Source organism: Macaca mulatta, chromosome 1 (assembly GCF_049350105.2).
Source record: "Macaca mulatta isolate MMU2019108-1 chromosome 1, T2T-MMU8v2.0, whole genome shotgun sequence".
Lineage (NCBI taxonomy): Eukaryota > Metazoa > Chordata > Mammalia > Primates > Cercopithecidae > Macaca > Macaca mulatta.
This window is the reverse complement of record NC_133406.1, coordinates 117,610,394-117,681,476: the sequence shown is the minus strand read 5'-3', so window position 1 is coordinate 117,681,476 and position 71,083 is coordinate 117,610,394. Positions and strand designations below refer to the sequence as shown.

The 71,083-nt window shown below is 44.1% G+C and overlaps 4 long non-coding RNA genes and 6 other non-coding genes across 10 annotated transcripts; 3 read left to right on the top strand and 7 right to left on the bottom strand.

The window, feature by feature from the left end:
* Positions 1-1,784: 1,784 nt before the first annotated feature.
* On the bottom strand, positions 1,785-1,856 carry TRNAH-GUG (transfer RNA histidin (anticodon GUG)). Its single transcript has one exon. It is a non-coding gene; the product is annotated as a tRNA-His (tRNA).
* A 6,175-nt stretch (positions 1,857-8,031) lies between these two features.
* TRNAE-UUC (transfer RNA glutamic acid (anticodon UUC)) lies at positions 8,032-8,103 on the bottom strand. The gene has a single exon. It is a non-coding gene; the product is annotated as a tRNA-Glu (tRNA).
* A 19,545-nt stretch (positions 8,104-27,648) lies between these two features.
* LOC144331497 (uncharacterized) lies at positions 27,649-30,036 on the top strand. Its single transcript, XR_013398754.1, has 2 exons — positions 27,649-28,200; positions 28,367-30,036. It is a non-coding gene; the product is annotated as an uncharacterized LOC144331497 (long non-coding RNA).
* Positions 27,677-27,748, top strand: TRNAQ-CUG (transfer RNA glutamine (anticodon CUG)). Its single transcript has one exon. It is a non-coding gene; the product is annotated as a tRNA-Gln (tRNA).
* A 5,772-nt stretch (positions 30,037-35,808) lies between the features above and the next one.
* On the bottom strand, positions 35,809-35,972 carry LOC114674671 (U1 spliceosomal RNA). Its single transcript, XR_003725796.2, has one exon. It is a non-coding gene; the product is annotated as a U1 spliceosomal RNA (small nuclear RNA).
* A 12,175-nt stretch (positions 35,973-48,147) lies between these two features.
* On the top strand, positions 48,148-50,788 carry LOC144331526 (uncharacterized). Its single transcript, XR_013398769.1, has 2 exons — positions 48,148-48,251; positions 48,636-50,788. It is a non-coding gene; the product is annotated as an uncharacterized LOC144331526 (long non-coding RNA).
* LOC114670865 (uncharacterized) lies at positions 48,174-49,145 on the bottom strand. Its single transcript, XR_003720654.2, has 2 exons — positions 49,016-49,145; positions 48,174-48,387 (listed from the first exon to the last, which is right to left on the bottom strand). It is a non-coding gene; the product is annotated as an uncharacterized LOC114670865 (long non-coding RNA).
* On the bottom strand, positions 49,168-49,331 carry LOC114674644 (U1 spliceosomal RNA). Its single transcript, XR_003725762.1, has one exon. It is a non-coding gene; the product is annotated as a U1 spliceosomal RNA (small nuclear RNA).
* LOC144331545 (uncharacterized) lies at positions 50,009-55,933 on the bottom strand. Its single transcript, XR_013398817.1, has 2 exons — positions 54,835-55,933; positions 50,009-53,482 (listed from the first exon to the last, which is right to left on the bottom strand). It is a non-coding gene; the product is annotated as an uncharacterized LOC144331545 (long non-coding RNA).
* On the bottom strand, positions 55,203-55,276 carry TRNAN-GUU (transfer RNA asparagine (anticodon GUU)). Its single transcript has one exon. It is a non-coding gene; the product is annotated as a tRNA-Asn (tRNA).
* Positions 55,934-71,083: the final 15,150 nt, after the last annotated feature.

Sequence of the window (71,083 nt, the reverse complement as noted above, 5' to 3'; positions counted from 1 at the left end):
ATACAAGCCATTCAATGGGGCAAAGGAAATAGTGTATTTACAATATTAAGAAGTTTTCTGGTGATCAGGACATTAGCAGATGCTAAGCTTGCTGTGGTCAGGAGATGAATTTGATATGCCATAGATTTAGAAATTAAAACAAAACCAGAAAGTTATTGGAAGAGAATGTAGCAGAATACATTTCTGCCTTAAGAGACAACAGGAAAAAATAAAGCAAAGTAGAATTTCACCAAAGTTATCAACCTCTGCTCATCAAGAATCACCATGAGAAAGTGAGAAGGTGAGCCAGAGACTGGGAGAAGATAATTGCACTATGTTTACCTGAAAAACAAAACAAAACAAAACAAAACAAAAAAACCTCAAATCTTGAATGTAGAGAGTACTTTTTAGAAATCAGTAATAAAAAGCCAACCCAATTGAATTAGGGAAATTGCTTCGATAGCCTCTCTTTGCAAAGAAGGATTGCTAAATGGTGAAAGGCATTAGTAAATTTGCTCAACAGCATTACTCATTAAAGGAAACACAAACTGAAGCCACGATGTGGTACCATTTTACATCCACCAGAACGGGTGTATTTAAAAGACAGTAAACACCACATGCTGTCAAGGGTGTGCAGCCAGTGGAACTCTCCTTGCTGGTGAGAAACCATTCTGGAAGAAACCATTTGGCCATTTCTAATAAAGTAAACATTACACCTACCCTATGACCCAACAATTCCAGTACTTGGTATTCCTCAAGGGAAATGAACGCATGTGTCCACAAAAAGACTCATGCAAGAAGAATCTTCGTTCATCTTGTCCAGCAAGTGGAATGTGTTTCTTATCAGCAGGAGTAGAAGTTGGAACACTTCTGGTCACAGTCTTTTGGTATCAGAGTCACCAAGGAAAATACAATGTAATCAAGCACTTGACGGAAGAACAACGCATTATTCACACAGAGAGGAGACAGAGCGGGGTATGGGCTCCGCTTCAGTCGTGGGCGTTGGTTCCCCATGGCCAGCAGGTCCCTCCATTTGGCCTGCACACACAGCCTCTTGAGAAGCAGAAGAAAGGGTCCTGCCCCCTCCCCTCAGCGGGGGGCGGAGGGGTGGGAGCAGATACAACAGCTGACCAGGTGCCAGTTGATGCACATGTTTAAGTGGAACAAAGGGGTACACACTAAGTCTGATCCAGGAAAGATACTCCCACACAAGGAGGTGAGTCCAGCACAGGCTGTGAAGACTCCTTGTCTCTTGGGAAGGAAGTGCTCCAGGCCCAAGGCCCATTTCCACCAGGCAGAGTGGAGGTGGAAAGACTCCTGGCACGAGATTGTCTTTCCCCACACTTTCCTGTTGGCATACAAACTTGGCCATGGGCTCGGAGACAAGCCACTGTAGGCCACAACAAACAGTTTCGAGTTTAAAGTCATTAAAAGCTTGTCATTTCGTGTGTAACAGCCCCAGTGACTGGAAAACAGGTTCTGATCACACCATTACCTTCATGTAAGCCACCACCACCAAGGCTGATTGGGTTATTTGCTCTGTGAGGCTCAGAGACAGGACGGTGCAAGTCCAGGGTTTCCCTTGGACTCCTCCCCAGGTTGATGAAGCTGTCAGGTGAGGTCTCTTTTCCTTCCCCTGACCTGCTCCCAGTAACCGGAAAAACGGTTCTGAGCACACCACTGCCTCCTTGTAAGCCACCAACAGGGCTGAGTGTGTTATTTGCTGTGTGAGTCTCAGAAACAGGACAGAGCACGTCCAGGGCTTCCAGCAAAAGGGTACAGCTGACTACCTGGCCAAACAACGCTGCCATGACTCGGATTCGAACCGAGGTTGCTGCGGCCACAACGCAGAGTACTAACCACTATACGATCATGGCGAGCCACAGGCCAAGTGGTGATGTCTGATTTTGCTCTAGTATCTTTGACCTCAATAGATTTTGATTATTAGGTAGATTTCTTCCCAGACAGCCACAGGTGGCTCGCGCTTTTCTTTCTTGCCGCTCTGCTTTTCCCTCCCTTCCTCCCAATCCTCATACGTGATGAGAACAATTCTCATCTCTTCCACTCCAACCTGGGCCTCCCTGCACCAGCCTCTCTCGAGGTGTCTCTCTGTCCTCGTCCGCACCTCCTCTGCTTCTCTCCCGCCTCTCCGTATTTCTACTTTTCACCCTTCCTTTCTCCCGCCCCACCGAGGGAAGCCGAGGTGAGAGAGGGGAGCGCAAGCAGTGTAGAGAGTCAGGTGAAGGCGGAGCCAAGAACGGGAAGAGCCATCACTAGAGCCCACGGGGCGTTCTGCTTGCTTCCCTTGGGACCGACGCGCTCAGGCCCAGGGAGTCGCCGAGCCGGGCGTTTGCTGGGATGCCGGGTCTGACGCCTGCGAGGGGCAGGACGGGGCGAAGGCCATTCCGCTGCCCTTCCAGTTTCAGAATCACCCAATGTACGGGTTTCAACCGTAGCCGGCAAGATGCGCCTCTCCGGCTTTCCGAGGCTTTGGAGCCTGCACAATTTTCTACAAAAGGCGATGGCTCCACCTGACATTGGATGGGCGCTTGCTCTGCGTGGTGATACCAGAGCGACAGCCAACTGTTCCTGTGTCGCAGTCGGGTGGTGCACTTGCTTCCAAGTCTGGAGGTGGGTGGTTCGAGCCTATTCTGTGGAACGTTTCCTGCATTTTAAAAATGCTTAAACCGCTAGCAACTTTCTTCTATCCAGCACATGATCTCATGGAAAGGCAGAGCGAGACCAACTTTACCCTCCTCTCCTCTGTGTCTCGAGTACGACATGAGGACGTAAATCAAGGTCCGCTAGGATTCTGGGATCTCTCTCTCTCTCTCTCTCTCTCTCTCTCCCTCTCTCTCTCTCTCGACGGAGTCTCGCTCTGTTTCCAGGCTGGAGTGCAGTTGCCAGATGTCGGCTCTGACTCTCTTGTTCAAGCAATTCTCCTGCCTCAGCCTCGGAAGTAGCTGGGCTTATAGGCACGCGCCACCACGCCCAGCTAATTTTTCTATTTTAAGTAGAGACGGGTTTCACCATGTTGGCCAGGGTGGTCTCCATCTCCTGACCTCGTGATTCGCCCGCCTCAGCCTCCCAAAGTGCTGGAATTACAGGCGTGAACCACTGCGCCTGGCGCTCGCGCTCTCTCTCTCTCTCTCTCTCTCTCTCTCTCTCTCTCTCTCTCCCCTCTCCCTCTCTCTTACTGTCATTTAGCCCTTTCCATACACTTTAGAAGTTAAATTGGTTCTGTGATTTTACTATTACATATAATGCTCTAGTCATTCTTGTACAGGCATTTTCAGTCACTGGTGTAAGTATTTCTATAGATAGAGGTGCAATTACTATAGGAAGAGCAATTGATCTATCATAGTGTTCACATGGTTTTTATATCATTCCATTCTCTCTCGTCTGTTGGCTTATTAGCTATAACTCTTTCTTTTGTATTTTAGTAATTGCCTTAGGGCTTAGAGCAAACCTTTTTAACTGATCACAGTCAACCTTCAAGTGATATTAAACCTCACCTGCTGGCCTTGAGGCTATTGCTGACATGCACTTTGCTTTTATGCATGTTATAAACCCCACAATCCATTGTTATTGCTTTTGTTTAAATGGTCAAATTTTTACAAAAGAAATTTACAAAATAAAAGAATACCTAGGACAGTTACCCATTTCTGGTGTTCTTCATTTCCTCGTGTAGATCTGGATTTTCATCTGGTATTGGATTCCTTCTGCCTGGAGGACTGCTTTGACGTTTCTTGTAGTGTGGGTCAGCTGGTAGTGAATTCGGTCAGCTTTTGTACATCTCTAAATGTCCTTATTTCACTTCCAGTTTTGGGAATTTATTTTTTCTGGCATAGTATTCTAGGCTAACTTCCCCTGCCCTCAGTACCTTAAAGATGTTGCTTCTCTGCTCGGGTGCATTGCTGCTTCTGGTAGAGGCCGGCAGGAGCAGAAAGGAAGCTGACGCAATCGTCATCTTTGTTCCTGTGTATATGCAATGTCTTTTTCTTCTGGCCGGATTTGAGCAATGTTATTTTGATGTATCTAGGAGTGGTTTTCTTCATGTTTCTTGTGCTTTGGTTTCCTCAGCTCCTTGGGTCACTGGATTTGTAATTTTTGTTATGATTGAGAAGTTTTCAGCTATTGTTTCTTCAGACATTGGCCGGGCACAGTGGCTCACACCTTTGGGAGACCAAGTCGGGAAGTGTTGAGTGAGGAATGAAATTCAAGACCAGCCTGGTCAACATATTGAGACTCCATCCCTAATAAAAATAACAAAGAAAGAAAATAAATGTTTCCTTTCCTCTCTGCTCCTTCTCAGGGACTTCCATTACTCATAATTTAGACCTCTAAAGTCTGCCCTACAGTTCACTGATAATCATTTCATTTAAAAAAAAAATCTCTTTTGTCTGTGAGTTTCATTTTGCATATTTTCAATTATTCATGGTTCCATGTGCCCTGATCACTTCTTCTGCAATGTCTAATCTGCTGTTAATCCTATCCAGCGAATTTATCATCTCTGATATCGTGGTTTTGGCATGATATCAGCTCACTGCAACCTCCGCCTCCCAGGTTTAAGTGATTCTCCTGCTTCAGCCTCCCAAGTACCTAGGACTACAGGCATGTGCCATGATACCCGGCTAATTTTTTGTATTTTGAGTAGAGATGGGGGTTTCACCGTGTTACCCAGGATCGTCTTCATCTCCTGACTTTGTGATCCACCTGACTCAGGGTCCCAAATTGCTGGGATTACAGTCGTGAGCCACCGCACCTGACTCCTTCCTTCCTTCCTTCCGTCCTTCCTTCCTTCCTTCCTTCCTTCCTTCCTTCCTTCCTTCCTTCCTTTCTTTCATGAGACAGGGTCTCATCCTGTAGCCCAAGCTGGACTTCAGTGGTGTAATCTTGGCTCACTGCAATCTCTGCCTCCCAGGTTCAAACGATCTTCCCACTGCAACCTCCTGAGTAGCTGGGACTACAGGCACACACCACCATGCCTGGATAATAATTTGAATTTTTTTGGTAAAGATGAGGTTTCGTCATGTTGCCCAGTCTTGTCTGAAACTCCTGAGCTCAAGAGATCAACCCATCTAGACCTCCCAAACTGCTGGGATTACAGGCACGTTTGTTTGCAGAGAGGAGTAGTGGGCAGACTTCATGCAGGAGAGTAATTCGGGCATCTGTTACTCGATTTTGCCGGGAGCCAAAAGCATCACTTTACACGTTCTTAGTTTGACTCCAACAGGTGTGCCAGTTTATCTTCCAATACATTTTTCCAACTCAGTGAGAGAGCCTTTTCCTTCGTGCTCTTGCCAGCACAGCAAAGTTTCCATACATCAGTCTGATGTACCAGTGAGGGGGTGGTGCCCGCCTGACTTACCTAAGCAGGAGACGCAGCAGAAAGACATGGTGGACACTGCCCAGAGATAATCTCTGGCACATGTTCCACAGCTAAACCTCCAAGATGTTTAGAAAGTCTTCCAATAATTGTAATTGTTTTCTCTGGTGATTTACCTAACTGAATCCAGAGAAAGCTGGCTGGAGGGACCCTGAACTGCTTCTTGTCAAGAGGCTAATCAAATAGGAGAGGAAAGAATGGCTCCTTCTAGACATTTGTTCCTCTTCTCTTTTCTTTATGAATTGCATTCTGCTTTTGTTAAATGCAAACGATCTACAGACTGTTCTCCCTCCTAGACAAGGGTGCATTAGCACATTAATAACTACGTCTGTGTTATTCCTTCCTTGATGGTGTTTGTTTTGTTTTGTTTTGTTTTTCTGTAAAACTCATCTCACTGGAGACAAATCTCTGGAGCCATAGGATCCTGCACCTGACCATGCTTCTTATGCAGACCTGGATCCTTGGAGTTATTGGCTCCCTTTGCCTTGGTTCTTTTGTTGACTCTCTTCAGCAAAACTGAACTCTGACTTCTACATCCTAAATCTGGCTCTTGGACATATAGGTGCTTTTGCTTCCTGACTCCTCCTTGACCCAGTCCAGCTGTTCCAACCTGTCCATCTGTGTCTGTGTGCCTGTGTCTGTCTGTCTGTCTGTCTCTCATACTCCAGGCTGCCCCTAGTATTACCCACTTTCTTCTCCTCCTCTTCAATGTTCAGGGTTTACATTCCTCTCTACCTACAGAGTCCCACAGGCTGAGGGGGTGTCCCCTTACAGAGAGGGGAGCCCATTCCAGAAGGTGCCTCTAGACTTGGAATAAACCTTACAAAGAACACCCAGGTTTGAAAAGCTTTTTCTATCTTCCCATTACCCGAATTATTCAAAGGACTAAAAGTGGGAAGTCCAGTAGAATTCTTGATGTCTCTCAGAAACCTGCATTGGAACGCCTTCATTCACCGAGCATTGGGTGCTCACGAGGTGTGAAGCCTTGCTCTAGGTGAGTAGCTGCATGGTGAGCAAGTCCTGCCCCACTGAGCCCACATCTGGAGGCATCAAGAAGGAACTGGGCAGTGGGAACACAACCGGCTCGTGTCCTCCTCACGAGCGTTTCCCCATTCGGACACAGGGAATGCAAGCGGTGAGCATGACAAATTAAGCCTAGCGAAGAATGGGGAAGTGGGTGACTTCAGACCAGGAGGCTATGGTGGTCACGTGCAGTGGGGCCGCTTCTGATAGGGGAAGTGCAAAAGGAGGTGTGGGCCCGGGAGAATGTCGAGAATCTGGCATTCCTGCATCTTGCCCCCACTCTCGCAGCCTGATGTCAACTCAGAAATGTGCCCAACCACACGACTTCTGGCCTCCGTGTCATCACGCCCTCAGGCATCTAGAACCTGTGCAATGGCACAAAGAAGTGAGGGTGCGGCCGGGCGCGGTGGCTCAAGCCTGTAATCCCAGCACTTTGGGAGGCCGAGACGGGTGGATCACGAGGTCAGGGGATCGAGACCATCCTGGCTAACAAGGTGCAACCCCGTCTCTACTAAAAAATACAAAAAACTAGCCGGGCGTGGTGGCGGGCGCCTGTAGTCCCAGCTACTTGTGAGGCTGAGGCAGGAGAATGGCGTGAACCCGGGAGGCGGAGCTTGCAGTGAGCTGAGATCCGACCACTGCACTCCAGCCTGGGCGACAGAGCGAGACTCCGTCTCAAAAAAAAAAAAAAAAAAGAAGTGAGGGTGCGCACCCTGGGGATGAGGGCATTTAATAATGGACAGGTGTCTGAGGCAAATGTCCTCAGATTTCCAGGTGCTACATACCTCTTTGTGGAGCAATCAGGGCAGTCATCGGCAAAAAACTAAAGACTCATCCTGTTCCATGCAGAGGCCTAGTTAACCTTGTAGCTATTCTTTTCGGACCTTCATTCTTCCACGTCCAGATATATGGGGTCTTTGTTGCCCATCTGCTTCAAGTGAGATGAGGAAAATCCTGCCTGAAGGCTTAAGGATTTGTTAGAAAAATAAATGCTGTTTACAAAAGGTGCATTTTAGGCAAAAGCTCAGTTCTGGAGCTCCAGAACCTGCCTATACCAAGCCCAATACACACCTCCTTCCTCTCCCTCCCTCCTCCTCACACCTGCCTCAGCTCATTCTTCAGGCTCCACATCTCTGAGAAGATGACAATCCCTAGCAGAAGAACAAGAGAACCTTGGACTCTTCTCTCCATGAAGCCGTAGACGCGAGCAGATAGCCTCATTCCGTGGCGGTGTGACTCTGAAGTCACTCAGGTTTTCTGTGCCTCCATTTCCGCATTGTAAAATGGGCCCAATAGGAATGGGTTTCTGAATGGGTTGTTCCAAGTTTAAATAAGACACGGCAGTAAAACATTGAACCCCTGCCCTGATGCATAGTAAACACTCCAAGAGCATTAGCCATTATTACTATCATCATCACCGGTGGCCTCATCGTGGCTATTATCATTATCTACATCCATCTTTGAAATAATTGCATATTCTTTTAGGGTATGGAGGGATTGCAACATACAACGTTTCCTAAGTGGTGAACATTTATTGTTACAAATATTGCTGCTGGGAACATATTTCTGCATTTTAATCATCACCTGTGTGATTCCTCTATCAAATCTTCCCACACAATTTGGGGATGTTGCAAAACGTGTTCCCTGACCGGGAATTGAACCCGGGCCGCGGCGGTGAAAGCGCCGAATCCTAGCCACTAGACCACCAGGGAAGAAGACAGGCACCCCGATCTCCGTGTCAGAGAAAAAAAGAGAAGGTAAAGATTAACTTTCTAAGAGGAGGAGAGCCCAACTGAAAGTGTCTGTGACCCAAGCGGGCTGCAGGACTGCAGGGCTCCAAGCAGCCACTGCACAGCTGCTCAACACCTTTCACCTCTGCCAGCCTGGCCGCTGCCTTGGGCTGTATTGAGGCCAGGCCACAAGGAAACTGAGCGGTGTTCTATTCTAGCCTAGCTGTAGCACGGTGTGAGGCAGAGCCAAGCACTTGCTCTCTTTCTGAGCCTCAGTTTCCTTGCCACCAGAGTGCAGACTTGGCTCTCAGTGAGTGATGAGCCGAGTCCTTCTGGTTCCTGATCTCTGAGCTGGCTCAAGGGGCTCTACCGATAAAGACATGTGTAGGGGTCCCCTTTTGCCCCCAACTAGCTCTATTAGTAGAGCATGAAACTGAATTGAGCGGTCTTTGGCTCGAGCTCCAGGTGCAGATTTAGGTTCGTTTTCTTTTGTTCCGCCACGCAATTCAACCGGTTCCGCATCAGGTCGGGGCGCGAGGAAGCCAAGTGGCTTCACAGGAAAGACCTCCTTGGTTTCAGAGACATTGTAGCTGTCACCTTGAAATCTTCAGAAAGAAGATTTCGGCGAAAGATGAGAAGACTGGAATTTTCTGGATCTAAAGCCAACATGACGTCCACCTGATTCGGCGCCCTCGTCTCCGATCCAGCTCACGGCGGGCAAACCGGGCCTGCTTCCTAGTACTCGGCAGGGTTCCAAGTAGTAATGGAACTCCTCCCGTGCTGCTTCTGGTCAAAGATGCAGCTAAGTTCCCCCATCCCACCCCTCCGTTCCCCTCCCCTCCGAAAGAAAAGAAAAGAAAAGAAAGAGAAAGAAAGAAAGAAAGAAAAGAAGGAAAGAAGGAAAAGAAAGAAAAGAAAGAAAAGAAAGAAAAGAAAGAAAGAAAGAAAGAAAGAAAGAAAGAAAGAAAGAAAGAAAGAAAGAAAGAAAGAAAAGAAAAGAAAAGAAAAGAAAAGAATCATTATGAAAGCCACCTTTCGTGTGTGAGGCGAACCTGCTGACCCTACTCTAGCTAAACGAGCCGAGCACCGCCCCTTGAGGATACATCCACGAAAATCTTGGGCGCCGCTTCGGGCAACTGCATATTGCTGCCTATAACAGATGAAATTCGACTGCATCTCCACATTTCCGCGCCTCCAGCAAATTACTGGCAAAAGGGAAGCACTTGCGATCCCTCAGGCAAGAAGACTGCAGATTGCGATAGCGCCGGACTGAGGGTTCCCCGCCTGCTCCGGAAATGAAGACCCTGGAGACCTATAACCAGGCTCAGGGATCCCGATTTTTTCCACGGGGTATCCAGTTTCAGAACTAAGCGCCAGTGTGCGGGATTCGCCAGGCTGACCCTCTCCAGGTCCCAGAAGCTGCAGCAGCCGGCAGGTTTTGATCTTCCGAGTCCCGGGCGCGCAGGAGTGTGGACCCCGCCTCGGGGCCTCATCCCTGGCGCCGGCCGTCAGGGCTCTCGGCTTTGACAGGGTACCGACCTTTCTGGTCCTCCCAGGAGCCGTAGGACCCTCCCTGCCAACCGTTCAACCGAGCCAAGGGGCCTCATCCCCGCGCTCAGTCCTCGCGGGCCCCCCACTCAGGGTGTCAACAGAGGTAGGTCAGGTGAGAAACCTGGATTTCTACACACACCTGGCTACAATGAGATGGCGCCACTCCCCTTCCCCTACAGAAGCAGACTCAGAAAAAGGTAGTTAAAACAGGTTTCAATAAAATCAAGAGTCTGGTAACATAATATCCAAAAGTCCAAGTTTCAATTGAAAATCATTCATTACACCAAAAACCAGGAAAATTTTATTCTGAATGAAAATAGACCAAGTCCAAGGCTAAAGGCAGAAGACTGATGTCCCAGCTCAAAGACAGTGGAGCCGAAAAACTTCTTTCTTAACCCTTAATACTGTTCAAGCTGTCCATGGGTTGGATGAGGCCCACTCACACTTGGGAGGGCTATCTGCTTCACTCAGTTTACTGATTCAAATGTCAATCTCCTCCAGAAACACCCTCAGAGACAGGGTGAGAAATCACATCTAACCAAATATCTGGGCACTCCCTGGCCCAGTCAAATTGACACAAAAATTAACCTTCACAAATACTCTCAATAGAAGTGATTAACAAATGTAGCATCATGTCCTGCCTGTTTATCCCATGACAATTAATATATTCCAGCATAACATTGGCTTCCGTTCCCTTACTGTAGCAACACGTCAAATGCGATGGAGCTCAGCCCCTTCTGCTTTGGTCAGTAGTTACAGAATAAAATCTGTTTTCACAGCTTTGACTAATGTCTGACTTTATCTTTGACAAAATAAATGCAAGCAATTGATTTTAGCGACATGGCACCTGCAAAGAGAGGCACAAACATGGCAGGAGAGCGAGGAATCATCTGACCCTTCTCATTTCATAGGCATCTATTCCTGCTTGGTGTTTATGAGCCTGAGACTGGGCTGGTCTGCCCTGGTGTATCACTCCATGGCTCTGCGGCAAGACTTGAATAGGCTGGTGGTGACATTTGGTGTGACCACAGCCACCTTCAAAGATGCCATTAAGGGTTCACAAGAAAATGAAAGGAAACAGAAAAACTGATTTTGAAAGATATGGCCTCTATCACTTCCTCATACAGAGTGTGTGTGATATTGCTGTGTGATGTTAGTTGGACTGAAATTTGGCACAACACGTTTTCTAATAATTGGCAGTTTCTCACTAAGTTAAGCCTACCTGAAAAGGAAGCACACTTACTTGTATTGATTACTCACATTAAATGAACAATGCATCCAACAAGGCTTCTACCAAAAATGTTCTTATTAATCTCATATTTATACTAAGGAAAAACTGGGAACAACACAAATCTTCACCAATAGAAGAATATAATACTGACTGCTATATAGTCATAAAACGATCCCAGAAGTTCACTCGATAACATGAAAACCAGGAACCCACACTGGTGCCACTGATGGCAAAAAATCATGATATAAAAATGAGAGAGATGAGAGAGAGAAAATGTACTATAGCCATAATAGAGGGTAAAAGCCAAAGAGTTCAGTTTCTACTAATGATATTTGATAGAAGAACCAAAGGAACATGAGCCAATAGCCCGAAGGGTCCAGGTCTGCACAAGGTGCCTGTTGGGTGCAGGGTTCTGTTGACTCCAATGATGTATCTCAAATGGGCTAATTTTTATGGACATAACCGCTGCAGAAATCTCTTGAAGAAAAATAAAGGGATAGCGATTTGCGTGTTCATTTACCATTGTATAGGAGGGAGAACAGGCATTAGATTGGTTTGGTCAAATAAAAGCAAAACCAAGATTTATGAAGAAAAGAGGAAAGGGGAGAAGAAAAAAAGCTTTGTGATTTTGCTCCCCTTGGATAAACGACTTGACAGAAAGCTGTCAAAGAGGTCACTGTGGCCCATCTTCTCCAGACCCACGTTAGTTGGTCACAGAAAACAATTACAGATGTTGGAGGACTTTAAAACATCCTAGAAGTTTAGCAGCTCATCCTATGCCACAGAATATCTGTGTGTAATGTCCACCATGTCCTTCAGTTGTTCACCCCCTCAGTTGAGCCAGGAGGACACCTCTCCCCTCAGTGGAATATCATACATCGATGTGTAGAAAGTTTGTTGTGCCGGCAAGTAATGACAGAAGGGACATTGATAGAATTGGGAAACACATTGGAATATGATTTGCTACTGCTCCCATGGAAGATAAATTTGCAGAATGTACTCAAATTAGAAGCATTACATAAATGCTGTAATGTAAAACTGGCACATCCTGTTCTCTACACTATAGAAATATCTGCAGGAGTGACCAAAAATATTTGTACAAGAATAGTGGAGACTGCAGCATGAAAGTCATGAAACCCGCCTCATTTCAAAAACATCTCGAAAAGGGTTAAATCATGCACAAACAGAAGAAACGCTGTTTTCACAAACAGTGGTGAGGATCACCATGAGGCAGATTCTACCGATTCTACTGGTCACATTATCGATAGAGCAATCAGTAAACCCAGGCACATCCTGGGGATAGGATAGTACTGTAATAGGTCTCCTATTATTAAACAAGAAAATCTCGAGGCATTTTACTCCCCCAAGTCTTCCATGGGAGCAAAGAACATTTTTATCACACTAGAAGTGAGTTCCTGTCTGAAGTCTCTGGGATTCCTGAGTTTGACAGGTACAAGGCACCATGGCCCTTGCCAAGCCTCAGACCTAAGAAGGTGGGGAAGAGGACATGTGTGTCTCCGGATTAGGCTGGAGTTGATTGTGCATCAACAGAAACAACAACAACAAAGCCAGGAGTCCCTGGTTGGGCTCAGACCACCAGCCTTTCTGTTAACAGCCAAACGCGCTAATTGATTGTGCCTCAGAGACCGCTACTACTGATTCTGCCTGGCACTATATGCAGGGCACACTCACCAAACTCTCCCCATCCCTTCTGTCCTGAGGGCCTGCCCGGCAGGACGGAAAACCGGAGAGATTAGAGCTGTGAGTCGCGCTGATCACGTTGCACACCCGCGGGTTTGGAGATTCTGGAGCGGGAAGGACAGCTGAATGGCCTTCGTCTGCCCTGCCCCTCCCCCGTTTCAGAAGCCCCCGGAAACTCCCAGGGCCCGAGCCGCCTGGGGGCCCAAGGGAAGCTGAACGCCAGGTGGGCTCCCAGGATGGCTCTTCCCGTTCTTTGCGCCGCCTTCACCCAGTGAGGGAGCCTGTGGCCACCCTGCCCAGTCACTTTCGGGGCCGCTGCGAGCTTCCGCTGCCGTCTTCGGATCCTGTGTCCCTAGCGGGGCTCCACCAGGGCAGGGATGGTGGTGAGAGTCTTTCGTGGTCCCCTCGCGGGGAGCAGGGTCTGCCACTCACCAAGACTCACGACTAGGACTTGTCTAGTGAATGCATGGTCGCCTTTAGCTTTTAGTCCTTTGAAGAGTCCTGAGAATGTAAATCATGAACTGTTTTTCTATGGGGAAGTTTCTGTTTGTTTGTTTGTTTGCGACAGGGTCTCACTTGGTCGCCCAGGCTGGAGTGCCGTGGTGCAAACAAGGCTCACTGCAGCCTCGACCTCCCGGGGCCAATTGATGATCTTGCCTGAGCCCCCAAGTAGCTGAGACGACAGGGGCTCACCAGCACGCCCGGCTGATTTTTGTATTTTTTGTAGAGACAAAATTTCGACATGTTACCGAGGCTCGTCACGAAGGGGAAGTAAGTTCTTTTTAAAAAGCATTTATTCCGATTGGTTTCTCGGCATTCTGTGGGGCGCGCAAGGGGCTAGGCCTCCAGTGGCCTCTCTTGCCACTCTGAGCCAGTGAGCTGCGCGGACTCAGTTGTGTTGTTTTGGGTGCGTGTCTGGGGCAGGAGGCCGGAGGCAAGCAAGGGGTGAATCCAACAGGGAATGGGGAGGAGGAGGGCAAGAAGTCAGTAGAGGCCTGGACCAGGGAGACGAAACTTCCCAGTAGCTTTGTGCAGCGGTAAGGACTGCACAGGGGAAAGATGAGAAGTGTTTTTGTTGTTGTTGTTTGTTTGTTTGTTTGTTTTATTGTAGCAGAATGGGGAAGAAAGGGAGGAAAAACGGAGAGACACCAAGAACGAACGAAATCTACGCGGACCCTTAGGTCTCCAAAACGGAAGCAGCTCCTGTGGCTTGCCGTGATCATATTGTGGTTAGTGCTCTATGCTGTGGCCGCAGCAGCCCGGGCTCCAATGTGAGTCATGGCAACGTCCATTCTAGGGTGTAGAGCTCTTCTTTCCCTTTCGCCTCCAACCTGAGCCTAGGCTGCGCCTTGACCTGCGGCTAGAGAGGTCACAACTTCCCTGTGACTTTGGAACTCTCCGTAGTGTCGCAAATACAAGGAACCCCTACCCTGCACGCCTAAGGGTCCGGTTATCTTGAAAGATTTTTGCCCCCTCTCTGAGCAAGTACAACACCCAAAAGGAGAGGTGCCGCCCCTCAGTCAGCCTTACTGGAATCTTCTACTGTTGACATGATGTGGCCTTACCCATTTTTCTGGCTCAGATATTTCAAAAATCCGTGGGGCCTTTTCAGGCCGAATCAGAAATGGACAAGAGAAGACAAGTTCACATTCCAACTGGGTATTTTAAGTAAAACCTAAAGAGTACAATAAAATCTAAAGTTAATGACATTCTCCAACCCTAATTTTTAATTTTGTTTTTATTTATTTATTTATTTTTGCTATCAGTAAATGACTGAAGTATAATCTACAGAGGCCAAAGTGCACCAATCTTAAGTGTGCAGCCCAGTGCATTTTGACATAAGAAACCATCACCTAGGTCAAGTTATGGGACATTTTCAACAAACCAAGAAGTCATTAGAGTCCCTTTCCAGTCAATCCTCACCCCATCTCCATTTAGGCAACCACCATTCTGACTTCTGTCTCCGTGACTTACTTGTGCTTCTTGTAGAAATCACATAAAGGACCATACTGATTTTAACTGGTTTTTTTTTTTTAATGCAACAATGGTATGAGATGCTTCCATTTTATGGCATGTATCTCAGTTCTTTGGTGTTATTGATGAGTGTTATTTCAACATGTGAATATACTACAGTTGATGGACAATTGGGATATTTCTAGTTTTGGCTATTGTGAATAAGGTGTTTACAAATATTCTAATATGGGCCTTTTTATGGACCTGTGCCTTCATTTCTGTTGAGTATAAACATAGTAATGTAATGGCTGGGTCATGAAGTAGGTGTATTTTTAATTGTATTAGAAACTATCAGACAGTATTTTAGAATGGTGGCACTATTGTATTCTCTCTCTCTGTCTCTCTCTCTCTCTTTTTTTTTTTTTTCAGACAGAGTCTCGCTTTGTCACCCAGGCTGGAGTGCAATTGCAGGATCTCCACTCACTACAACCTCCGCCTTCTGGGTTCAAGCAATTCTCCTGCCTCAGCCTCCTTAGTATTTGGGATTACAGGAATGCACCACCATGCCTGGCTAATTTTTGTATTTTTGGTACAGACAGGGTTTCCCCATGTTGGCTAGGCTGGTCTTGAACTCCTGACCTCATGATCTGCCCACCTCAGCCTACCAAAGTGCTGGGATTACAGGCATGAGCCATCGCACCTGGCCTATACACAAACTTTTGTATTAGAATAGAAAGGTTGAAAAGATAGTACACAGAATGGAGTAAAGAGGATGGAATGGGTTTTCAGTAACCAATTCACACTTTAAAGTTATTTTAACACCCCTAACCCCCAAAGAAAAATGTATATTCTCCAAAGATATCCCTTTATTAAAATATGCACAGAAAGTGTGGGATAAAAGAGCATATACTAAACTTCTCAGAACGTGTGTCTGGAAGTGGACAGGGGAATGGGAGTGGGATGAACAGAGAAAAGAAGGAAAGACAGTAAGGGCCTTGCTGAGAGCAGCTACCATAATGTGCCCTGAGCTAAGGCACATGATTACCTTCTTCCTGTGCACCTGAGATCTAGCAGAATATATTGACTACTCAAGGATATGGAATTTCAAAAACACTACAGGAAAACAAAAAACTTACCCAAACAGAACAGTCTAGTTAAGAAAGGCAGGAAGAGCTTTTATAAATAAAGCAAAAACACAGAAATCATACAATGAGGTGGTGGGAATGAGACTAACTATGCCCATCATCTCCAACATAACACTAATTACTGCTCATTACAATGCATTCAAGTCTCTCAGATTGGATAGAAAAGGAAATGCCGGTTCTCATGGTTTAATGGCAGAAAAGGGTTAAATATTCAAAGTAGTGCATATTATTATTATTATTATCTTGAGATGGAGTCTTGCTCTGTTGCCAGGCTGGAGTGCAGTGGCTCGATCTCGGCTCACTGCAACCTCTACCTCCCAGGTTCAAGGGATTCTTCTGCCTCAGCCTCCCAAGTAGCTGGGACTATAGGTTACGTGCCACCATGCCCAGTTAATTTTTGTATTTTTAGTAGAGACGGGGTTTCATATGAGCCAGGTTGGTCTTGAACTCCTGACCTCGTGATCCACCCACCTGGACCTCCCAAAGTGCTGAGATTACAGATGTGAACCACCACACCAGGTCAAAAGCAGTGCACATTATCTTTAGCAAGCTAACGCAGAAACAGAAAACCAAACACTGTGTGTTCTCACTTATAAGTGGGCTGAAAATGAGCACGCGTGGATACATGGGGTTGGGAGGCAAGGACAACACACACGGGAGCCTGTTGGAGGGTGGGGGTTGAAAGGAGGGAGAGCATCAGGAAGAGTAGCTAATGGATGCTGGGCTTAGTACCTGGGTGATGGAATGATCTGTGCAGCAAACCACCATGGCACAGGTTTACCTATGAGACAAACCTGCACATCTTGCATATGTACCCCTGAACTTAGTAAAAGTTGGAAATAAAAAATTTTTTAAAGACAAGAAAACAAACAACAACAACAACAAAAAGAGTGGTGCAAATCTGTACCATGCTCATTATAAACAAAAGAATGAGAGTGAAAACATGAATATCTGACAAAAGAAAACAGCAAAAAAACACTTTATGCTAGCTAGAGGAATAATATCCTAGCATCTACCTAGAGTCAAATGGAACTGTTTTTCCCTGAACTGGCCTCCTTGCGTGGCTGACCAGGGCGAGGTGAAGGGAAGAAATCTTGGCATGAAATGTCCATTTCTTCCCTCTTGTTTAGGTCTCTGTAAGGCATAAGAAGTTAAAAGGAAGATCTGATCCATGGCATTTTCCAGGAACTCAAAAAGAGGTGTAGGAGGAGGGAAGTTCAATTATCACCCTGGTCTTCTGGAGTATCCCAGGCAGAGTCCCAAGAGTTCAGCTTTTCAAACTCGAGTTCCTGGGTTCTGACTGTCTTTTTTGAGGAAAGTACTGATGTTTATGTCGAGGTTGGGAGGCTTGAGAGGCACCAAGCAATGGGGAGGCAAAGAGAACACATCAATAAGCAAGGCAAGAACTTTCCACAGGCTCACACTGGATACAGGACCAGAGACAAAAAGCTGGGTGAATTTCTGATGTTTTCCTACAGAGGTTTGTTACCCAGTTGCACAGAGTCTACTCAGAATAGGGCTTTTTCAAGTCAACTTTTTTAATGTGAAGCCATAACCTTGTGGTGTTGCCCAATGCAAATCTCCACTGTGAGGCTTTGCTCTGGGTGTCTTTTTTGTTAGTCACATCTTCCAAAGAGAACATGGTGAAAATCTTGACTCCTTTCCCCAAGTCTGTATCTTAACTGTTTCCAAGGCTGCAGAGTTTGGGGTCAGGAGGCATTGGCAGTTCAGTGGTAGGATTCTCGCCTCCCACATGGGAGTCCTAGATTCCATTTCCGGCAAATGCAGTGTCCTGTCTTTGTGCCCTGTGGTTTTTACATTTACTTACTGTGCCGCGCTAATAAAGGAAAAAAAAAAAGGAGGGGAGGGTTGATGGGGGAACCACTGTATAGTCCTCCGGTTCTTTCCGTAGCAGAATTTATTTTTCTTTTATTTATTTATTTTTGTTTGTTTGTTAGAGACAGTCTCAGTCTGTCACCCAGATTGTAGTGCACCATCCAGGCTCACTGCAACCTCCACCTTCCCAGCTCAAGTGATTCTCACGCCTCAGCCTCCCAAGTAGCTGGGATTAGAGGCACGTGCCATCATTTCCTACTAATTTTCGTATTTTCAGTAGAAACGGGGTTTCACCATGTTGGCTAGGCTGATGTTGAACTACTGACCTCACATGATCCACCAGTCTTGGCCTCCCAAAGTGCTGGGATTACAGGCGTGAACTGGCCCCAGAGCGGAATTTATCTAAGCAGAGACTTTGCAGAGACTCTCTTTGAAGCTGCAAGTGAGTCTGGTTGGTCTCTGCGTTTCTACATATTTGACTCTAAAACCGGCGCGACTTTTATCGTCTCTGCTGCTGGATCCCTGCAGTACAAAGAGTCAGCTGGTCACTGATTCTCTGCCTGTACCTTCGATAGACCATTGGAGCACATCTCGCGACGGAGTGCGGCTCAAGAAATGACATTCCCGAAAGGAGAGAAGCAGTGGGGTTGGGCGGACACACGCAGTGATGGGGAACTGGAACCCAGGGAAAGGGGAGGCGTGTGGGGAGGAACCCGAGTGCAGATGAGGGGACCTGCGGAGAGGGGTCTCGGACCTTCCTGTCGAGGAAGGCCCAGTCTTTGGTGGTCTCGGCAAAATGAAGGATGGGCCCCGAGTGGAGAACAGCATGTCCCCAAAACTCATTTCTATCACCCCTGTTTGTTTTACACTCCACCAGGCAAGTCTTCTGTCCAAGGGTTTCCTTTTAATGCTTCTCTTGAAGCAGCGTGGTGGGGAGGCCATGGCAGTCGTTAGCTCTGGAGGCCTGGGGAGGACACTCTGAAGAGGAAAGCCCCGCGATTATCCAGTTTCACCCTGTTTTCATCTACTCTTTTCCTCAGCGAAGCTTGTATGGGTCCCGATGTCACATCACAGCTGCTGCATTGGTGGATTAAGAGCCGCTGAAAATCTCTTTCGCGAAGGGGTAAAAGCGCAGTTGGCCCAGAACCATGGAAAGAGACGCAAGAGCAGAACCAAAAATACTTTCCTCCCTCTTGTTCTCTCTCTGCTATCGGTGAACATCAACCTTCCACACACACCAGTTCAATGCTGCCTCGGTCTCTACAGGAGGTTTACCAATTTTTACAGTTCCCATAAGCCATGTTTTCTTCTCGCTTCTACAGTTCTTCTAGGGTTGAGTTTCAGGAGCTGGTCAGCAGTCCAGACGAGTTCAACATCCTGGTTCAAAACCATTTGTCTGGTTTTGCTACTAGGGTGAAGCTTGCCTCCTAGACCGGAGTTAAGAGGTGTTCCCTCGGCTTCTGTTTTCTAAAGAGAATTCGTATAGTCTCTTCCTTAAATGTTTGGTAGTGAAACCATCTAGACCTGGTGCTTTGTTCTGGAAAGCTGTTAATTGTTGCTTCAATGTCATTAACAGATAGAGACCTATCTAGGTTATCTATTTCTCCTTGTATGAGTTTTGGTCAACTATCTTTCAAGGACTTGGTCCAATTCATCGAAGTTATCAAATTTGTGAGCAGAGAATTGTGCATAATGGTCCTCTACTATCCTTTTAATGTCCACGCAATCAGTAGTGAGGGTCCTTGTTTTCTTTTTCATATTAGTAATGTGTATCTTTTCTCATTGTTTCTTGGTTCACCAGCTAAAGGTTTTTCAATTTTATTGGTCCTTTCAAAGAACACTCTTTAGGTTTTGTTGACTTTTTTCTCTATTGATTTCTGGTTTTCAATTTCCTTGATTTCTGCCCTAGTGTTTATTGTTTCTTGTCTTCCACTCACTTTGGACTTGATTTGCTCTTGTTTTCTTTGAGTTTCCTAAAGTGTAAGTTTGGATTATTGATTTTAGATCTTTATTTATAATATTTAATTTTATTGAATCCATTATTATTTTACTTTCTGTGCAGTAATTTTTTTAGTGTAATATAATTTTGTTCTTGTTAAAATTTCAGTTTTATATTATGTACCAAGTGTACATGTATAGGATTGTTTCATGGGTATATTGGACCCAGGTACTTTGCATAGTACCCAATAGCCAGTTTTTCAACCCACTCTCCCTCCTTCCTTACCTCATGGTAGTCCACAGTGTCTAAGGTTCCCATGTTTATGTCCTTGTGAGCTCAATATTTAGGTCCTGCTCCTAAGTGAGAACATTCGGTATTTCGTTTTCTGATTCTGTATTAGTTTCCTCCAGATTATAGCCTCCTCCTCTATCCATGTTATTGCAAAAGACATAATTTCATTCTTTTTTATGGGTGTGTAGTATTCCATGTTGTGTATGTATCACATTTTCTTTATTTAATCCACCACTGATGGGCACCTAGTTTGATTCCATGTCTTCGCTATTGTGAATAGCCTGGTGATAATCATAGGAGTGCACGTGTCTTTTTCTTTTAAAGATTTACATTCCTTTGTGTATATAACCAGTAATCAGATTACTGGTTGAATAGCAGCTCTGTTGTAGGTTCTTTGAGAAATCTCTAAACTGCTTTCCACAGTGACTGAACTAATGTACACTCACTCCAAGGGTTTATAAGCTTTCTCTCCACAGCCTTATCAGCATCTGTTGGTTTTTGACTTTTTAATAATGACTATTCTGAGTGATGTGAGATGGTATCTCATTGTAGCTTTGATTTGCATTTCTCTGATTATTAGTGGTGACGAGCATTTATTCCTGTGTTTGCTGACTGCTTGTATGTCTTCTTTTAAGAAGTGTCTGTTCATGTCTTTTTGCCCACTCTTTAATGGGATTTTTTTTCTTGTTGATTTCTTTTAAGTTCCTTATAGATTTTGGACATTAGACCTTTGTCAGATTCACAGTTTGTGAATATTTTCTCCCATTCTGTAGCTGGTTTATTGACTCCGTTGATGGTTTCTTTTGCTGTGCAGAAGTTCTTTCATTGAATTAGGTCCTACTTGTGAATTTTTGTTTTTACTACAATTGTTTTTGTGGACTTGGCCATAAATTCTTTGCCACGGCTGATGTTGAGAATATTTCCTAGGTTTTCTTCTACGTTTTTTCTGCTTTGAGGTCCCGGTATATATTGTGTCATTGCAAATGACAGTCAACGAGAGACTAGTCATTACAAGTCAAGAAAGGAAACTTATGGTGACCAGGAAAAATGTCCAACAAATGAAAATTAGTAAAAGAGACTCCTGGGTGTCTTTTGCTGTAAAGCGTGGGGCATTGTTGTCTGTAGAGTTCAGCAAACGTTTTCTGTAAAGGGCCAGGGAGATAGGAAGTATTGTAGGCTTGTGAGCCAAGAGGCACAATTAAGGATATTATGTAGGTGCACATATAACCAGGAAGAAAACAAACTTCTATACCATTTTCATTGATGAGATTCTAAACTAACAATAGCAACTGAGTAGAACTTCTCGGATGGTGAATGTTCTCTGCATTGAGAGCCCAGGCTCAGCTTTCCTAGGATTCCTGGTACAGCCTTCCCTTTCCACTCCTCAGGCTGTTTATTACCTGTTTTCCTCATAAGAGTTCCATACAAAAGACCTACTACTCTGAGAAACTCCAGCAAATCTTAGTAACCACTCAGGAAGTGTATTTTAAGATAGTCCCAATTTCAAATTTGTTCTAAGGCTAGTATACTGATTGAGGAGAAAGAGCCTCATGACAAAAATTCAGCTAGAGCTGTGAATGAGAGTTGCGTATTTCAGTACTGGTCTGGGCCCAGGTTTCCCACGAGCACCTAAAGAAAGGCTCATTTGCAGGGATCGTCAAGGTGCTCACTATGTCTACCTCATAGCCTCAAAAGAAGTGATTGACTAAAAGAATTTGTGTGGTATCCTGAAGGAAAATTAGTCCAGAAATAGAGGAAAAGATAAGAATTTTATAAAACAGCCATGTGAATCAACAGTTGTTTAAGATGTAGAAAGCTGCAAGAGACAGTTGTTCCCACTCTAATGACAAGAAAAAGCTGTATGGTCTGCAAAGTCATATGTGTTTTGATGCCACCAGAGAGCTGAAGTTGCAAGGCCCCTGAGTCAGCTGAAGTCCAAAGCATGAGATACCCCCCTATAGAAGGACAAATACATGAAGCAGTTCATCTTTGACAGATAATAGAAGAAAAAGATAGCAGCCATAAATGTTGGTTGGAGAAAAATCACTGAAGTTTTCATCATTTCTTAAAGGCCAAGTGTGAACTATTGTGACAGCTTAGAATCTCTGAGAGTCCCAGACACATAGCATGTTTTTGCCCATTTGCTAGGTCTTTCCTCCCACATCCTTAGTGCTGATAAGACATACGTAGCAGGGAAAGAGAATTTCTTGAGCTTGCCACAGTGGCATAGGCATATAAGTCATGATCGTATGATCGACCACCACCAGAGTACAGGCACAAAACCTGGTTGCTTCTCTCACATAAACCAAAAGGCATCTACCACTGATGTTGGAGCTAGGAACCTGTCCAACCATTGGCCCCAGTGATAAGCCAACTGCTGAGGTAGAGTTAGACACAAAAGCTGTCTATATTAGACAAGGGGAGGAGACTTGCTCTTGCCCAAGACTCCCCATCATTGAAAGGTAGAGTTCCACTACCCCAAGGGGATGTCACAGGAACACTAGGACTCAGGCATCCATGGCCTGAGACTTGGTACACTTTCAGTGCAATCAGTAATATGAGTTTGTCTCAATCAGTCATTTGAGTTGATTGCAGACCCTTTCCTTTAATGAGGAAAAACTGTGACGTGGGTACAAATTTCCCATGTTCAGGAAAAATTGGCCTTGACCTTAAGGATATTATATTGATTGGATTTCTCTCAACCTCCTTTAGTTATGTTTACCATTATTAAAATTAAGTGACTTTCACTTGGATGACATGGTAATAAAAACAGGTTGTGAGAATTTCTAGTGATTTTTGATCCCAAACCTTGTATCACTGTTGGAACTTCATGTATGTATACTTGAAAACAAAACACGTACAATTGTTGCACTGGTTTGAAGATTTTAATGGTGAAAGCAACCTAATCAGTAATCAGTACTCTACCTAGAAACCAGTCTTGGAAATATGTGATTATGCTCTTTTAAAATAGCTGAAAAGAAGGCTGGGTGTTCTGGCTCATTCCTATAATACCAACACTTTGAGAGGCCGAGGTGGGCAGATCAGTGAAGGCCAGGAGTTCAAGGCCAGAAGCCTGGCCAACATGATGAAACCCTGTCTTTATTGAAAACACAAAAATCAGCTGGGCGTGGTGGTGCACACCTGTAATTCCAGAACTGATTCCAAAACTGTAATTCCAAAACTGATTATAATTAAATTTGAGGATAAGGTTTTATTAAAATTATCTTTAATATTTTAATGCACCACACAAAGGTAAAATTTAGTTTTCTCTTTTGGTCAAAATGTTTGTGTAATGTTAATATATATAAAATTTTTGCTTACCTTTTGGCTAAACGATTCCAGTTACTCAGGAGGCTGAGGCAGGAGAATCCCTTGAAAATGGGACTCGAAAGTGAAGGTTGCAGTCAGCTGAGATCCTGCGACTGTACCCCAACCTGGGTGACACAGGGAAATTCTGTCTCAAAATAAATAAATACATAAAATAGCTGAAAAGAAATGACTGTTTGTTTATTCTCACTTTGTTCTTGTTTTGTTGTATAGTATTTAAACAAAAGATTATTTATCCTCATACGGAATTTCCAAAAGTGATATTTGCATTTAACATTTTGTTAAATGATGGAGAGAAAATTTAATTGTCTTACTTTGAAAAGTTTGGCATAGGTTCTGTCACATTTTTGATGCTTTCAATCACAGTTCTGTCATTAGAATGCTGGCAACTAGTTACATGCAAGGAGTATCCTAACCACTTTAATACAGTGGTTTGAAGTTCTGCAGGCAGTAACTACTGGACACCAAATCACAGTGTTTTTATTGGTGACATGTTAGAGAGAAATAGAACTTTCTGCAGTACAAATGTCCTATTACCTAATCTTTGTGCTATTAGCTTACAGGGCTTTGACTCCTGGGTCTGAAAAAGACACCTACTCCTGCTAAATCTTGAATATTGACACCAATCAATGCCTCATCTTCAGACCCTGGGGAAGATGACAATCAAAATGAACTGCTTTCATGAGAAACGGAACCAGAAATTGAAACCATTTAATCCCTCTAGGCCCAACAATCCCACCTGCCCCCTTTTCTACCTCATGCCCCCTCTTCTTCTAGACAGAAGAGGTGGGCACATGAGAATTTTAAGACCAGAGTTTAAGGGATTAGTTTAGTTTAGAGACTTTCTTGTCATTCTCTTTTCTCTTTTCTTTTCTTTTCTTTTCTTTTCTCTTTTCTCTTCCTTCCTTCCTTCCTTCCTTCCTTCCTTCCTTCCTTCCTTCCTTCCTTCCTTCCTTCCTTCCTTCCTTTTTTCTTTCTTTATTTCTTTTGTTTTTTCTTTTTTACATTTTTGGTAGACACAATGTTTCATCATATTGCCCAGGCTAGTCTCAAATTCCTGAGTTCAAGCAACCCACCCACCCTGGCCTCTCAAATTCAGAGATTTTCTACAAATTAGATGTTACACTCAGAAGCACACTGATGCAAGGCCAGCAACTGGGCCCATGTATTGGAATAACAGGATTTTCTAGAACATTCATCTGCTTTTTCATAGAAAAATATAAAACGTCATGAAAAGTTTATGAAACACTTACCTTATGGTTAAACTGATTATAATTAAATTTGTGTATAAGGTTTTATTAAAATTATCTTTAACATTTTAATATACCACACAAAGGTAAAATTTAGTTTTCTCTTTTGGTCAAAATGTTTGTGTAATATTAATAATAGATATAAAATTTTTGCTTACCTTTTGGCTAAATGATTGACTATTTTAAGGTGACCTGTGATCCTATTTTGTGATATCAAGTCTCTCAAAACTTGGATATTTGGCAAACTTTCTAAGAGTAAAATTTCCATATTAAGCCTTTTGGACCTCAAATTAACTTTTTGGATATTAGGTTCTTGAAGTCCAAGATAGATATATTAGGCTTCTTAGGCTTATTTGTTATGCTAGAATTATGCAAGAAGCATTGTCAAATCTGAAGTGGTGTTTCACTTCCTTTGGGTTCTGTTGACACAGATGTGTTGTTAATGTGTGTTCCAGGATTGTGTGAGATTCCTAGAGTTCTGATATGCTGTCAGTAATAATTATGATTATTATGTTAAATTGTGTGCCACAGAAGCAACCAAATTCCCTTGTCAACTGTGTCTATGACTATGGCTGTCTTAAGGTTTTGTCATCCACAATTGTTGTTTTGCTTTGATTCTTCTCAAAAAGTGACTTATAATCAGTTACAGTCCAGGCCTTGTTTTTTGGGGGAAGTCCATGTAAAAGACTCTTGGATGCAGGCTTCTGATAAGTTTGGAGATCATGCCATTGAACTAAAGAGAAAATTTCCAAGGCACTAATAGAAAGGCTGATGTGTTCATAGAGATTGCTAGCCCAGTATGAAGCAGAGCAGGAGTTGATTGCATGGATTAAACTAATAGAGGACTGAAGTAAGTTTTTACGGCCTTTGTTTGTTTGTTTGTTTGTTTGTTTGTTTGAAACGTTGTTTATTCTTCAGAGTCTGGAGAACTTTTTCTCTTTTGAGCTATTTATAGCCTGCAACAATTGAGTACAATAGTCTTCTAAACAGAATTTGAGGCATATTTTTCTCTCTCTGCTGAATTTCTCCAGAATTTGTAAACTGAATATTCTTAACTCATGACAATGTGTTTGTTTGCGTAAGTTCAATATGATTCTGTTTTCTTTTATAATCTGACACAGGTGGAGGAATTGGTAATTTTCCCAGGGCTTTACCTGAAATGGCATTGTGAAATGTTACAGCAAAGCCTCTTTAGGAGCGCCTATATGAACATTCTTGCTGCACTTTGTGTGGGTAATCAGGCCAAGTATATGGGACTGAAGCTTCTTTTTTAGGTAGGTTGGTCCTGCTGTGTTTTGTCTTTAGTGGAAATAGGGAACTGGAGAGAGGACTATTGTGTTTCAGGAGAAACTACAGTATTAGATGAACGTTTGATTCCTTGGTGGCCATGCAGTCACCCATGGTGTGGAGTTGCTCAGGATGCCCTTTCTCCACATGATGCAGCCTGAAAGATGGACGACCAGATTCCCCATGATTGAGGAATTGACAAATAGAAAATGGGTACTGAATAGAATTCAGTTTTCAATAGTCCCACTATTTTCAATAGTCCCACAGACAGTGTTTTTGGATAGACGTAGAAATGCACCCTGCAAGTCTTGAAGCTTGAAAGTTACATTGTTTTATCTGAGTTCCTTCCTTAGGAAAGGACCCTCAGGCCTCTCAAAAAGCATCATAGACCCGAACCTCAGCAGATCACAGCCTCCAGACAATAAGATGTCAGCCCCATCACTCATCATGAAATGCTTCCTCACCCTTCCCTAGTTCCTCTTTTCCCACACACAGTTATGTTTCTTCCCTGATACATAAACCCCTCACTTTAGTTGATCAGGAAGATTGATTTGAGACTGATCTCCCATCTCCTCAGCTGCAGCACCCAATTAAAGCCTTCTTCCTTGGCAATACTCAACGTCTGAATGATTGGCTTTCTGTGAGCTGAGCAGCAGGGCCTAGAGCAAACACTTGGCCTTTCAGTAACAATACATGTACACTTTTAAATACCACAATTAATGGGTCATGAGATATTGAGAAATTGGAATGGCATCAACTTGGCCAATTCTGAGAAAACACACTGTGCTTAAATGTCAGGGCCCTGCCTCCTGACCTTGACAGTATATGGTTGATTTTGAGTCATAGCAGGTGAGTATGGCCTGGTTTGAGTGTTTTATAGAAATGTAAAATGTGGCTGACTGCATTTATTTTAAATCCAAAAAATTTCCATTTCTGGTGAGAAAATTTTATTAAAACCAACCAAACAAACAAACATAGAAGTATATGAACAAGACAGTGAAGGATTCCCTGCTTCCCAATCTCATTTGATTGCTGTCTTCTGTTATATACTACAGGGAGGAAGGAGGCAAGGCGCCCAGGACGTCCCATGTCCTGTTTTGACAACCATCTGGCCTCCTTGGGCAAACAGAAAAGAGGGAAAGCAAAAAGAAAATAACAGAAATTTTGCAGAAATTTCATCTCCTGTCTGGGTGTGGTGGCTCACACCTGTAATCCCAGCACTTTGGGAGGCCAAGGTGGGCAAATCACTTGAGGTCAAGAGTTCAAGACTAGCCTGGCCAACATGGCAAAACCTCATCTCTACTAAATATACAACCTTTCACCAGGCATGGTGGCTCACACTTGTAATCCCAGCTACTGGGGATTACAATCACTTGAACCCGGCAGACGGAGGTTGCAGTGAGGGGAGATGGCCCACTGCCACTGCACTGCACTCCAGCCTGAACAACAGAAGGAGATGCTGTCTCAATGGAAAGAAAGAAAAGAAAAGAACAGAAAAGAAAAAGAAAGAAAGAAAGAAAAAGAAAAAGGAAAGAAGGGAGGAAGGGAGGGAGAAGGAAAGCGGAAGGAAGGAAGCAAGGAAGGAAGGAAAGAAGGAAAGGAAGGAGGGAAAGGAGAGAGAGAGAGAAAGAAAGAAAGAAAGAAAAGAAAAGAAAGAAGGAAGGAAAGAAAGAAGGAAGGAAAGAAAGAAAGAAAGAAAAAGAAAGAAAGAAAGAAGAAAAGTGAGAGAGAATGAAAGAAAGAGAAAGAAACGAAGAAAGGAAGAAAGAAATTTCACCTCGGCACAGGAAACTCTATGAACAAGGCTTCAGGGTCTCTTCTCTGGCCCTAAACCCAGAGCGGATTTTTGCCTCATTTTCCGAGGTGCAAATGAAATGATAGAAGTCGATCAAAGGAGAGAGCAGAGAGAAAGCAAGAAGGATGGCTCCTTCCTGCTCCTCCTTGAGTGTTGCTTGTGGCATAATAGAAATGCCTTGACATGGGTGGGTGGGAACTATTGCTACTTATTAGGAATTCAGACACCTCCGGCCACTCTGCACCGTGAGGTTCCATGGTGTAATGGTGAGCACTCTGGACTCTGAATCCAGCGATCCGAGTTCGAGTCTCGGTGGAACCTTTCTGTTTAATTAGGACCGTAACGCCGTGTTTTACTGCTGACGTTCAGAAACTCCGAGCTGCGGGCTTCCGTGTCCCTTCTGCTCCCGCTGTCTGAGCCTCGCTGTGTACCCGGCGCCTTGTCCTCTCTTCGTCTCCCTCTTCCGCATTCGGGATCCCAGAAACCGGGTTCTCACAGTGACCCGGACCACAGGGAAATCGCCCAATCATCCAGTCGGGGTCACCGAGCCTGGAGGGTCCCCTTCCAGGGCCAGCCTCCCGGCACCCAGCAACCGTTGGCCCGGACACCCCCGCCAGGGATCCAACGACCCAGCAAGTGCTCACCCGTCTCAGGGCGACCCTGGGCCTCGGGGTGAGAGGTCTCCTTCACTAAAAAGGCTGTCGCCCCTCAATCCTAGACCCGGAGATTCCTTTCACCCAGGAAATCTCGTAATGGCACCCATTGTCATTTTGGTAAGTAAACGGTGGCGTGAGAAATTTTGATGGGGTTAGCTCAGTCATTGGAGATTGTGTCTCAGCTTAGGATCGATGGTTGGAGACCTAACTTGGGAGTAGCACTGCTTTATTCACATGGTCCATCTGATTCTGAATGTTAATTTACTCTGTTCTTCATATTCAGATTTTTATGCCGAATTTCTAGCTCCTACGTCTCCATTGCGGGCCCTAAAAGTCGCTGTTTCACTAAGCTTTGGGACCTGACTCCGGGAAATTTCATTCTTTCGTCCCAAGATCTCAGCCGGAAAGAGAAATTCGCACGGCGGCCTCTTCAAGCACACGGCCTGGGAGCGCGGGTTCCCATCCTCCTCCGCCCCAGCCGAACTCCCAACTCCCGCGGCACCACGGGGAAGAGGAGCCTGAGCAGCTCTGAGGGGCGAGTCCCTGACAGTGGGGCTCCCCCTCGTCCCGTCAGAACCCTGCCCCAAGGAGAAGACGCCTTAGGACGCTACCAGAGTTAAAATGTTCTCTCCTGCTCTTCAGAGCACTTGGGATGAGGTTCCTGATGGGTCGGTCTTGGGAACTAAGATATCACTCCAGGCACTCAAGAACATAGCTCTGATTTTCATATTTTGCGGCTGAGAGCGCTTACGAAGGACTGAAAAACACCGCAGTCTTTGAGGACGAGTTTGGAGGACAAGCCGGGAGTGGGGGGTGAGACGACGCCTTCTTGGCTCCTTAAGAGTGGACTGGCAGGTAAGGAAACACAAACTCTGTTTCCCCTTGCAGGCTGGACTGCAGGGCCTGGGATGGAAAATTGGACAGTCGAAGAGTAACAATATTTATGTACAGGTTGGTTGCACACATTAAAAATTGTTATCCCTAGAGATAAGTGTAGGAAGGGACCTGGGCGCTGCTGTTCACCTCCAGCTTTGCAGCATATGTAACTTTGATAACAGAGTATAATGCATAAAAAATTCATTCCTGTTTACAAAGAATTGATCACAACCAGTTACAGGTTTCTTTGTTCCTTCTCCATTTCCACTGCTTCATTGACTAGCCTTATAGGAAAAAAAAAAACTTGTAAATATGATATTATTTCTGTTGATCCTCAGCCCACTGGTTCCCCACCCCCTGAAAGTAGTTGGAACAACAGGTTTGCACCACGTGCTGGACTAATTTTTGTATTTTTAGTACAGAGGGGTTTCACCATTTTGGCCAGGCGGGTCTGGAACTCCAGAACTCAAGTGATCCTCCTGCCTGGGCCTCCCTGCACCTCCCTGCTGGGATTACAGGCATGAGCCACCCCACTTGGCCATCATTTGTATTTTGAATTTAAATATTTTGTAGTCATCGCTCTTCAATGACTGGGTTTTGTTGCATGAGCATGATGGGGTTCAGGACATGCTACTCCAAAATATAACATCTTAGGGTATTGAATATTTTATGCTAAAGAAATTTGAGTAAACAACAGAAGCAGGAAGGTCACTGTCACCCTCCCCCTGCCCTTCGTCCCTGAAGTCAATTGTAAGACCCTTATGTGAGAGGTGCCCTCTCTGTACTCAGAGGAAAGGTGCATTCTGGAGTCTGAAGACCCAGGGACACAGAGGAGCCTGAACACAGAGGCCTGGCTATGTTTTCCTCAGTTTGTTACTGTTAGATCATAGTTTTATTGTCTTACCATACTTCTCCGTGACCATCCATAAAACTACTGTTAAAAAACAAACCAAAAACAAACAAACAAACAACAACAAAAAAAAACCCTGAGGTTTAGCTGTTTCCATGGGCCTTCGTTTCCTTTGGAAGGCACTCCTGTCATGTAAAACTTACATTCAATAAATACATATGCTCTTCTCTTGTTGGTCTGTGTTTTGCTGTAAGGGTCTCAGCAGTGAAGCTAGGCTGGGTGAGGAAGAGTCATATTTCCTCCCCTACATGTACAAATGTCTTCCACTGTAAAACTATAAAAATTTTATTGGGGCAGATTTGAAGCAAGAATTTGAATCATTATTCCCCTTTGGATGAGCTAATAAACTCCCAGCTCCTCCCAGATAGAAATACTTCTCTAGCTCCTTCCGTGAAGCTCCTTGAGGATCAAACCTGCTGGAGATTGAGGGGCCTTCCTGGGATCTCCCAGCCCAGGAGGTTACTGCTGGTGAGAGGATTACTGCAGTCTCCCTGGGAGGGTGCAGGGTCACTGGAAAGTATCATGGCTATAACTTCTGTGCAACCGGTTTTCATCACATCTGCTCTTTGTGCAGTGTTGCAGGCAAAATACAAGAGCTAACATGCACATGAGTAACATATGCACATCATCAACTGTGCCTGAAACACAAAGTGCCACATGTCACACACAGTTGATGAGTGCCTATGTTTACTCATTTAGTCCTTACCTCAGGCAGAGGTCACACCATCACCTTCATCTTCCATATGAGAAAACTGAGATGCACAAAGACATTAAGTGACCTGCCCAGAGTCACTCAGCCAGCAAAGGAGGATTTGAAAGCAGGAATTTGAAGTGAAGGCAGCCTGGCTCCAGAGGACAGTCTCAGAACCACTGCATTTATACTGCTCCTAACAAAACCACTCTTGCAAAAATTATGACAGTGAGAAAAACCTGGCATAGGAAAACTACGACTGTGAAAGAAATCTGACCTAACTGACCGCATCTTACTTCTAACCTCTGAGCTGCCCTTGTCCATTCCGGGGCATAGGCCAGGCTAACTATAAGAGGAGTTTAGTTCCAAGTCTAAGTCTGAAGCAAAGATGATTACCCCTTCCCCAGACAAACCCCTTCCTATCTTGGGGATCAGACCTCCTTAGCAAAGCTAACAAATTAGGCACGAGATTGGAAATTATGGCTCAGAAGCCATGTAGCCAGAAGCCACGTGATTCCTAAGCTCCCCAACTGTGCCTTTATATAACATTATTGGTATCAAACCTAAGATTTGACAGGGTGTTCAAGGTATTTTTCAGACCCTGCCTTATGATGGACTCGCTGGCACACCCAGACCGGTAAACTGGCTCATCTGGTCCTGTGGCCCTCACCCAGGGACTGACTGAGTGTAGTAAACAAGCTCTGACACTGTGATTTCATCCCCCAAACCAACCGATCAGCTTTGCCCATTCCCCAGCCCCCTGCCTGCCAGACTATCCGAAAAACAAAACAACAACAAAACCCTAGTCTCTGAATTTGGGGGGAGGCAGATTGGAGTAATAATAAACCCCTGTCCTGGTCCCTCAGCTGCCTCTGCTTTTATTAAATTCTTTCTCTATTGTAGAAAGCCTGCTGTTCTCAGCTCCATTGGCTTTTCTGGGCAACCAGCAAGATAAATCTACAGGCCAGTTACACTAATAAAAGAGAAACACAAATGGTAAGCAAGCTTGAAAAGAAATGTAAGTCTGTGTATTTCTTTTGAAGACACACAAAAGGAGGAGGAATGATGAGACAGGCAATACACTGTCCTAAATATTTTCATGATTTTCCTGCCTCCCCATTTCCTTCTTATCGCAACAACTGATCCCCAGAAACCTTCAATTTAAACACGGTCCTGCCAGAACTGGGTTTGTCCTTCCCTTTACATTTTCCTCTCACCTGCCCCACACCCCTTCCAAATCTAATCTGTTCTTTCACTTCCAGGTCATTGAGTTTTCCATTTAAAAATATAGAAGACACAGAAAGAAAAAGATAACCAGTCATCCATATTCCCATCACCTGGAATTAAGTACTGTTCACATGTACATATTTGTCTTCCAAACAATTTTAAAGTTACTCTCATTTTTTTAAAACAAAATTATACATGCTTAGCATAGACCATACCACCAATACAGAAAAAGTGCAGATATGTAAAATTTCTGATCACCTTAAGTTCAAAATAACTTTTGTTAACATTAGGGCAACACTGATCGAGTCATGTTCTTCTGGTATATCTATAGAGAGAAGAATGTGTATTTTAGCTAGACTGTCCCCCGCCCACACACCCACAAAAGAAAAAATAGAATAAAGAAAACTATATATATATATGGGAGTTATATGTATTTTATATATATATATGTTTTTATAAAATTGAGCTTAGACTGTATTTTCATTTTATAAATATTCCATTTAATAGTGCATGAATTTAACTGAAGACAAAGAGATAGAAACACAAATGAAGGAATTCCTGAACTCCCAATCACATTTCAAGAGACACTTTTCTAAAAGAATCTTCTAAAGCTAAACGCACATGAAATTAAGTAGAATGCATTATGATTTGCAGTGGTTTTGTTTTTGTTGTTGTGTGTTTGTTTTTTGAGACGGAGTCTTGCTCTGTCACCCAGGCTGAAGTGCAGTGGCATGATCTCGGCTTACTGCGACCTCCGCCTCCCAGGTTCAAGTGATTCTCCTGCCTCAGCCTCCCAAGTAGCTGCGACTACAGGTTCTCGCCACCACACCCAGCTAATTTTTGTATTTTTAGTAGAGATGGGCTTTCCTTATGCTGGCCAGGATGGTTTCGATCTCTTGACCTCGTGATCTGTCCAGCTAGGCCTCCCAACGTGCTGGGATTACAGGCATGAGCCACTGCATCTGGCCTTTTATTTTTATCTTTTTTTTTTTTTTTTTTTTTTTTTTGCGTGGCATCACACACTCTGTCACCCAGACTGGAGTGTAGTGGTGTGAGCTAGGCTCACTGCAACTTCCACCTCCCAGGTTCAAGAGATTCTGCTGCCTCAGCCTCCCGAGTAGCTGGGATTACAGGCGCCCACAACCACGCCCAGCTAATTTTTTTTTTCTTTTTTTTTTTGTATTTTTAGTAGAGATGAGGTTTCACCATGTTGACCCCTCTGGCTTCAAACTCCTGACCTCAGGTGATCTGCCTGCCTCAGTCTCCCAGAGTGCTAGGATAAAGGCGTGAGCCACCACGCCCAACCTGCAGTGGTTTTCTTATTACTTTTTACAATCAAATTGATTAAGGCATTGGTTGAATATGATACAATGCATTCATTTCAATTTTTTTTTTTTTTTTTTTTTTTTGAGACGGAGTCTGGCTCTATCGCCCGGGCTGGAGTGCAGTGGCCGGATCTCAGCTCACTGCAAGCTCCGCCCCCCGGGTTTACGCCATTCTCCTGCCTCAGCCTCCCGAGTAGCTGGGACTACAGGCGCCCGCCGCCTCGCCCGGCTAGTTTTTTTGTATTTTTTTAGTAGAGACGGGGTTTCACCGTGTTCGCCAGGATGGTCTCGATCTCCTGACCTCGTGATTCGCCCGTCTCGGCCTCCCAAAGTGCTGGGATTACAGGCTTGAGCCACCGCGCCCGGCTCATTTCAAATTTGATGACATGTCTATTACTCCAAAAGGTCCTCTTGTGCCCTTTGCAGTCAGTCCCCTCGACTCCCTGTCCCCAGCAATCAATGATGTAGTTTCTGTCACTATACAGGTTAGTTTCACCTGTTCTAGAAATTCAGCTTCATGGCACCGCACAGAATGCACTCTTTTCATCACTCAGCATGAGGTTTTTGAGATTCACCCATGCTATTTCATGTTTCCATGACTTGTCCCATCTTCCATTGGATGAATATATCACAATAGGTCCATTCACCTCTTGATACATATGAACCGTTTCCAGTTTGGGGACTATTGTAAACAAAGCTGCTAGGAACAAGTTCTTTTTGTGAATATATATTCTGTAAATTCCATTTGTCATTCTTTAGTTTTAACTTATTTTGTAGAAGGATGTCACCTTCACAAGTACAAAATTCATGCAAATGTGTTTTGAAAAATGTTGAGGCCTGAAGCAGAAGTCCACACAATTTTCTTTACTATATTTCATAATTAAGGGGGAAAAACCTTATCTGGGATATTGTTTCCTATCAGCAAACCTTTAATGTAAGCCACACACGATGCTAGCTGTACTATTAGATTGTCTTCTGTAATCTGTGCAATAACTCTAATAGCACATTATTATTATTTTCATGTAACACTTTCCAACTGGAGGCCTAGCAAATTGAAGGACCTGGCTGGCCGAAGGTCAAACAGAAGGCAAGTGGCAGCGCCAGGACTGGAAGAAGGCCTTTCCAAAGGCAGACAGAAGCTCACGTCTTCGTCAGAACCTCGGTATTTCTGATGTGCCTGGAAGCCAATATCGAAGCAGTTCTCAGCCACTGGATTGGTCGGCTGCTTTTGCTCAGAAACTCCTCAATTAGGAATCCCAAGCATACCTTAGTGATGACGGTCCCGAAACAAAGGACATTTCTTAAACATTCTAAGAACCCGTTTGCTCGTCAGTAACGCAATGAAAGTTGTTTTCAGTCTTTGTTCATATATATTTGAGCAAGGCAATGTCCGCTGCTGGGGTTAGAAGTAAATGGCTCGTCTTCCTCAAACTAGATCAGTCCGTAGGACGTACGGCTTCCACTCTCAGTGTCTTGAACACTCGCTGGGCGTCCTGTGCTTTCTAGCCGGTTTTCTTTGCAGCCGCGGGTTTCTGCACCTCACCGGGGTCGGGATGGCAGAGGCTTCTCGGGACGCGCGGATCTACGAGTGCCGTCCCCAGGGTAGCCACCAGGGGACGCCATAGGCCTTCCTGCCGTGGTTCGCCTTGCCTTTTACGTTTGAGCCAGGTAGTTTCTATTGACCAGGACATTACAGATCAGAAGTGGGTGGGGTCAGAAAACATAACCTGGGAGAGGCTGGCAAAATGCCCAGAACCGCCAGCCTGGGTTTTTTTCACTAGGCTTGCGGTTTTCTTCTGTAGTGCAATTCTCGTGCTCAAGTAGTGCAGGGACTGGGAGTTAAAAAGATGAATTTACAATGCCATTTGAGAAGGAGTATTAAGGAAACGTCCGAATTTGCCAGGGTACTGATGCATGTCAAGCGCAAAACGCAGGTTGAGAGACAGCTAAGTATTCTCTGCCCATGAAGGAGATAAGCGAGGGCCTGAAGAAAAGAGGGACGGGGAAGGACACTGGCGCCAGAGATAGGAAAGGGCTGCTTGGAGGTGGGAAGGATGGGTCGGGATGCTATCTAGAAAGTTGCCTGGCAATGGATATTGGATGTGGAAGCGAGACATCAAACAAGAAGCTGTCGCTTAAATGAGGTCTGAAAAAACCTAGATACGTAAACGGCAGGAGACAGCGGACACGGCTCCGCATAAAGTTTTCCGCCTTATATTTCAGGGAGGATCGCAGCGCATTTTGCCAAGACAGGTGAGACTGCGGTTCTGACCAGCGAGCCTCGGGATGAATTGAGTTAGGACACCTGGGGGCCGGCAGACCTGTTCCCCTCCACAAAGTAAGAGTGTTACGAGAACACATTCCCCGCTAGCACAGAAATCCTACAAAGTCCTGTAGGGACGGCGGTTAGAAGCAGAGGCTGTGTAAAAGGTGACCGGGAGCTAGTGAGAAATACTAAGATTTTTGCAGAGCGTGAGACCCCAAGAAACTGGAGACCATGGACCAATCTCTGCAACAATTAGCCTCAAGTAGAAAGGAAGAAGCCGTGCGGTCGACTGGAACGGCAGCGACATATTACTTCCTGTTTTCCTGCCATCCGAATACAAAAATAACACAACACCACGGAACCTACATGCCAATGAAAACAAGAAATATATCCTCCTTTGCAACCAACCTGCTTTTAGCACTACAAAATTCAGGGAAAAGCGCGAACGCAGTCCCCCACTACCACAAATTATGCAGTCGAGTTTCCCACATTTGGGGAAATCGCAGGGGTCAGCACATCCGGAGTGCAATGGATAAGCCTCGCCCTGGGAAAACCACCTTCGTGATCATGGTATCTCCCCTGCCAGGTAAGTATGAGTTCATACGTCTCCGCCCTGCCACAGCTCCATATGCCTCAACCTTTACACACACGGTCACTTGCCCCGCGCACCCCAACCCTCACACCCCCCATGCCACTCCCAGCTCTCCTAGCCCTGACACACAGCTGGGACTCTCATGTCCAACCGGAGGTCCTGGACTTGTTCCCAAAGCAGGAGAAATCCTTCCTGGCGAAGCAGCGGCCCCTGAGCTGCCTCATCTACATAGGAATCGCCCTCTCCGTGATGTCACCGACAGCGCCTTTCCCAGTCCCCCTCTGCTCTTCTGCCCCACCCTCCGCCACTCAGCCGACCAAGCGGCTGCGGGAGCCCGCGGAGGAAATGACGCCTGCCTCTGTCTCCTTCCCCTCCCTTCCCCGCCCCTGGTCTCTCCCAAAGAAGTAGGTTCTTAGCCTGTGATGCCAAGGACCCCTTTGGTGGCCAACTGGAGCCTGTGCGCTCTTCTTCAAATAATGGCTTTTAATGCGCAAACTAGAAAGTTTAGGATTACACAGAAAGCCGGTTCTTTTCACATACGGTTATCTTTGTGATGTAGCTTTCTGCTTGAAATTAGAAGTCGTTCAATATCAGAGAGAAACCGTATCTATGAAACTAGAGAGGCTGCTCAGATGACTGCAAACCAGCCATCCTTACTTGTTTTATCTCTAGGAGTGTTATAAAGACGGTTGTCCAGTTTCATGAATCTTGTAGGGTTTTTCAAATACTGAGAGGAGCCGGGCACATTCCTCAGCCCCGGGCTCAAAACAAACAAGCCCAATACAAACACATCCCATCCTCCCATCCCACCACATATCGCCATATATCTCTCAAATTTCCTGAGCCCAGTACAAACACATCCCATCCTCCCATCCCACCACATATCGCCATATATCTCTCAAACTTCCTGAGCCCAGTACAAACACCACCTGGAAAAGTCTCCGATAAGGAGGCAGCCGTTCAAAGTTTTACTGAAAGCGCGGGAACCAAAAGAATTCCTTTGTTCCCCTGTAACTTTCGGGCTATAAAAAGCAAACACTCGCATTGTTCGGGGCCCTCTTGTATGCTGTGTAATGGAGGGACCAAGTTCGAACTTGTCGTAAAGATCCTTGCCGCTTGGCTTTGACTCTGGACTCTGGTGGTCTTCTTTGGGGAACAGAGGGTCTGGGCATAACAATACAGCAGTGTACAAAAATGTGCAGCCCCAGCAGGGCACACTGGACTCAGGCATGGTGCTGGAGTCGTTTTGTCATCTCTTCCACTGCCTTCTCTAGACCTTAGCGCTTACCTCATGTCAACACTTTATATTCTGCAAAGACAGAAACAAAGTCATCCAAATTTGGCAAACATATTTGGGGGAAATTTTATTTCAAGTGTTTAACTGATTACTTTTAATATGTAGACTACAATACCAAACTCTGACAATACTCCACAGACTTATTAATGGTTTTCACCCCCGTCTCTGCAAATTTATCAGGCAAGTTTTTCCTGCCCTTTACTTTCATATAAACTGAGTCATACAGTGTGTAGTGGGTTTTGGCGGCAGGAGTGTTACTGCCCAACAGGTTCACTTTGCCTGCTGCCTAGACAGAGCCAATTTTTCGACACAGGGGAATTGCAATAAAGATTTATTTAAACAGAGCTGGCTGTGTGGGAGACCAGACTTTTATTTTTACTCAAATCAGTCTCCTCAAGAATTCTGGGACCAGTTTTTAAGGATAATTTGGTGGATGGGGGCCAGTGAATTGGGAGTTGTGATTGGTCAGGTTGGAGATGAAATCAGAGGGAGCTGAAGTTGTTGTCTTCTGCTGGGTTATTTCCCGCGTGGGGGCCACAAGATCAGATGAGCCAGGTTATCAGTCTAGCTGGTGCCAGCTGATCCACTGAGTGCAGGGTCAGCAAAATACCTCAAGCACTGATCTGAGGTTTTCCAATAATGACGTGATCTCCAGGAACAATTTGGGGAGGTTTAGAATCTTGCAGCCAGAGGCTAACATGACTCCTAAACCATAATTTCTAATCTCATGGCTAATTTGTTAGTCCTGCAAAGGCAGTCTAGTTCCCAGGCAGGAAGGGGGATATTATCATGTTTGTTTCACAGATAAACCGTAAACTAAGTTCCTCCCAAAGTTATTTCGGTCTTAACCCAGGAATGAGCAAGGACAACTTGGACATTAGAAATAAGATGGAATCAGGTCAGATCTCTTTCACCATGAAAATTGTCCCAGTTATAATTTTTGCAAAGGCAGTTTCAGAAGCAGAGGCATAGATTTGATTTCTTTCACTCAGTCTTATGTCTATGAAGTTTTCATCTGATTCATATGGTTGTTTCTGTGTGTATTACTTTGTATGAATATACATTAACTTATTTATTCATTCGACTGTTGTTGAACATGTTGACCTAAAAGAAAGAGGCTGAGGCACAAAATATAATTTAGAGTTTACTTGAGCCAACATGAAGACAGCTGCCTGGAAGACTCACACCCAAAGAACGTTGGATCTGAGCTCCCTTTGGCCTTTGTCACAAACAGGATTTTAAAGGTCAAAAGCAGGGACAGACAGTGGGCTGATAGAAAGGGGCCTGTCAGGAATTCTCATTGGTTTACAGAAATTACATTGATTGGTGATTGGCTATACGTTGTTAAGTTATAGGGTATGGGGTACAGCGTTTGGTGTGGGATTATTAGGATAATTTATAGCTACTTGAGGTGATAGCAAGCAGTTTCAACAGATGAATACATAGCTCAAAAGGAAGGAACAGAAAGTGGTTGCTGTCTCGATTTAACATCTCTCTGGGCCTGATCATTTGAAAGGGCTCACATTCCTCAGATAAAATTTTTTTAAAAAATCTTTCTTCTTGAAAGCATTGATGATCAAAAGCTCAGTCAAGGTGTCCCTCTTTGCCAGAAAGGCTCATTCGCAGATAGTCCTATCTCAGGCAGGGGACAGGGAGGAAAGGAGCCACCTCACTGAGGAATTTTTAAGAATACTCAAAAGTCCAGTTGAAAGGGCATTATAACCAGACACGGTGGCTCACACCTGTAATCCCAGAATTTCAGGAGGCCAAGATGGGTGGATTGCTTGAGGCTGTGTAAGAGGTGATTCTGGGGATAGCAGAAAAACCCTGAGGTTTTCAAGTGGTGTTGAAAGCCAGTAGGCCCTGGGAACCATTGAGGAGTCTACAAAGCAGGGAAGCCTAGATCCCTGAGCTCCACCTGCCAAGTACCCCCGCAGCTAAGGTGAGAGACCTCCCCCACAGAGACTGAAATTTGCCTCCTGAGGAAACAAGTGACTACAGACATCTGTCCCAGGACAGTAAACAAGAAAACAAGGTCTCACAAAAACAAAAACAGCTGACCACACCATAGAATCATTGAGACCGAGTCTGCGACTATAGGAGAATAAAAATGTTGTCTATCATTCATACCATGAAAGACCAGGGGAAAGTGCGAACGCAGTCCCCCCACTATTGTTGCGGAAATCAGGAGACCGGAGAGGCCAACGGGTGGAACAGGAGGATTTTGAGTGCACTCAGGCCCAGCAGATTAACATCCAAAGTTTGAGCCTGGAACAAAGACAGGGCTTGACTTTTATACACTCTTCCCAATGGGGTTGGCTAGTTTGAATGGCGCCAGCGGGATGGCGCGAAATTCGCGGGGCAGGCAAGAGGGCTTACAGAAGCAGAAAGAACGCAGTTAATTCAACTGTGACAGGTCTTGCAACGCAAGCATAGCTGGTGACCTTGCAGCTGCACTGAAGGAAAATCAGGAACTTACACAACTTGAGTAATGAGAAGTGGTAAGGGGGAAAGAGAAGGTAGTAAAGGCATTTGTTGTTATTTCTTCTTATCCTTGCTAGGGGCGGACTGTGTAGAGACCGTCTCTGGAACTCATTCCTTGGGGCTCTGGCTTTTCAGACGGTGTTACCAAGGATCTGCTAGGGCTCTATCTATTGCTGGCCTTGGAGTCAGTCAAGTATGGTAAAACCTATTTTTTCCCCTTAACTTCTGCTTCATTACTGCAAGTTACGCAGCTGAGCTTACACATTAGGAGAAATAACAGAGAACAGCATATCTGGGGTGCAATGGATGAGCCTCACTCTTAAAGATGAACCACTTGGCTGACCATGGCATTTCCCCTGCCGGGCAAAGGGCTTTTACGTACCTCCGCCCGCCACAGCTCCATACGCCTTACCCTTTACACTGTCACTTGCCCCGAGAGCCATCCCCGCCAATCCCCAACCATTCCGAGCCCTCCTAGCCCTAACACACAGCTGGGACTCTCACGTCCAGCCAGCTCCTGGACTTGCTCCTACAGCACGGGAACTCCTCCGTGGCGAAGCAGCAACCCTGAACTGCCTCATCTACATAGGAACGCCCTATCGGTGATGTCACCAACAGTGCCTTTCCCAGTCCCCTTCTGCTCTTCCGCCCCACCCTCCGCCACTCAGCCGACCAACCCGCTGCTGGAGCCGGCGAGGGAAGTGACGTCTGCCTGTCCCTCCTTTCCTTCCCGCCTTGTCCTTTGCAGAGGTGCGCCGAGACCCCGCATCTAGTCTCTCCCAGAGAAGGGACTACTTAACCTGTGTCCTGCGGTGGACCCTTCTGGAGGAGAGCTGGAAGCCTGTGCGCCCGTCTTCAAAAAATGGCTTTTAATTCGCGGACTGGAACGTTTAGGATTACAAGGAAAACCTGTTCCTTTCAAACCTGGTTATCTTTGTGAAGTAGCATTCCACTTAAAATTGGAAGCCCTTCAATATCAGGGAGAAATCATATCTATGAAACTAGAGAGGCTGCTCAGATGACTGGAAACCAGCCATCCTTATTGGTTTTACCAGTAGTAGTGTTTTAAAGAAAGTTGTCCAATTTCATGAATCTTGCCGTTTTGGTTTTTTGTTTTTCAAATACAGTATTGTACAAAAAGGAAGCGGAATGTGGTTGCTGTCTCAATGTAATGCCTCTCTGGGCCTGAGAATTTGAAAAGGCTCACACTTCTCATGAAAGTTTTCTTCTTCGCTGGGCGCGGTGGCTCACGCCTGTAATCCCAGCACTTTGGGAGGCTGAGGCGGTTGGATCCCCTGAGGTCAGGATTTCAAGGCCTAACTAACATGGTGAAACCCCGTCTCTACGAAAAATATAAAAAATGAGCCGGGTGTAGGGGTGGGCACCAATAATCCCAGCTACTTGGGAGGCTGAGGCAGGAGAATCACTTGAACCCGGGAGGCAGAGGTTGCAGTGAGCCGAGATTGTGCCACTGCACTTCAGCCTAGGCAACAGAGCCAGACTCCGTCTCAAAAAAAAAAAAAAAAAAAAAAAAAAAAAAAAAAAAAAAAAATTGTCTTCTTTTCTCATTCTCCCTTTAGATAAAAGGATTTTCTTGAAAGCCTTGTCGATCAAAAGTTGTGTCCCTCCTTGCCAGAAAGGCTCATTCCCAGATAGTCCTGTCCCACACTGGGGGCAGGGGAGGAAAGGAGCCCTCTTACTGAGGAATTTTTAACGGTGCCCAAAAGCTGAATTGGTGTGGCATCACAGAAGGGGGGAGGGGAGAGAGAGAGAGAGAGAGAGAGAGAGAGAGAACCATCTCGGCCAATTCGATAGTTGCTGTCACTTGTTGAATCATCTCTAGTCTTTAGAGTACCATGAATTCAGTTTCTCAAAAGAAGTAAAACAATGAGAAATACATAACATTGATTTGAGTAGTAGAAATATAATGCACACAAGAATGATAATCACAAAGAGAATCTGTATCCTGGAACAGTAGGGGAACCTATTTCATTAGGCAGCCAACTGAAAACATCAGGGAAAACTTCAAATCCCATTTCTTCTTTAATGATTTCTTGTAGCCAAGTGGCTTCTTTTCTGATTTCTTCTAGAGAAGGTTCTACGGCATGGGAAATATTTATGTATATATAACAAAAGGTATTTGCCACCACACATACATCTCCCTGCTCGGCTAAATGTATCATCTAAAGTGATGTGATTATCTACTACAACCTTAGCCAGCTTTTTATTGAGCTGCAAAAGAGGCCACAGTTTCATCAGCAATGTTTTTCTTTCTTTTTCTTTTTCTTTCAGAGACAGTGTCTGGCTCTGTGGCCCAGGCTGGAGAGCAGTGGTGCCATCATAGCTCTCTGCAACCTGGAACTCCTGGGCTTAGGTGATCCTCCCACCTCAGCTCCTGGGTCACTGGGATTACAGGCCAGAGCCACCATGCCTGGTTTTCATCAGCAATGTTTCCTGAGGTTACAGAAAGATTTGTAATCCTGGGAGGAAACAGTCCCTTGAAGCAAAAGTGTTCTCCCCCAAAAATGAAAGGAGCTATCTTCTTGATAGCCAGGCAGATAATTCTCAGGTTTTGCCCCGTAGAATCTCTGTCTAAAATAGAGCAGTGGTCATGCCTAGTGAAAAGTTTGAGGGAACTCGCCCAATGCTGGATTTCTTCAGAGAGGGGTGTGTGTGTGTGTGTGTGTGTGTGTGTGTGTGTGTGTGTGTGTGTGTGTCCAAATATCCTAAAAGACACTGCCCTTCATCATTCCATGCTGTTAGACATTATAGGACCATGGATGGTGATGTCCTCCAGAGAAAGATAAATGCTGGTGCAGAACAGGTAAGTGTACTATAATTTGAGTACATCAAGGTTTGGGCATTTTAAACCATGGGTCAGACATGTTAGAGCAAGAGGGCAGGTTGATAGCAAGAGGGAGTATTTTTCTTTTAATTTTCCAATAACAAAGTTATGTTTGCCACTGTCATTTCAGAGTGATGTGACAATTTGTTGTTGTTGTTGTTTGGTTTTGTGGGGTTGTTTGTTTGTTTTTCAGACAAGGTCTCACTGTTGCCCAGGCTGGAGTGCGGTGGCATGATCAGGGTTTACTTCTGCCTTGGCCTCACGAAGTCAAACAAACCTCCTTACTAATCCTCCCAAGTAGCTGGGACTACAGGCAGGTGACACCACACCCTGGGGTGTGAACTGGGATTTGATGTTTTCAGTTGGCTCCCTAATGGAATAGGTTTCCTTACTATTCTGGAATAGAGATTGTCTTCATGATTATCATTCTCGTGTGCATTATATTTCTACTACCTTACTAATTTTCTTTTTCTTTTTTTTTTTTTCTTTTGGAGATGGAGTCTTGCTCTGTCACCCAGGCTGTATTGCAGTGGCAGGATCTCAGCTCACTGCAACCTCCGCCTCCCGGGTTCAAGCGATTCTTTTGCTTCAGCCTCCTGAGTAGCCACCTGGCTAATTTTTGTATTTTAGTAGAGACAGGGTTTCACTATGTTGGCAGGCTGGTCTCGAACTCCTGACCTCAAGTGATCCTCCCACCTCGGCCTCCCAAAGTGCTGGGATTACAGGCATGAGCTACCATACCTGGCTCTCAAACCATTTTAGGTAAGCAAAGACAGATTTGTCTGGCTTCACATTGCTGAATTATCCTCCAATCTATGTTTTTAGGAAGGACCTGGGGAATGGCAACATGGAGATATTTGGCTAAAATGTTAACCTTTCATGTTCTGCTTCAGTCTCTTTTGAAAATCCTTCCAATTTGCCTTTTGCAACCAGTTACTGACCTTGCCTTCTTCACCAGCATGTGAATTAATTGATAAAGGTCAGAATATTTGGGCTCAAAGGTTTCAACAGTTAAGTCAAATTTTCTGTCAAACCCTGTAGAATCTTGGAGCCTGCTTTAGAAACAGAAGAGTGAAATGTATTTACATTTAGACCATGGAAGTCTTTTATAATATTCTTAATTCACATTTTGGTGAAGCGGTATACACAATGGTAGGCTCCCCTCTTCCTGTGGGTTTTACCTTGAAAGGGGCTGTCAGAACAGAAGTTTCAGGGAAGGGGCCAGAGCCCTGGGGACTTTCCTCGGGTGATGGTGATGGAAGAAGAGGCAAGGCAGGACAGGAAGGCTCAGGTAAGAAAAACTATGCAGGCACAGGGGCAGGAGGAGAAGGAGCAGTTGGAGGCGAAAGAGACAAAGCCTCCTCAATATTTCTCAATTCAGAAAACGTGTCAGTTTACCTCCCTCAGCTTACTTCCTCAATGGAGGCAATTTTCTCTGTTCTTACAGAAATTTTAGAAATTTAGAAATTTCTAGGTCTCATTGGAAGTAAGTCTCCCATTTAATTTGTCTGGTTCTAAAATGAAATTTCTCTCTCTCTCTTCTCTTTTTTTTTTTTTAGACAGAGTCTCACTATGTCACCCAGACTGGAGTGCAGTGGTGTGATCTCGGCTCACTGCACTCACCGCTTGCTGCATGACAGCCAGTAAGTCCAGGGACAAGGTATAGGGAGGGGCAGGGAAGGTGACTTTAATCCAGGGAGCCACCAAACTGAAGATGGTGAACTAATATCCTAAAGAACCATCTTAAATTAATACAATTTTCAGGCTCCTTGTATGTTAGGGAAGGGAGGAAGAAGGAGGTGGTTGAGGTGAAGAGGTCTGACAATGACAGACTTATGAGCTGCAGTGAGAGCCCAAGGGGATGGTGAAAATTCTTTGTTCTTTGTCAGATCACAATGCTCTTATAAATCTTCAACATAACACTGTTACTTGTGCATACAACCTCTTTATCTTCTCAGGAGACAGTTTGGGGAAGGAATTATTGTCATCTGTGCTTTAAAGTTAAACTGTAAGCTAAATCCCTCCCATAGATAGCTTGGCCTATGTGCAGAAATGAGAAAAAGCAGTTAGCCTGAAAGATATCACCACAGGGTAGGAAGGGTTAGGAGTAAAATGCAGTTAGTCATGCTAGGCCTCCTTTTTCATTATTATATATTTAATTTACTTGAACATATAATTTTAATTTTTTATAGTTTTTTTTTTTTTGAGACAACATGGTGTAAAACCCTGTGTCTACTAAAAATACAAAAATTAGCTGGGTGTAGTGGTGTGTGCCTGTAATCCCAGCTACTCAGAAGGCTGAGGCAGGAGAATTGCTTGAACCCAGGAGGCAGAGGTTGCAGTGAGCTGAGATTGCACCACTGCACTTCAGCCTAGGTAACAGAGTGAGACTGTGTCTCAAATAAATAAATAAATAAATAAATAAATAAATAATAACGTAATGAACTTTTTCATGTCTTTATATATTAAATATTTGCATTATTTAAATTGTTCAAAAGCATCAAAGATTCTTCTCAGTTATCAACTTCATTTCATTTATTTCATTGTACCAAACTATCAAGACCATTAATTTAATCTACAGCTAAATCTATTATTTTTTCATGTTAGAAATTCAACAAGAAAATTTTTCCCTAATGAAACCTCACATTTCAAGCATCAGTAGGCTGGGCGAGGTGGCTCACACCTGTAATCCCAGCACTTCAGGAGGCCGAGACAGGTGCATCACTTGAGGTCAGGAGTTTGAGACCAGCCTGGCAAACATGGTGAAACCCTGTCTCTACTAAAACTATAAAAAATAGCTGGGCGTGTTGGCGTTCGCCCATAATCCCAGCTACTCTGGAGGCTGAGGCAGGGAAATAGCTTCAACCTGGGAGGTGGAGCTTGCAGTGAGCTGAGATCGCACCACTGCACTCCAGCCTGGGCTACAGAGCAAGACTCTCTCTCAAAAATAAATAAATAAATAAATAAATAAATAAATAGGCATTAAGTAGTTAAAATAAAATAAAATAAAATAAAAAATAAGGCACAGTGTCTTGCTCTGTTATCCATGCTAGAGTGCAGCGGGGCTATCATAGCTGACCAACTTGGAACTTCAGGGCTGAGGCAATCCTCCTGGCTCAGCTTGCCTTGTATTATTTTAGAGACGAGGTCTTGCCCTGTTGCCCAGGCTGGTCTCCAACTGCTGGCGTAAAGCAATGCTTCCGCCCCAGCCTGTTGAGTTTCTGGGAGTACAGGCACAAGACATGCAGTCTAGCATTGTAGTAAAACAATTTTCAACAAATTCTTAATTTTCTTTCTTTCTTTCTTTTTCTTTATTTCTTTCTTTATTTTTTTTGAGTTGGGAGTCTTACTCTGTCACCCAGGCTGGAGGGCAGTGGTGCAATCATAGTTCACTGTAGCCTGCCTCAGTCTCCCTAGTAGCTGAGATTACAGTCATGCATTATCATGCCTGGCCAACTTTAAAATATTAGCTAATACTTAAAAATTTGTAGAGACAGGGGTTTCACTATGTTGCCCAGGCTGGTCTCCAACTCCTAACCTCAACTGATCCTCCCTCCTCAGCCTCCTAAAGTGCTGGGATTGCAGATATGAGCCACCATACCTGGCTTAATTTTCTTATTTTAATTTTGTATTAGTGATTATCATTGTTCCTAAGATAATTGGGGCAGTGACTCCTTTAAAATTTTAGAGACCTAATTTGTCTATTCACTTCACTGAAAGAGTATGCCAATTTGTTTCATGAGACAATATCCTATATTTATAAAGAAGGAAAATTCCTTCCACCAAACTAAGGGGCATTCTTAAGAAACAAATTGTGCTAAGTATCATCACTTAAGGTGAAAACAGAGGCAATGGTATCTATTAACAATGTTTATCAGTGAAGGAAACAAACTGAAAATATTAACATCATTAGATCCTTGGAGGGCCTTCATCGCTGAAAATCTGAGTGATATTGTGATACCCTTTTGAGTCCGGCAGGACATTCTCTTTCCAGGGCATAGAACAGTGGGTGAATAATTTCTTTTCATTCATTTTCATTAAGGGATGAACTTCCTTAATGTTCTGGAGATTACATTTGATTTGTATAGATGTGAAAAGTGCTCATATTGCTGATTCCATTGCTTATATGTGATCATATAAATCTTTTCTCTCCTTTCTGTAGTGTGGTTTAAACTTAACCTTTAAAGGACATGTATTTGAATTTTTCAGCTGGTTAGAAACCTGAATATACCAATCACAGAAAACTTCTCCTTACATGCTACAGATTTAGTTTTCTCCCTGGACTAAGATGTCTTTTAGATATAGTAAATTTGTTAAAGCCAAGAACTCCTATGGAATGAAGTTGGGTGGGAGGGGGGACATTGAGTAGTAAGATCATTCTTGAAACAGTGATGCCACTCTTGCCGATATTGACTACTATTGGGCCCATAACATTTTTACTAAACATTGGAAAGACAAGATATGAACAACTTCTCATTGCTGCAGTCTCAAATATCAGGAAATACCATTATTCTCAGGACAATGAATAGACAATAAAAAAAGACTCACAGACCAGATTAGCTGTCCAGACAGGGACTGAATCCTTATCAACACGACCCAACAGAGATTGTCCCCAGAAATTCACTTCATAACATCAAAACCAAAAACCCACACTGATGGCAAAAAAATAATGATGCAAACATGAGAGAGAGAGAGAGAGACACCTGCCGTATAGCCATACTTAGTGAGTAAAAGCTAAAGAGCTCAATTTCTGCTCACGATACTTAATAGAACATAGGGAACATGAGCCAATAGCTTAATGGGTTCAGATCTGCACCAAGTGCCTGTTGGATGCAGGATTCTACCGTCTCCAATAATATGTCTCAGATGGATTAATTTTTTCTTTTTCTTTTCTTTTTTTTTTTTTTGAGACAGAGTCTCGCTCTGTCGCCCAGGCTGGGGTGCAACGGCACGATCTTGGCTCACTGCAACCTCCACCTCCCGGGTTCACACACACCACAACGCCGGGATTTTTTTTTTTTTTTTTTTTTGTATTTTTAGTAGAGCGGGACTTTAGCCATATTGGTCAGTCTGGTCTCGAACTCCTGACCTCAGTTGATCAGAAGTAGGTGAGGTCAGAAAACATACCCTGGGAGAGGCTGGCACAATGCCCAGAACCGCCATCGCTAGGCCTGGGGTTTTCTTCTGTAGTGGATACTAGTATTCACGTAGTGCAGGGACAAGCCAATTAGATACTTCTGGGAGTTAAAAAGAGATGAATTTACAGTGCCATTTGAGAAGGGGTATTAAGGAATTTGCCAGGGCACTTGATTTAATTTCTTTTAGTCAGGAAAGAGTTAGGCGCTGGAGGCAAGTGGTAGGAAAGAAAGAACTTTATTGACCAACGGGTCAGGGCTCTTGGGCGAGGTCCACAAGCAATGGGGCCGGGGAAGTTCGCGCTGGCGCCTGCCTACGGCGACTTTTATGTCCTGGGCTTGGAAATGGGAGGGCAGTGGGTGGGATAAGGGCGTGCCAGGGGCGTCTCCGTAGTAAGTTTCCGTTTCCTCAAATTGACGTCACATGGCGCCTGCTCAGTTGGTCTGCTTTTTTCCCTGGGGGCTGCATTTTCAGGCCCGCGGGTAAATTGGATGATGAAGAACCCGGAAGTAGTAAGGGGTGCGTCTTTTCTGTTCACCTTCCTCCATCTTGTCCTTTTCCCCTTCACCCAGACAGTACTAACGCATGTCAGGTGTAAACCGCAGGTTGAGAGAGAGCTAAGTATTTTCTGTCCATGAAGGTGATAAGCGAGAGCCTGAAGAAAGAAGGAAGGGGGAGGACACTGGCGCCAGAAATGGGAAAGGGCTGCTTGGGGGCGGGAAGGATAGGTGGGAGTGCTACCTAGAAAGCTGCCTGGCAATGGATGTAGGATGTGGAAGCGAGACATCAAACAAGCAGCTGTCACTTGAATAAAGTCTGAAGAAAGACTAGATATGTAAACGGCAGGAAATAGTAGGGAAACTGGACCCGGCTCCTCGTAAAACTTCCTGCCTTACATTTCAGGGAGGATCGCAGCGCATTTCCGCCAAGACATGTGAGACCTGGGCGCTGGGAGAGCCGTTCCCCTACACAAAGTACGCATGTTATGTATACAACCCAGCGGGGACACTAAGAGCTCCAAAGGCCCTGTTTTCTTCCCAAAGAACAGCGCCCGTCTGCGTAGTTTGTACCTGGTTCTATGAAGTGAGAACGCATTCCCCCCAGCACAGAAAGCCTACTGAGTTAGAAGCAGAAGCTGTATAAAAGGTGACTGGGGGCTAGGGAAAAACACGAAGATTTGTACAGATCGTGAGAACCCAAGACACTGGAGACTATGGACCAATCTCTGCAGAAGGCAGCCCCGCATAGAAAGGGAAGAGCTGTGCGGCATTCACGGTGGTTACCTTATGTTGCAAAGGCTGACGCTTCTTATTTCTCCTCTGACAGAATCGATATGTTACTTACCATTCTCCAACCTTCCACGGTAAGAATGACATTTACACGCCACACACAACACAAACTTTAGTACACAACCTATTCTTTTAACTAAATAGTTCAGGGGAAAGCGCGAACGCAGTCCCCCACTACCACAAATTATGCAGTCGAGTTTCCCACATTTGGGGAAATCGCAGGGGTCAGCACATCCGGAGTGCAATGGATAAGCCTCGCCCTGGGAAAACCACCTTCATGATCATGGTATCTCCCCTGCCAGGTAAGTATGAGCGGAGGCACCTCCGCCCCGCCACAGCCTCATACGTCTCACCCTTTACACACAAGGTCACTTGCCCCGTGCACTCCCGAGCCCTTCTAGTCCTGGCACACAGCTGGGACTCTCAGGTCCGACCAGCGGTCCCGAACCCGCTCCCACAGCACGGGGACTCCTTCGTGGGAAGCAGCAGGTAGGGAAGCAGCAGCCCCTGCGCTGCCTCATCTACATAGAAGTCGCCCTGTGATGTCACCGACAGTGCCTTTCCCAGTCCCTGCCTTTCTGTCACTCAGCAGACCAACCCGCTCCGGAGCCCACAAGGGGGAAGTGACGTCTGCCTCTCTTTTTTCCCTCCTGCCCCCGCATCTGTTCTCTCCCAAAAAAGCTGGTTGTTGGCCTGTGTTGAGTAGCAAGCTTTCCGTGGCCAGATGGAGCCCGGGAACGCTTCTTCAAATAATGGCTTTTAATTCGCAGACTGGAACGTTTAGGATTACAAAAGAAACCGTTCTCTTCACGTCCTTATCCTTGGGTTGTAGCATTCCGCTTGAAATTGGAAGCAGTTTAATATCAGAGAGAAACCATATTTATGAAAGTAAAGAGGCTGCTCAGATGACTGCAAACCAGCCTTCCTTACTGATTTTATCACTGGTAATGTTATAAAGACAGTTGTCCAGTTTCATGAATCTCGTAGTTTTGTTTTTTTTTTTTTTTCCAAATTCAGTATTGTAGAAAAACAAGCTGCCCCAGAAGAGATTATTGGATACTCTCAAACGTGGTGTTGGACTTTGTCATCTCTTGCACAGCCATCTCCAGACCTTAGTGCTTACTTCATGTTAGTATTTTATATTCTGCAAAGACAAAAACTAAAATAATCCAAATTTGACACAAATACCTGGGATCCATCTTATTTGAGATGTTTAACAAATGTCTGGATCATCTTTTCTTATATTGGATTACGGTGCAAGAAACACTGTGAAGTAAGCAAAGTTGGAATGCCCAAGTCAAAGACCATTTGAATATTTCCAAGTAGATTTGAGACAGAAATAATACCGAGTGGTCACAGGATAACAAATTCTAGGCAGCAGATTTACCTGACTTAAGGTTATGGGCTCATAAGACGCTGAAAAACCAGTGTGGACCAAGCTGGGTAAGACTGACTGGACCCAATGTGGTGCTGGATTTAATGTAGGTTTTACCTAGGCCCTCACTATATGCTCATTAACATACTAAATCACACACCCACCAGTGCCATGACAGTTCTGAGACCAATGTTTGATGTAAAAATGGATGGCACCACAGTTCCGAGACATCTCCACCTTTACCCAGGAATTTTCATTAATATTCCACTCCATTGTTAAAGTAACCCATCAAGATGAAACCCCAGAACCCATTGTTCTCTCTCGGGTATGCATGAACTCCCCTTTTTTGAGTGTGTACTTTTTGCTTTGCAATAAATCTCTTCTTTCAGTGTTTGCGGACTCATCCTTGACTTCGTTCTTGAGATGGTATCAAGAGCCTGACAACCACGGCTGGGGTCGAGATCCCACCTGTCTGGGGACCTCCCCCAGCCTACCAGTATCACATTCTATTCCATTGCTCAAATCACAAAATATCGAATGGGGAGTTCTCCTTGGAGACCATCAAGTAAAGATTCATAAAGTAAAGATTCTGTGGCATGGTGGCCAGTCAGGCCACTGGAAGTTATGGAAAAATATTGAAAACAAGGGATTAGGTGACAGTATAGTAACTACTGAATACTAAATACTAAAGCCAGGCCCCATTCCCTGGATAGTGACAGAGAGACACACGGTCCACGTAATAGTGGAGAAATACTTTCTGGGTATCTGACCAGCCTTTGTGGAAAGAACTGGCACCATCCTGCAGATGTAACTGACTGATGGGTTCTTCCTGCCCACTGTACACACAAAATCAATTCGTGGAGACCATGGCATTGCAGTAAAGAGTTTCATTGACACAGGCCAGCCACAACCTGTGGGAGACAGAGTTACTACTCAAATCGATCTCACTGAAGGCTTGGAGGTAAGGGGTTTTTCAAAGATAGTTTGGTGGGAAGGGGGCTAGGGTTTGGGCAGTGCTGATTGTTGGGGATGAAATCACAGGAGTGTGAAAAATGGCCCTCCCGCATTGAGTCAGCTTCTGGGTGGGGGCTAAGGGACTGGTTGATTTTCGGGCCAAATGGTGCCATCCAGTAGTCAGACATGCAAAAGCCTGAAAAGACATCTCAAGAGGCCAATCTTAGGTTCTACAATAGTGATGTTCTTCACAGCAGTAATTGGGGAAGCTGCAAATCTTGCGACCTCTGGAATAACGGCTGATAATTATTTAACAAGGCATACATCTTAGTAGAATTCAGGCCCCTTTCATCCTTCTAACTTGGTGGCCTTTCATTAGTTTTACAGGGGTAATTTAGTTTTGGGGAAGGTTATCATTTAAACCAACCTTTTTGGCTGTCCCCAACCTTTTTGGCACCAGGGACTGGTATCATGGAAGACAATTTTTCCATAGAAGGGGATGGTTTCTGGATGAAACTGTTCCACCTCAGTTCATCAGGCATTAGTTACAGTCTCATAAGGAGTGCACAATCTGGATCCCTCACATGCGCAGTTCCCAATAGGGTCCGAGCTCTGATGAGAATCTAATGCAGATGTTTATCTGACAGGAGGCAGAGCTCAGGCGGTAATGCTCCAAAGCCTGCAGCTCACCTCCTGCTGTTTGGTTGGGTTCCTAACAGGCCATGGACCAGTACCTGTCTTATGACCCTGGGGGTTGGGGATCTCTGATTTAGACTAAAAACACAAGTTTTCCCAAAGAGTGCTTGGGAGAAATTGCACAGGAATGAGCAAAGACAGCCAGCCTGTGAGGCTAGAACCAAGATGGAGTCAGCCATGTCAGCTTTCTCTTATTGTCACAATTTTGCAAAGGTAGTTTCTGAGGGACTACACTGGACACTTGTTAAAAGCATCAGACAGATCTTATTGTACGTACTACAGTAGGCAAGAGAGACCAACAGAGAACTGAGCTCAACCTCAAATACAGCAGGAAGAGTCGAAGATTATAGCCAGTTGGCAAGGTAAGAAAGTCAGTGGATGGAAAATTACTAAGAGGAACTTGATTAGCTATCAAAGGTGGTTGGGAGGACTCTTGCTAAACTAGACTCAACAGTACTCTTTTCTAAAACTGGACTTGGCAAGCAAAGAACTAATAGAGAAAAGGGCTCAGAGGAAACTACTAAGGTTTGGTCAAAGATGGAGTTCTTGTCAACTCTACATTGAAGCTTCTGCAAATAAACGAAGACCAATCAAATAGGAAAAAAAGCAAAGGCTATTTATTCTGAGCTTGCTATAGCAGGGGATCAGCCACTATTACTTGTGTTTTGGCAGAGACTTGAAGGCAGTCAGAAGGGTGGGAAAGCTTTTTAAAAAGAAAGGCTTCAGGTATGCTTGGACTGGACGCTGTCAGCATGATGAAGCTGTAGATAGATGGAGAAAATAAAAATATTTTACCCCAGAATATATTTCTTTGGCATATTTTAAGATGGCTGTCAGAGAGCCAGCAAACAGAAGTAACTCTGCAAAACTGTCTTTTGTAGGGGAAATTTATACCTGCAGAAAATCTGCATTAATCCAGCCTTCCCTTGTCAGGATTGAGAAATAAAAATAAGCCCTAGGCCCTACAACCAACTGAACCGACCCCTTCTTGGCCGAGAGGACCGCAGAGAAACCTTGAAAGCTGTTTCTGGCTGTGACAGAATAGGAGGTCGGACATGCCCCCTTAAAATCCCTTCCTCACTAACTGCCATTATGAGGCAGGAGAACAGGAGAGGGAATTGGAAGTTCGATAAAAGACACAATGAGTAAAGGCACAAACAGAAGCAAGGTGATGGGGCAGAAGAGCAAGAAGCAAGAAAAAAGGCAGAAGTTGAGCAGCCAAAACAAAAAGTAAGATTAAAAAAAAGCAAGCAAGGCCGGGTGCGGTGGCTTACTCCTGTAATCCCAGTATTTTGGGAGGCCAAGGCAGGCAGATCGCCTGAGGTCAAGAGTTTGAGATCAGTCTTGCCAACTTGTCGAAACCCTGTCTCTACTAAAAATACAAAAAATTAGCTGGGCGTGGTGGTGCACTCCTGTACTCCAGGCTACTCAGGAGGCTGAGATGGGAGCATCGCTTGAACCCGGGAGGGGGAGGTTGCAGTGAGCTGAGATTGCGCCACTACACTCCAGACTGGGCAACAGAGAGAGCCTCTGTCTCAAAAAAAAAAAAAAAAAAAAAGCAAGCAAGGACCCCATTGCTGTCAAGATCCAAACCAGTAAAGGGGCAGCCCCTCAGAGATAGAATGTGCATTCGAGAAAAAAAGTATCCTTAACATAACTCTATATGATAATCAGCTCATTAAAACTCAGGTATATGGACTGCATATCATGCATTTACTTAAAATTATGAGATGGAGGCAATGTGCAAGCACACAAGGGCCAAAGTAACTAAGCAACCCACCTATGAATCTAAAGGCAAACACTGGCTAAAGATTACGCATCCTCGTGAAGAGAAGAAAAAAAACCATACAGAAACAGACCCAAAGTACACCAAACTAATACTGATCTCATCTCGTAGAGGTCAGCCCACTCTCCCCACTCTGAGAGTGTTACTGTGCTTAATAAACTTTTGCTTTGCTTTGCTGCTTTGTGTGTGTCATGCACAGTTCTTTGTTTGGGGCACCAAGAGCCTGGAACTGCACAGCACCATCTGGTAAGAATTAGAATTTTTTTTCTTAAGGGTTAACAAACCAACTCTTTGGAAAGACTTGCTTCACTACTGTTATCAACCAGCAGCCTGACACTTTCCCTGCCTTTTGTGGTTTTGACAAAGCAAGCAAGCAGCATTCCCTCCTGATAAGAGACCACCGACCTAGGAATGATTCTGGCCAGACTACAGAGGATGTGCAGTGAGGGTTTTCATGTCCTCTGTCCTCTGCTTCAGCTTTTGATGTCAGAGGGCCACAAACTCCACTCTCAGGTAGCTAATGCCACCATTTTATGAACATGGGCCCCATGGAGAGGCACAAAGCGCAATTGCACATCTTCCCATTTTTCCTCTTATAAATATTCATATTGGAATATTATTAGGTATTGCTCCCGTGAAAGATACATTTGCAGAATGTACTCAAATTAGAAGCGTTATATAAACACTATAATGTAGCAATGGCGCATCCAGTTCTCTACACTATAGAAATATCTGCAGTGTAGACATTTCCACAATGACCAAAGATATGTGTACAAGAATGTTGACTGCAGCATTCTTTGTAATCCTAAAACCATGAAACCAACCTCATCCCAAAAACATTTATTTATTTGTTTGTTTATTTATTTATTTATTTATTTATTTTTGAGATGGAGTCACACTCTGTTGCCCAGGCTGGAGTGTAACCATCCCAGCTCACTGCAGCCTCCACCTCCCAAGTTCAAATGATTCTCCTGCCTCAGCCTCCCGAGTAGCTGGGATTACAGGCACATGCCACCACACCTGGTTAACAAAAACATTTTGAAAAGGGTTAAATAAATCATGCACAAACTGGGGAAAAATACTGTTTTCAAAAATGATGGAGAGGATCACTATGATGATGACTGATTCCACTGGTCACATTATTGACAGAACAATCAGTAAATCCAGGCACATCCTGGAGATACTACTGGACTCTTATTACTAAAATATGAAAAACTGGAGGCATGTAAATTACTCGTTTAAGTGTATAACGGACTGAATTAGAATTTTATCACGTGAGAAGTAGGTCCCTAGCACTCCGTTTCAGGATAAAATCTTCCCCATTTATGTAGTGATTGACAATGCGTGCATGCTTTAAAAGTTGCAATAAGCGTCCCTGGGTGGGCTCGAACCACCAACCTTTCGGTTAACAGCCGAACGCGCTAACCGATTGCGCCACAGAGACAAGAACCATCCAGTCTAGTAGGCGATATAGGAAGGGCGCACTCACTAAACTTCCTCTGTCCCTTTTATTCTCAGGGCCCGACAGGACGACTGAGCAAGGCCTTGGAAAACCAGAGAGATTAGAGCGATGAGTTGCGCTGGTCACATTGGATACCTGCGCGTTAGGAGATTTTGGAGCCAGACGGAGAGCCGAATGGCCTTTCGCCTGCCCTGCCCCTCTCCTGCTTCAGAAGCCCCCAGAAGCTCCCCGGTCGGCCACCCAGTCCGAGCCGCCAGGGGTCCCAAGGGAAGCTGAACGCCCGGCGGGCTCCCGGGATGGTTCTTCCCGTTCTTTGTGCCGCCTTCAGCAAGTGAGGGAGCCTGTGCCCACCCCGCCCAGTCGCTTTCGGGGCCGCTGCGAAGCTGCCGCTGCCATCTTCGGATCCTGTGTCCCGCACGGGGGCTCCACCAGGGCAGGGATGGTGGCGAGGGTCGCTCCTGGGTCCCCTTGCGGGGAGCAGGGTCTGGCACTCACCAGGGCGCCGGACTAGGACTTGCCGAATGAATCCATCGTCGCCTTTAGCTTTTAGTCCTTTGAAGAACCCTGAGAGTGGAAATCAAGAGATATTTTCCATGGGGAACTTCTTTTTACAAAGCGTTGATTTCTCGGCACCCCGCGGGGCGGCCAACTGGCAGGGCCTCCGGTGCATCTTCTGCGCGGTGGAGCCGCAGGGGCTCAGCTGGGCGGTGGTCGGGTGTCCTGGGGCCTTAGGGCAGGAGCAGGGGAAGGGAAAAGCAAAAGCCTGGAAAGAAGCCGGGGAGCGGCGGACCAGACCTCCAGACCTCCTGAAAGGCTCGTGCAGAGGCACAGGCGGGATCTTCTGGAAGTGAGAATTGTTTTTATTTGTTTATTTATTGTAGCAGAATGGGGAAATGGAGAGAGAACCTGAAAGAGCCCCAAACTCGAGGACCTATTGCTCCCCAAGAATAACATCATCCAGAAAACTAGGAGTCTGGGAACCCTGAAATCCTTGGAGGAGTAGCATCATCATGACCCTCTGTGTTCCTTTTGGCAAAGGACTTTCTTCCATCGTTTGTTCAATTGTCTGTTAAATAAATAAATAAAACCTTTTTCATATATCTTTAAAATTACATTGGTTCTATTATGATTACAAATAATGCTACAGTCATCATTCTTGTACACTTCTCATTGCCCACTGGTATATTTCTATAGGGTGGAGGCCTGGAGAGCAGTTGTTCCAGGATAGTGTTTACACAGCTTTTATTTCATTCCATTTTCTTTCCTTTGTTGCTTTATTAGCTATAATCCTTTTCTTATTTCAGTGGCTGCTTTAGGGTTTCTGGGATACATCTTTAATTTCTCACAGTCTGCTTTCAATTGTCATTATACCTCCCTTTCTGGCCTTTATCCTAGTGTTATGTAATTTCACTTTATGTATTGTAAGCTTTGTGATTCGTTATTATTACTTTTATTTACTGCATCAAATATTTTTTAAAAGTTAAATTATAAGAAAACGTGTAGTACATGCTTTCTAAATGCCATTTCCAATATTCATTTCTTTGCATAGGCCCACATTTTTATATGGTATCCTTTTGCTTCTGCCTAGAGGACTCTTAAGATTTCTTGTAAAATGGGTTGGAACATTCTTTTAGCTTTTGTATGTTTTTCAGTATCCTTATTTCACTCACAGTTTTGAAATTTTATTTTTGCATAGAATTCTAGGTTACCTTATTTTCTCTAGGTACTTAAAAATTGTAGCGATTTATGAAGCATTTTCATTATAATATCATCTTTCTTTCCTGTGTTTGTAAAAATGGCATAAAGCCAGTTTCTCGTGCTGGTTATATAATTTTCGGATTGTGTATTTAAATTTAAAATATTAAATTTTATTAAAAAACTAAAAAAATTAATCACGAATGTCCTAGATTCATCTTAAATTCCACCAACAGTGCGCTTAAAATGTGCCCAACCTGAGAGTCAACCCTACCTGCTGACGTGTAATTTGTGTTTGTGAGACATTCTCAACAGCATTTGCTTTCCCCAGCCGAGTGATTTTCCTCACATCTGAATGTCTTCAGTGCAAAAGGAAACCTTTTATTTGCAAAAATACTTTAAACTATTCTTACTTCAAGTAAGTGCATTAAATACAAACTTCTCAGTTGCATCCCTGGAATCCATGGAAAGCCCGAGAGAGACAATCAAGTCCTTCAGGATCAAGAGCTAAACAAGGGAGGACAAAGAGTGGCTTCTTCACTAGGAGTCAAGCCAAAGTCAACTGATTTGGTCTCCAACGGAGACTGGAACTCGGTTCACCAGTGAAGTGAGGACCCGGCCCAGAGGAGGCGGACTTTCTCTTAGTGGTGCCTTCAGACAGGAAATCTCCTAGGATTTCCTTTTTTCCCTTTGATCTACTTCCAACTCTCCCGTTCTATTTCTTCAAGAGTTTTTTCGGATCCCTACTGAGAAGGAACTAAGGGCCGGTGCCCTTTCCTACGGGTCCCTCTCTGGCGGGGTGTCTTTGGCGCCCAAGTTCACCCGGCACTTTGCTACCTGCCTCAGACAGCGAGAGGACAAAGGAGGGCGGCGGGTGAGGTGGGAACCACAGAGTCACGCGCACCTGCGCCTCCTGGGCTCCTAGCAAATTGAATAAATGCCCCCTGAAGCTTCTCTGCAGGTCACAGGAAAGGGGAGGGTGCGGGAGAAGCTTCAAGAACCATCGGGAGGACCTGGCCTTGCCCCTGGGCCTTGAAGACAGGCCTGGCCAGGCTGATTTTGACGAGTAGGCCCAAAGAAAAGGTTCAAGGGCGGCCCAAACCCCGACCCAGAGATTAAGGCTCTTAAATAAGTCTGACGGTTTTGAGCCTCCTCATTCCCCTCATTAGACTCGATCCCGCCTGTATCAGGAGACTCCTTCGCCAAAATTCAGAGACCAAGAAAGAGAAAGATTGGGCAGATCAAAGGCTGTAATTAACTCAAATAGGAAACATAATTTTTCTGACAAATTGTGTGTGTGCTGTGAGAAAAAGACTAGCCTCAAGGAGAGTCTGTTTTTTGGCTTGAGTGTAGGGAAGAATGGAGTTGCCACCAACTATGGTGCGTTGAAACGGCAGGTGCATCAGGATGTAGACGTCAAGGAATTAAAAGTATTTTACCCCAAAATACATTTCTTTGACATATTTTGAGATGTCTGTTCAGAAAGCCAGCTGCAGAAATAGCCCTGCAAAGTTGCCTTTTGTTGGAGAGATTTGCGTCTGTAGAGAGTCTGCATTGATGCAGCCAAGTCTCCTTGCCCAGATCTAGGAAAGATGAACTGAGAGTCTGACACCTGTAAAGGTCTGAAAGAAACTTTTAGGGTTTATTCTCTCTGAGCGCTGCTACTTGTAAGCTTTCATTTACATATTAAGACCAACTTTGCTAGCCAAGCCTCCTCTTCTCTCCCTCCGATAACCTGTCTTGTCCACAATAAATGGATATACCTCTGACTCTGATGGTGCCTGGTTTTGGCCATGCTTTGAGCCCTCATTCATTCTGTTCCCTCGAGATGGTATATAAGCTTCTGCATCCCATTGTGGGTAGGGTAATCACTCTGTGGCTCTCCCCATGTACATGTCAGTACGTTTCATGCCTTTTCACCTACTAATCTGCCTTTTGTGACTTGATTTTTGAGTGAAACTTCAGAGGGTTTAGAGGGAGGGTTTCCATTGGCCCTTACAGTTTTGGAGCTGTAAGCAGGATAGCAAAGCTCTGCTCTTCTGGAAGCTGCAGTGAAGAACCCAGGATCTGATCAGTTGTCATAAGGGTAAGAACTTTTTACCAGCCAGGCTCCCGGCCTCCTTCTCTGTGTGGAATCTGATCAAGTGAATAGTAAAAATCAGTTTCTATTCCCTCTCCAAAATCTTGATTAATGGGAGAAAAGGATTTGTGTGAGTAGTCTTGGGTGTAGTGACTCTGGTGTGCTTTTTGGTACTTTGTGGTACCAATTCATATTGTTTAATCCCTTTCTTCCCAGAAATTGTCTGTTCCTTTGTCTTTGTCTTTTTGTGTTATTCTGTCATAAAGGGGAGTATTCGTTGAGGTTCCTTCTCATCTTATTTTATCTCCTTTGAGAGCTTGACTTGTGACCAAGTGGGAGCACTTTCTCTTGGTTTCACCTATCTGGTAAGAGGTGGTAATTTTCAGGTCATACTAGGTAGCCTGTCTGAAAATGGTTGGGAACCCGAGCACACTTTTTGTTCTGAGTATGTCAAGCTCTTGGGGTTTGCCTTAAGAAATCCCATCCCTTCGAGGCTTTTGTCGTCTCAACTCTTGTTGCCTGATTAGTCCTAGGAAAGCTCAATCCCAAGAGGGCCTACATGGTATCACAGACTCACAGGTCTGTGACTGGAAGCCCCCACAAATGTGTCCAGATGATATCTGGAGGCAAATATCATCCTTAACCATCTGTGGCCTACTCCTTGCATTGAACTTTTTTCTTGGAGGGGAATCTTTGGGATTGCCTCTTGTATGAACTTCCCAGGAAGTTAACCTGGAAAATGACATCCTGGGCTTTCCACAAAGAGGCTATTTGGTTGAATTGCTATTGGAATAATTACACCATTGGATATTCTAGTTGCCAGTGGACTGAAGATGGATCCCTTAAATTAGACACCTGAATTTAAAAAAATTTAGAGATCTCTGATTTTAAACAGCTGATAGGAAGATCAAATTTAAAGAAAGGCACATACTAGTGTCATAGAGCTACCCTTAAAAATTCTCTTGACAATATTATCTGTGTTGTGTAGGGGAAACATTCTCTTGACTAAATTAAAGAGCAAAATTTGATCCAAAACAAAGTAAAATTCTTCATAAGCTCAAACTGCCTGCTCTGGATCCCTTCCGGGATTCACAATAAAGTCTGCACTACTTTGCCGTTCAGTACTTAAAGTTTTGTGCTTTTGCTGCCATAGCCTGGGTTCAATTTGCAGTCAGGGAACCAGTTTATTTTGGCTTGATATTTGTGTGGCTTTTGACTTTTTGGAATACCCATTTATTGATCCTCTTCCCTTTCATGGGTAACTTTGTTTGTTTTTTTGTTTATTAAGACGGAGTCTCACTCTATCACCCAGGCTGGAGTGCACTAGCGCGATCTCAGCTCACTGCAACCTGCGCCTCCCAGGTTCAAGTGATTCTCCCACCTCAGTCTCTCAAGTAGCTGGGATTACAGTCACCCACTACCATGCCTGGCTAATTTTTGTATGTTTAGTAGAGAAAAGGTTTTACCATGTTGTCCAGGTTGGTCTTGACCTCCTGACCTCAAATGATCCTCTTGCCTCGGCTTCCCAAAGTATTGGGATTATAGACGTGAGCCACCACTCCTGGCCGTTGGCAGCTTTTGATTTCCTGTCCTTGCAGCTTCCAAAGTTTCTGATGAGAAATCTGTTGATAATCTTATTAAACATTTCTTGCATATGACCTGTTCCTTTTCTCTTACTGATTTAAAGATTCTCTTTCTCTGACTTTTGAAAGTTTGATTATAATGTTTTTTGGTATAGGTCTCTTTAAGTTTATCTTCTTTGGAGTTTATTAGGCTACTGTGTTTGTGTTCATGTCTTTCATCACATTTGGGAAGTTTTCAGCCATTATTTCTTCAAATATTCTCTCTTGCCCTTCTCTCCTTCTTTAGAAATTCCACAATGCAAGACCGGGCACAGTGGCTCGTGCCTGTAATCCCAGCACTTTGGGAGGCCAAGGCAGGAGCATCACCTGAGTTCAGGAGTTTGAGACCAGCCTGACCAACATGGAGAAACTCTGTCTCTACTAAAAATACAAAATTAGCCAGGCATGGTGGTGCATGCCTGCAATCCCAACTTCTTGGGAGGCGGAGGCGGGAGAATCAATTGAACCCAGGAGGCAGAGGTTGCGGTGAGCCGAGATCGCACCATTGCATTCCAGTCTGGGTAGCAAGAGCGAAACCCCATCCCCTGAGCCCCCAACAACAACAACAACAAAGAAATTCCACAATGCATATGTTGGTCCACCTGATGGTCACTTAGGCTCTGTTCACTTTTCTTCAGTTGTTTCTTTATTTCTGTTCCTCAAACTGGATGATTTCTGTTGCCTTATCTTCGGGTTCACTGTTTCTTCTGCCTGCTCAACTTTCTTTAAATGTGACTTTGAATCCCTCTAGTTAACTTTTTATTTCGCTTATTTTACTTTTCAGATCCAGTACTTCCTTTTTCTTTCTTTTTTGATTTTCTATCCTTTATTTATATTTTCCTTTTGTTCATGCATCATTTTCTTGTCTTTTGCTACATCTTCCTGTAGCTCTTTGGGCACCTTTAAGACAGCTGTTTTAAAGTCTGTCAAGTAGAAGTTCCAGCAGGTTTCTTTTTGAATTTTTATTTTTTCTCTTTAATTATTTATTATTTTTCTCTTCATTTTTCCCCATGGCCTAAGCTGAATTTGACTCTGAGGTATTTTTCAGTAAGAGTTTCTGTTTTTTTTTTTTTTTTTGCTTTTATTTATTTTTATTGTTGTTGTTATTGTTGTTGAAAACTGGACATTTGAATCTACTAGTGTGATTAACTCTAGAACTTAGATTCTTCTCCTTCCTCAGGGTTTGCTATTTTTTGTTATTATTATTATTTTTTTTTATTGTAGGTTGTCTCTGTATTAAGGATCAGCCTGAGGTGAAAAAATTATGGTATTCACAGATGTTTTCTGAGCCTGAACCTTTCCCTGGGTGTGTGGTCATTCCCTAATTTTACCTGTATATGCAGCTATATGCAGCTACTCTTGAATATTTTATCCTTTAATGTCTGACTGCAAAAAGGGGAAAAAGAGAAAAATTGAGGGAGGGTTAAAAAAGGGTACCATCCCTTTAAAGTTTCTGGAAGTTGCTTCAGCTTAGGGTAAGGAGTTTGCTACACTGGGGGGAGGTACAACAGTAGCTGCCAGATGCTTTGTCCTGTGCTGCAATCAGCCATTAGAGAACAGAGACCCAATATGTGCGTGTGTGCGTGTGTGTGTGTGTGTTTTGAGATGAAGTCTTGCTCTGTCACCCAGGCTGGAGTACAATGGCATGATCTCAGGTCACTGCAGCCTCCGCCTCCTGGGTCAAGTGATTCTTCTGCCCCAGCCTCCTGAGTAACTGGGGTTACAGGTGCCTTCTACCATACCTGGCTAATTTTAGTAGATACAGAGTTTTACCATGTTGGCCAGGCTGGTCTTCAACTCCTGACCTCAGGTAATCCACCCACCTCGGTCTCCAAAAGTGCTAGGATTACAGGCATGAGCCATTGCACCCAGCCCAGACCCCCAATATTTGGAGACAGCATCCTTTTTGCTAATTCTGATCCTGAAAGATGTGTGCAGCTTACCGTAGGAACACAAGCTGACTGCTTTGGGGGTAGTGTTGGGTAGCTGCTATTGTGCTAAGGGCTGAAATTGGCTGAAATTACCTACAGTTTACCATCTGGGCCTTCCTCTGGAAGTTGCAAGCCTTCAGTAGGCTCCAGAGTTCTGAAATATTTACATCAGACAGATCTTGCCAGTGCAGTTGTTGTCTAGATTCCAGGTGCTTCTCATTCCACCATCTTCCCAGGATACCCTCTGACCTTCTGGATTTTGAATTCGGTCAAGCTGTTCTGTAACAGTTGGGGAGGAAGCCAACAAAGATCCTGCTAAGAAAGCTCCCTGGAAAAAAATGTTCAAAAGTAACACAAGTATCAAACTGGAAAAAATTGATTTAGGAAGTGAACCCAGGTTGTCATGGTGAAAAAGGGGGCAGAACCTTAGCTACTGAACTGCAGTCTGGGTGTAAGGTGACAACCATTGCTCTTTTAGTTTGGTCTGACCAGCAAAGGTGGCCTTGTTATATAAATAAAGCCCCTCAGGTAGTCAAAACTTATTTACTTGATGGCTGCTTTCCCCCCTCCCCACCCGACTCTCCCTGTTTTTAAATTTATTTATCTGTTTATTTATTTATTTATTTATTTATTTTCTCTAGGGATTTATCCAATTCAGAGGGCTTTTCCCCATAATTTGGAACCTTCCTTTCGATTTGATCAAGTCAGATAGAACTGGTCAAACCCAATGGGGAAAAAGTAAACAACAACAAAAACAGAGACAAACAAAAAAAAAAAACAGTTAAGAAAAGTAATGATCACACAATTTATATGATTGCTGAGCACTGTAATGGTAAGAAGAAATTATGACCAGTTGCTTGTTAATCTTAACTTTAGTCATTTAGGAGAATTCCCAAGACAAAACACAGATTCAGTTACTTACCTAGGAATGGGGCCCAGGCTGAAGGCTGCTCTGTACCATCCTAGAAGCAGGAAAAAATCAAACTCTCCTTTCCTGTTAGAAGTGAACTGAAACTCCAGAAAGTAATTGCCTGCTCTCCATCATCATGGAAGCAGAACAACTTGTCTTCATTGTTGGAAGCAAGTAAAACTCCAGAAAATGAGTTGTATGGCAAAAAACAAACAAACAAACAACAAACAAAAACAAAAAAACAAACAACAACAACAAAAAAACACCTTAGATATCAACCAAATTTTGGGAAATCAGGTATTCTCTGGAGGGGGTGGATCTCTGAGGCCTCAGCAAATTGTCCTATTGGTTTGAGCAATAAAGATAGCTCAAGCTGGTACCAAGCACCGATAGGAGATTTGTCAAAGGTCAGGGCACTTCCACTCATAATTCCTTCATGGTTATCAATTGTAAACCAAAAAGTATGTAAGACAGGTCTGAATTGATTTAGAAAGCTTATTTTGGACTCTTACTCATAGGTAATTCTAGTCTTCATAGAGGTATGGCAGCCAGGTGCAAATTGTAGGGACCTGGGAATAATTTTGGTATAACAGAAGTTAAATAATTTGTCTAAGCAATAGCTTGGCAACTTTGGGAGCCAAATTGTAATCCTGGAAAGAATAATACTTGGCCTGAGATGTAACAACCACTCCTTCAGGTTGTCTTTTAACTTGGGAAGTAAGTTCTAGTGTGTTTCTGTAGTGTGGAACTTTTAGAAATAATATTCTTGTCACATTTGACAACACCCATGGCTGATCTAGACAAAATATCATCCAGCCAGTGTTTAGCCCTGATTTGCATATGAGGCTTTGGGCTGGTCATCTGGTAACTTTTCACTCGGCAGTGGTGATGAAGTAACTGAAACTCCAGAAAGAAGAGTTACTAGATACCTCAAAAGTGATGAAGATATTAGAAGTCCTGGCCTTAGGGGTCCAAGGAAGAGCAAGGTTTGTGGGTAATAATCTGTATAAATCTGATAGGAAGCTATAAGGAGAACTTTTAGGACTTTGAGATGGGTGAAAGTTAGAGCCTAGATTAATCAAGCACCTATGGCTTCTAACACCATCAGTTGTCTGTACTCAGCCACCTTCAGCAGTGCTAGCTGACTCTAGTGAGCAATAGCATTCCAGCAGAGGACAGAAGGCTGCACAAAGACCTGGTGTTTGTGTCCCCCCATCTAGACAGACATAGTAGCATGCAGGGACAAAGCGAAAGAGAAGGGTAATCAGAGACAATGTGAATCTGTTCACCACATATTGTAAATGCATTTAAAAATATTGTTAGCTCATATTTGCAGTTAGCACTAATTATGAAGTTGTTGGACTGAGGACTTTATTTGTGACTCTCACCATCTCCAAAGCCAGCAATGAAGGGTCTCTTCCTCATTGAATCACTAACATGTTTTGGATCTCTCTGACTTCCTAGTTCACAGACCTCTGACCTCTAGACCCAGACTTTAAAGGTCCATGTCATTACATTAGTCAACCTTTATAATCTCACCATTTTAAGGTTAATTTAATTGTATTTGCAAAATCCCTTTGCCAGTGTAACATAATTATGTAATTAGCAACTATAAGAAAGCTGAAATGAGTTTTAAACCAACCCAATTGTCCCATAGAACTGATGTTTATGGTTTCTTTTGAATAAACATAGAAATTGACCCTTTCAGTCTTGAAATTTGAGAAAGTTACATTTGTATTATCTGAGTTCCTTTCTCAGGAAACCAACCATCCGGCCTTCCAGATAGTATCAAAGAACTGAAATTTACCAGAGTACCACATCTGGACAATGAGATGTCAGACCCCTTATTCCATCATAATTGCCTAAGTGACCACATGCTTCCTGTTGACCAATTCCTCTTTCTTACCTCTCCGTAATTCCTGTTTTCCTACATGTAGTTCCATTTCTTCCCTGCTATCTAAACCCTGAATTTTCATTGATCAGGAAGATGGATTTGAGATTGATCTCCCATCTCCTAAGTTGCAGTACCTGATGAAAGCCTTCTTCCCTGGCAATACTAGTTGGCTCAGTGATTGGCTTTCTCTGCAGTGAGCAGCAAGACTTAAATCAAACTTCTGGTGTTTCAGTAACAACTATCCTAATACCAGACAAAATAAACAAGAGATTGTAAGGCAAAAAATGTTACCAAAGACAATGAGGAATATTGTGTGATGATAAAAGGGTTAATCCATCAGGAAGAGAGTACAGTTATAAATACACATGCATCTAACAGAACCTCAAAACACAGGAAGCAAAAACTGACAGTATTGAAGAGAGAAATAGACAATTTAACAATAGTAGATGGAGACTTTAATACCACAACTTTCTTTTTTTTTTTTTTTTTTTGAGACGGAGTCTCGCTCTGTAGCCCAGGCTGGAGTGCAGTGGCCGGATCTCAGCTCACTGCAAGCTCCGCCTCCCGGGTTCACGCCATTCTCCGGCCTCAGCCTCCCGAGTAGCTGGGACTACAGGCGCCCGCCACCTCGCCCGGCTAGTTTTTTTTTGTATTTCTTAGTAGAGACGGGGTTTCACCGTGTTATCCAGGATGGTCTCGATCTCCTGACCTCGTGATCCACCCGTCTCGGCCTCCCAAAGTGCTGGGATTACAGGCTTGAGCCACCGCGCCCGGCCAATACCACAACTTTCAATAATGGATAGAGCAACTACGCAGAAGACCAATAAAGAAATAAAAGATTTAAACAACGTAACCTACCAGACATCTATAGAATACTCCACTCAACAAAAACAGAATATAATTCCTCTCAAGTACACGTGGGACGTTCTAATGAATAGACCATATGCTAGCCCTTGACATAAATCTTAATAAATTTAAAAGGATTGAAATCATATAGCTTCTGATATATCTTATAAATTAATACTATCACACACTATAATTTCAGGTTTGCATGTAGGGTATGCAGTTTGTTGGTCCTGCTTCCTTCTGTTTGTCATGAATGTGGAGGTGACCATGGTTACACATGTGTAGGCCAGTAGCCCAGGAAAGTCAGGCAGCTGAAGGGAAAGGACAGATATTCCATAAGAGTCTCCCTATCTCAGTCTCACAAAACCAGGGAGGAATTGATACATAGGAAGTGAAGAGGTACATCAGGGGATCACTTCTCTTCTGTCTATGCCTGTCTTTAAAACCTCAGTTTTATCCCACTAAACCCCATTGCACAGGAATGCTGTTGATCACCACCAACCACCACAGACTCATGACCTTGATTTTTACCATGATCTGTCTGAGACTATATCCTCAGGCCAATGACTTTGGCTCAATGGAAATCATTAGTGTTCCATAAAAACTGCTTCAAACATATAGTTACAGTTTATAAGTCATTCCAAATTAGGTGGCCACTACATGTATTTAAAGAGATATACATAAATTATTTCAGTGATTGTGATAAATTGGAAAGGAAGCCTGTGAAGTTAGAATGAAAATCATAAGTGTGTTGGCCGGGCGCGGTGGCTCAAGCCTGTAATCCCAGCACTTTGGGAGGCCGAGGAGGGTGGATCACGAGGTCAGGAGATCGAGACTATCCTGGCTAACACGGTGAAACCCCGTCTCTACTAAAAATACAAAAAAATTAGCCGGGCGTGGTAGCGGGCGCCTGTAGTCCCAGCTACTTGGGAGGCTGAGTCGGGAGAATGGCGTGAACCCAGGGGGCGGAGCTTGCAGTGAGCCGAGATCGCGCCACTGCACTCCAGCCTGGGAGACACAGCGAGACTCCGTCTCAAAAAAAAAAAAAAAAAAAAAAAAAAAAGAAAATCATAAGTGTCAAGCACAAAATATGTATATAGAGATTATAACACAAAGCAACCCACACATAGAAGAGGAGAATGGGGTAAGGAGTTATGAATATCAAACTTGTCCTCAAGTTAAGTGAAAAGCCAACATGGGCCAAGTGTGGTGGCTTATGCCCGTAATTCCAATACTTTGGGAGGCCAAGGTGTGAGAATAACTTGGGCCCAGGAGTTTGAGACCAGCCTGGGCAACATAGTGAGACCCCATATACACACATTCACACACACACACACACAAAATAGCTGAGGGTGGTGACATGTGCCTGTAGTCCCAGTTATTCAGGAGGCTGAGGCAGGAGGATCCCTTGAGCCTGGGAGTTTGAGGTTGCAGTGAGCTGTGATCATGCCATTGCACTCCAGGTTGAGCAGCAGAGCTAGACCCTGTCCATTAAAATCAAAAACAAACAAACAAAAAAATGCTTCCCCAGTGAGGGAAAAGATGCCAGTATAACATTGGTGTGCAGCAAGAAGTATATTAAGACATTGACCAAAACCCTTTTATTATTTATTTTGCTTTTATTTTTTGAGACAAGGTCTCACTTTGTCATCCAGAATGGAGCGCAGTGGCATGATCTTGGTTCATTGCAGCAAAAAACACCTGGACCCAAGTGATCCTCCCACACCAGTCTCCTGAATAGCTGGGACTACAGACATGCAACATATGCCCGGCTAACTTTTTTTTTTTCTTTGATGCAGAGTCTCGCTCTGTTGCCCAGGATAGAGTTCAGTAGCACTATCTCTGCTCACTGCAAGCTCTGCCTCCCGGGTTCACGCCGTTCTCCTGCCTCAGCCTCCCAAGTAGCTGGGACTACAGGCACCTACCACCACACTCGGCTACTTTTTTTGATTTTTAGTAAAGACGAGGTTTCACCGTGTCATGCAGGATGGTCTCGATCTCCTGACCTCATAATCCGCCCGCCTCGGCCTCCCAAAGTGCTGGGAGTACAGGCATGAGCCACCACGCCCATCCCTATGCGTGGCTAATTTTTAAAAATTTTTTGTAGAGACAGGGTTCGCCCTGCTGCCCAGGTTGGTCTCAAACTCCTGAGCTCAAGGGATCCAACCATCTTGGTCTCCCAAAGTGGTGGGATTACAGGTGTGAACCACTGCACCTGGCCTCTAAATCCATATAAATCAATTATTCACACACTGAGCAGAATATTCAGGATTTTTTTTCTTATAATATAAATGATGTGGAAAACTGGAGAACCAAAGTAGAATGTCAAGACTATCAAAAAGTGTTAAATTTTTCATTAAGAAGAAAATGACTTCATGACAGTCCTTAAGACAACGATAGAACTTGGGGAAATATGGATTCCTTGATATTTTCTATGCATTTGCAATAATAATGAATTTATTATTGCAATGAATTTATTATCTGCCCAGGCTGGTCGTGAACTGCTCAAGTGATCCACCTGCTTTAGCCTCCCAAAGTGCTGGGATTACAGATGTGAGCCACTGTGCCTGGCCTGAGTAAGAGAGATAGAGTATAGTGGATTATTTCATCTTGATAAGTATAAGAACTCACCTTCATTTCTGGAAGATATTTTCACCGGCTGTAGGATTCTAGTTGACAGTTTTTGTTTTTAAAAAGTGTTTGAAAAGTGATATTCCACTGTCTTCTGGCTTACTTTGTTTCCAACAAGAAGTCTGCCATAATTCTTATTTTTCTTCCTCTGTACATAATATGTCATTTTTCCTCTGGCTGCTTTTGAGATTTTCTTTTTTTTTTTTAAACTCATCTTTTAAAAATTATTATTATACTTCAAGTTCTGGGTACATGTGCATAACGTGCAGGTTTGTTACATATGTATACCTGTGCCATGTTGCTGTGCTGCACCCATCAACTCGTCAGCACCCATCAACTCGTCATTTACATCAGGTATAACTCCCAATGCAATCCCTCCCCACTCCCCACTTCCCATGATAGGCCCCGGTGTGTGATGTTCCCCTTCCCGAGTCCAAGTGATCTCATTGTTCAGTTCCCACCTATGAGTGAGAACATGCGGTATTTGCTTTTCTGTTCTTGCGATAGTTTGGTGAGAATGATGGTTTCCAGCTGCATCCATGTCCCTACAAAGGACACAAACTCATCCTTTTTTATGGCTGCATAGTATTCCATGGTGTATATGTGCCACATTTTCTTAATCCAGTCTGTCACTGATGGACATTTGGGTTGATTCCAAGTCTTTGCTATTGTGAATAGTGCCGCAATAAACATACGTGTGCATGTGTCTTTATAGCAGCATGATTTATAATCCTTTGGGTATATACCCAGTAATGGGATGGCTGGGTCATATGGTACTTCTAGTTCTAGATCCTTGAGGAATCGCCATACTGTTTTCCATAATGGTTGAACTAGTTTACAATCCCACCAATAATGGTTGAACTAGTTTACAATCCCACCAACAGTGTAAAAGTGTTCCTATTTCTCCACATCCTCTCCAGCACCTGTTGTTTCCTGACTTTTTAATGATTGCCATTCTAACTGGTGTGAGATGGTATCTCATTGTGGTTTTGATTTGCATTTCTCTGATGGCCAGTGATGATGAGCATTTTTTCATGTGTCTGTTGGCTGTATGAATGTCTTCTTTTGAGAAATGTCTGTTCATGTCCTTTGCCCACTTTTTGATGGGGTTGTTTTTTTCTTGTAAATTTGTTTGAGTTCTTTGTAGGTTCTGGATATTAGCCCTTGGTCTGATAAGTAGATTGCAAAAATTTTCTCCCATTCTGTAGGTTGCCTGTTCACTCTGATGGTAGTGTCTTTTGCTGTGCAGAAGCTTTTTAGTTTAATTAGATCCCATTTGTCAATTTTGGCTTTTGTTGCTGTTGCTTTTGGTGTTTTAGACATGAAGTCCTTGCCCATGCCTATGTCCTGAATGGTATTACCTAGGTTTTCTTCTAGGGTTTTTATGGTATTAGGTCTAACATTTAAGTCTCTAATCCATCTTGAATTAATTTTCATATAAGGAGTAAGGAAAGGATCCAGTTTCAGCTTTCTACTTATGGCTAGCCAATTTTCCCAGTACCATTTATTAAATAGGGAATCCTTTCCCCATTTCTTGTTTTTCTCAGGTTTATCAAAGATCAGATGGCTGTAGATGTGTGGTATTATTTCTGAGGACTCTGTTCTGTTCCATTGGTCTATATCTCTGTTTTGGTACCAGTGCCATGCTGTTTTGGTTACTGTAGCCTTGTAGTATAGTTTGAAGTCAGGTATCGTGATGCCTCCAGCTTTGTTCTTTTGACTTAGGATTGTCTTGGCAATGCGGGCTCTTTTTTGGTTCCATATGAACTTTAAAGCAGTTTTTTCCAATTCTGTGAAGAAACTCATTGGTAGCTTGATGGGGATGGCATTTAATCTATAAATAACCTTGGGCAGTATGACCATTTTCATGATATTGATTCTTCCTATCCATGAGCATGGTATGTTCTTCCATTTATTTGTGTCCTCTTTTATTTCACTGAGCAGTGGTTTGTAGTTCTCCTTGAAGAGGTCCTTTACATCCCTTGTAAGTTGGATTCCTAGGTATTTTATTCTCTTTGAAGCAATTGTGAATGGAAGTTCATTCATGATTTGGCTCTCTGTTTGTCTGTTACTGGTGTATAAGAATGCTTGTGATTTTTGCACATTAATTTTGTATCCTGAGAGTTTGCTGAAGTTGCTTATCAGCTTAAGGAGATTTTGGGCTGAGACAATGGGATTTT